The sequence below is a fragment of the Gastrolobium bilobum genome, unplaced genomic scaffold (genome assembly GCF_033153095.1).
Source record: "Gastrolobium bilobum isolate Gb01-03AN ecotype WA unplaced genomic scaffold, APGP_CSIRO_Gbil_v1 utg10155, whole genome shotgun sequence".
NCBI lineage: Eukaryota > Viridiplantae > Streptophyta > Magnoliopsida > Fabales > Fabaceae > Gastrolobium > Gastrolobium bilobum.
The window spans coordinates 493-72,581 of record NW_026899528.1 but is presented as its reverse complement, the minus strand read 5'-3'; the positions used below and the strand labels follow the sequence as shown (position 1 = coordinate 72,581).

At 37.2% G+C, this 72,089-nt stretch overlaps 4 protein-coding genes and 1 non-coding gene across 6 annotated transcripts; 4 read left to right on the top strand and 1 right to left on the bottom strand.

Annotated features, from left to right (window-relative positions):
* Positions 1–3,396: 3,396 nt before the first annotated feature.
* Positions 3,397–6,566, top strand: LOC133290940 (pathogen-related protein-like). Its single transcript, XM_061489101.1, has 4 exons — positions 3,397–3,571; positions 3,627–3,759; positions 4,648–4,946; positions 6,102–6,566. The coding sequence occupies exons 1-4, from the start codon at positions 3,437–3,439 to the stop codon at positions 6,240–6,242; spliced, it is 708 nt and encodes a 235-aa protein (XP_061345085.1). The 5' UTR covers positions 3,397–3,436; the 3' UTR covers positions 6,243–6,566.
* Positions 6,567–12,846: 6,280 nt separating this feature from the next.
* On the top strand, positions 12,847–13,461 carry LOC133290943 (uncharacterized). The gene has a single exon (XM_061489106.1). It carries the CDS (start codon positions 12,847–12,849, stop codon positions 13,459–13,461), a length of 615 nt encoding a protein of 204 aa, XP_061345090.1.
* A 13,311-nt stretch (positions 13,462–26,772) lies between these two features.
* LOC133290942 (pathogen-related protein-like) lies at positions 26,773–30,552 on the top strand. Its single transcript, XM_061489104.1, has 4 exons — positions 26,773–27,025; positions 27,103–27,235; positions 28,560–28,858; positions 30,136–30,552. The coding sequence occupies exons 1-4, from the start codon at positions 26,891–26,893 to the stop codon at positions 30,274–30,276; spliced, it is 708 nt and encodes a 235-aa protein (XP_061345088.1). The 5' UTR covers positions 26,773–26,890; the 3' UTR covers positions 30,277–30,552.
* Positions 30,553–32,498: 1,946 nt separating this feature from the next.
* LOC133290941 (anaphase-promoting complex subunit 6) lies at positions 32,499–63,361 on the bottom strand. 2 transcript variants are annotated; one of them, XM_061489102.1, is made up of 16 exons: positions 63,114–63,361; positions 62,799–62,933; positions 62,423–62,496; positions 62,182–62,221; positions 60,834–60,879; positions 60,610–60,689; positions 60,347–60,528; positions 60,093–60,218; positions 59,891–59,965; positions 58,372–58,497; positions 46,750–46,819; positions 46,271–46,353; positions 35,085–35,198; positions 34,594–34,693; positions 33,654–33,725; positions 32,499–32,811 (listed from the first exon to the last, which is right to left on the bottom strand). In XM_061489102.1, exons 1-16 carry the CDS (start codon positions 63,357–63,359, stop codon positions 32,716–32,718), a joined length of 1,665 nt encoding a protein of 554 aa, XP_061345086.1. In that variant the 5' UTR covers positions 63,360–63,361; the 3' UTR covers positions 32,499–32,715. The 2 variants fall into 2 exon arrangements, with proteins under 2 accessions (XP_061345086.1, XP_061345087.1); XM_061489103.1 differs by having other exon boundaries at positions 33,690–33,725.
* A 230-nt stretch (positions 63,362–63,591) lies between these two features.
* Positions 63,592–63,664, top strand: TRNAE-CUC (transfer RNA glutamic acid (anticodon CUC)). The gene has a single exon. It is a non-coding gene; the product is annotated as a tRNA-Glu (tRNA).
* Positions 63,665–72,089: the final 8,425 nt, after the last annotated feature.

The following is a 72,089-nucleotide window of genomic DNA, read 5'->3' as shown; positions in this document are numbered from 1 at the left end:
TGTAGCATCGTGTGACGCAATTAATGTTTGGATAAAAAACTAACCTCTCAAATGGATACATCCATCTATATTGTTGTGGACCTCCAACCCTTGCTTCATAGGCCAAGTGAACAGGCAAATGTTCCATTGAGTCAAAAAATGTAGGAGGAAACACCATCTCTAATTTGCATAGTAGTGTTGGCACGCTCGACTCCAGATGTCGTAACCTTTCAGCATTAAGTTGAGAAGAACAAATTTCTCTAAAGAACATTGAAAGTTTGGTCAATACACCCCACACTTTCTTCGGTAATGCTTTGAAAGCCCATGGCAACAATCTCTGAAAGAAAACATGACAATCATGACTCTTCATACCGAATAACTTTGCCCCGTTCATGTCAACACACCTCGACAACTTGGATGCATAACCATCTGGGAATTTAAGGTCCTTAACCCAGCGCAACATTTCTAAATTCTGGACTTTATTCAGTGTGTACGGCGCTTGAGGTTTCAAAGTCCGCCCGGTTGGAGTTTCAACCAAATTTAAACCAGGTCTTCTGCAAATCGCCTTTACGTCCAGTCTTGCATTTAGAGTGTCCTTCGTCTTTCCCTTGGTGTCCATCACAGTATATAAAATATTGCAAAACACATTCCACTCTATATGCATAACATCAAGGTTGTGTCTTAACAATTGATCTTTCCAATATGGTAGATCCCAAAAGATGCTACGTTTGTTCCAATGGTGATCATCGCCATTCCCTCAGGATCGTCGGAAGCAGGCTTCTCTTCAACACTTGGAATGTTCTTCACCCTCTCCTATATTTCTTGGCCACTTAACCGACGAGGTGCGTCTGCCCTTTCGACAACACCTCTCCTGAAGTCTTTTTTATTTCCCCTATACGGGTGATCGAGTGGCAGGAATCGTCGATGAATGTCAAACCAACACACCTTGTGACTGTGTTGCAAGCTAAAACCCTTATTTTGTTCCAAACATACCGGACATGCAAGCTTCCCCGATGTCTGCCATCCGTTCAACATCCCATATGCTGGAAAATCATTTATTGTCCACATCAAGGCAGCCCGCATGGTGAAATTCTGCCTCAACGATACATCATATGTCAGAACCCCTGCACTCCATAACATGTTCAACTCGTCTATCAGAGGCCTGAGGTATACATCTATCTTCTTTTTTGGATTGGAAGGTCCAGGAATTAATGGTGTTAAAAACAAGAACTCTCTTCTCATGCACATCCAAGGTGGGAGATTATATGGCGTCACAATAACGGGCCAACAAGAATAATTCCTACCCGTCTGATTGAAAGGAGCAAACTCATCCGAACATAAACCAATACGCACATTACGTGGCTCCGCTGCAAACGAAGGATTCGCCTCATCAATCACTTCGGTTTGGAATTTCTCGTGATGCTACATGCCTCCAACCAGAAATGCCACCGTTGGATATGAATAATGATGAGTCAGGAATATGCCAACAAAATTTCAGCTCGATCGGACGGTAGATGAGGACATATCGAAAAATGATAAAGGACTGTTCATTCTTGTTCTTAAATTGGCTTATTTTCTGAAGGTTTTTTCTCTCTTTTCTCTTATTGTGATTGATTTCGCTTGTATTATTGTCAGTAAAATGCTACTCACACACATTCAAAGTTATATATGTGGGTGTGTGTGTGTGTGTGAGAGAGAGAGAGAGAGCTCCAATCGACAAACTGACCGTTAGATATGAAGTATAATGAGTGTAACTCTTGCTTAAAGTATTTCAGCACGATCCAATAGTGAACTTAAGAAAAAAAAAACATTCTCTCCAGATTGTTGCCTGCAGTAGAATCGTACACACATAGTAGTGTTCGTTTCGAATTTCTGGTGATGCTACTAACAGAATCTCAGCTGGACCGAACGGTAGATGAAAGATATATCGTAGAATGATCAAAGATTACTCCTTCTTCAATTCTTCTGTGAAGTTTCTGAAATGGCTCTCTCTCTCTATTTTCTCTTATAGTGACTGATTTTCATATTCCCTTGTCTTCAAAACGCTATTCATGCACGTTCAAAAGGCTGCTGAACATCTTGAATTAGGAACCCTAGCTTTCTTTATTTGGCTGGAGTTGACTTTTAATTAAGTGGTTAAAGCCCAACTACAAAGAACAATGCCTTTTTTGGTGGCATCGGAAGCATGTGTCACTTTTCATTTAATTTGTACAGTGATGACGACGAGGGTGGTTGGAACAAGAATCTTTCAGACATTTTTCTCTGCTTCTCATTATTGAACAATTTTTACAAACACCTTAAATATCAACAGAGTCTTATATTTCCTATGACTAGCTCACATAGGCACTACTATCACTACATGCACTCAATGTCTACCATAAAGGATGCGACGACGTATTTAATGATTTTTTCTCATACGCATGATACAGCGACTAATTTATACCCTTATCCCTTTTAAATTTGATTTATATATTATTTTTGAATTTTGTGAGTAAATATATTTCACAAATTCCCTCGCAAATTGCGAGGGAATATAATCCCTCGCCATATGCGAGGGAATATATTCTCTCGCAATTTGCAAGGGAATTTGTGAGGGAAATTGTAAAATTTCAGTTGCAATTTTCAGATCCTAAATTTTGCGAGGGAACTTCCGTCGCCAATTTTTTCCCTCGCTGTTTCCGTCACAGACTTATGATTGTTGCGAGGGATTCAATTTCCCTTGCAAATTGCGACGAAATTGCGACCGAACTGCAAGGGATTCTGCGACGGCAATGTAGTAACGAAAATCTTGTCTGTTTTCCCTCGCAATTGTTTTTCCCTTGCAAATTCCGTCGCAGTTTGAAAGGGAATTTTTCCCTCGCAAATTTTCCTCGCTATTCGTGACTTTTCCAGTAGTGCTATATACACTAATAGGATCACTCCACTCCACAAATATGAATTGCAACAACAAATCGAACCAAAACAGATGTAGAACAACCTTACTACAATCCAATAAAAAAATCAAAGAAGAAACGAAGAAGAATGATGGATTTGGTGAACTAAAAAAGGAGTGGGATCCACTTATTTCATTTCTCTTGCTTCTCCTTAATAGATCTCACCTATTTTTTATGTGTTGTCTCATTCAATACGAGAAATAATATCCTTATTTAAGAAAGAGTTTATTCATGTTATAGGAAATAAATTTATCTCTTACAAATACATAAAAATATAGAGTCCATGTTTTCTCATTTTCTCTTCTCACATTCCACACACTTTTATATATGTATAGACGATAAAATTATCTCTTAAAAAATAAACATTAAACCACCCAGAAAGAAATAGAAGAAAAACCTTATCTTATTATGTTTCCAAGATAAGGACATGAGGTCGGTGTTTATATAAACTCCTTATGTTGTACAGCATGATAACCGTCTTCTTATACTTCCCATTTTGTGCCTAAGCTCCCCCACAAATTGAGATGGCTACCCAAGAAATACCATCTGACAAATACAGATCTTTCTTACATGATGAGGCAGATACAACCCAGTGGAGACATGGTGGACCACCCACCTATGATGATGTCAACAAGCTCTTTGAAGAAGGCCGAACCAAGGTGTGCTTAAAATTTGTATAGATTGTAGGGTCACTGAAAATTTGTATATTTGCAGGAATGGCCAGAAGGATCATTAGAGGAGACAGTGCAAAACGCCATAAAATCATGGGAGATGGAGCTCTCCCACAAGACCCGTATGCAGGACTTCAAGACCATAAATCCTGAAAAGTTTAAGATCTTTGTTAATGGTAAGCAGTGCTTAAACATGTTTCAAATTTTGTTTCCACTCCTTCTTTTCCCCTCATAAATTTCGGGTTTGGTAGATGTTATGATTTAGTATGTTATCGCTATTCTCTATTTTTTCCGAATATTTGATTGACTACTAAGGAGGTGATGGATAAAGTTTTCCCAAGTATTAATCTCTTCAGATTTTGCCTGTTCCAAAAAGAGATATGTTCTAGACTCGTGAGCTGCGCTTTTTGTTTATATATAAATTATCTATTATTTAATCGATTACTCGACTAGTCCGATTCGAGTTAAGTAGGATCATATATGCGGCAAAAAAAATTTTATCAAGTTTTTAACACAATTGCTTCTGAAGGATTTGAATTCAAGACCACCGATTAAGCTGAAACAATTTCATATCAGTTATTCCATGTGTTTGGTGGTGCGCTGGAACTCTTATACAACTTATTTTTCACTTTTATTAGAGGACAAAATCTTCATATTACATTAATATTATTTTTCACTGTTACACAATGTTATTAAATTCGGATAGGTCATTGACTTTGTTAGGACATTGAATTAATGGGTTATTGATTTAATCACTAAATGATTGGTTCAACACGTTAAACCAGATTAGACCTGTGTAATAAATATACCGATAGAAAGTTATGATCAAGTGTTGAGTGTAGCTGACAACCTTCAATTGGACATGGGTTTTTTATCCTCGGAGAACACAAATCTTAGAACATTTTAGGCAAAAAAATATTTGTTTTTTGAGGTGAATTAGCTAACAGATAATAATTGAATCAAATTTCTTTTTCTTTTTCCATTTGTTGAAGACTTTTTTGGAATATTTGTATTGAATATAGATGTTCAATATAATCAAATATTTTAACATGTAACATATGCAGGGAGGGAGGGATTATCTGGAGAGGAAACTCTAAGCTTGGGAAGTTATAATGCTTTGTTGAAAAGCTCCCTTCCAGATGAATTCAAGTATTACAAAGCTGATGAAGAGACTTTTGAATCATCTCATGATGCCTTCAGATCAGCTTTTCCTCGCGGATTTGCATGGGAAGTGATCAAAGTTTTTACTGGACCCCCTGAAATTGCCTTCAAGTTTAGGCACTGGGGCATCTTTGAGGGTCCTTTTAAGGGACATGCTCCTACCGGGAAGATGGTTGAATTCTATGGCTTGGGAACTCTCAAGGTATATATATGCATTGAATCAGTTTCTACTTTGACTGTATTATGTCTTTCATAATCTTGAGTTAAAAACTTGTTAAGGAAAGCTTTGTCACTCACGTGATCCTACCCGACTCAAATCGGACTAGTCGAATAATTGATGAAGCGACGGATAATATGTATATCACATATAAATTGTAACTATTCATAAACAAATCACCAATGGTGATGTGAGATGAGCGAAAAAAAATTGTTGGGATAGAGAACGACAAGATCAACCGGCATTAGTTTGAATATTTAGGATTCTCTCACATGACATAATCATATTAAATAACATGAGAATCCAACGGTTATAGTTCAGTTGGCAACATAAGCTAAGCAGGTGGAAAAAGAATTTAGATTCGATTCGGCTAAAAAAGTTGAATTAAGCTTATAGGAATATCGGAGTCGACTAGCCTCAGAGAAATAATTATGGTTGGTATAAAAAAAAATGAGAATAGAAGAATCCACCCTCATGTGGATGAAATCAAATTTGAAAATAAAATAGGCAGGGAAAACTATTACTTTTTGTACTTTTCATTGCGTATCACTAAGAGAAGAGGTCATTCTCTTCTTTTTTTTAAAAGGATGTGTTGCTTCTACACAAAGATTTCACACTTATTATATATGCCTATTAATGTTGAGTAAATTATTGGTCAATATGTATTGATTGCTTTATACAAATAATATATATATATATATATATATATATATATATATATATATATATATATATATATATATATATATATATATGCATTGATCTTGAGTAAATTATTGGTCAATATGTATAATACATATTAATTTACTCAACATCAATGTATATATATGTGTGTGCATTGATTGCTTATCAAACTGAAAATAGATTTGTAGCTCACTAACACCTCAATAGTATAAATATCTTTAACATTGTGTCTAGGAAATGTGCAATATCAAATGCATAAATAACAGAACTATTTATAATAATAAAGAAAAAGAAGGGATCCAAATCTACCATAAAACATATATTAAAACAATTAATGAGATTAATGAGATTTGACCATGTGCTAAATATTAATGAGATTTTACTGCTACTGATAGATTATAAAATGAATTTTATTTGAGGCTTTGTCACAATTATGAACATTGATTTCTCTGACAGGTTGACAACAATTTGAAAGTGGAAGAGGTGGAGATTTATTACGACCCTGCAGAATTACTGGGAGACCTTCTCTCTGGGAAGCACACAGAAGATAACACCAAAACTTCAGCAACTTCTCAAGGATGTCCTTTCTCCAAATAATCACAATAAAGATTTAACTGAAAAATATCCTTTAATCTAGCTTCGTATGTTTGAAACCATGCATGGGTAGAACCGAAATTAAAAGAAAAAAAAAATACTACTATTATATAATAAAATAAAATAAAAGTCCAGTGTGGTCCAGATTCTTGCTTTATTTTTATTTGGGAAGCATTTTTACATTATATGGTATAATAAGTGCCGGTTTGGCTATGCTGCTGCAATTTGAATTTTCTAGCAAAACGATGATGTTTGACCTGTCAGCAACATGTTTGCTTTTATGTAGCAGCAAATTTTAATGTTTTGTCCGTTATTGAATAAAAAGTAGGGATTTGCATTTGTCATTTAACATGACACAATAAATTTTTTTACATGCACAATATTTTGTGGAACTCACATTTTTTGAAGAAGAAAAAAAAATAAAAATTACGGCACGCAAAACGAAAAATCATTTTTCCTACGACATAACTCTTATAAAATCCTAAAAAGTATTAGAAACTTTTCCTCAAAAGCAGAAAATATAAACACAACCTACCATAGTATTTTTTTTTTTTTGGGTTCCACTAATAATGATTCTTTTGAAGTGCTTTTGAAAAAAGCAATTCTAGAGAAAGTATAAATTTTCAAAGCAATAAAATAAACCCGTTTGTAAAGAACTAACAAGAGTAGTTGCAGAAGAAAGCTACCAGTGCCTCAAAAGAAATGCACCAAAATTAATTAAAATTAAAAGAATCAGGAATAGAAGCATGATGGTTTCTAAAAGAAATGCATGGGTGGCAATTACGCAGGAGGCACACTTCAAGGTTTGGAAATGAACAATAATTGAAATTGGGTCCTGAAGAAACAAATGCTCTAACTCTAATGAACAAAAACCATATGGTATTGTACAAGAGGCACACTACAAGGTTTGAAAATGAAGTCTCATCACCTTCTATATGCAAATCAAGAACTAACACCACAGCAAGTCACCCTATAAGCTGCGCATAGCAGTTGATGATGATGCTTCATCATCACCCTTAACAAGTTTGAGAAATATCAGCCCTTTGCCAAAACCCGACCTGTGCGTATTGATATGCCTTCAGGATATAGATATTTAAGAGTAAAAAGAATAAGGATTTTACAGTTATTCAGTGATAAAAGTTATTATTTTTAAGGAATTATTAATAATCCACCTTCAAGCATACTCTCACTTTGATTCTATGTTTTTATAGGAGAAAAGTATGCAAAAAGCCACTGTTGCAGACAATCATCTCGCGCGAACAGCTTGAGAATGGCGCGGATCGCGCCATGATCACTGCCTCACCACGCTAATTGTAACACCCTGTGTGCACCTGGTGTATTATCATACAAATAGTAGTGGCGCAGCTAATTAAATGCGGAAGCTAACTTTTTCTTTTCAATTATGACGTCATTATTACTAACCAAGTTGATTACTTAATCTTTTTTCAAAATATTGGTTGTATGTAAATTGCAATAAAGAACTAACTTAATAACCTCATATATAGATGTGTATCTGATCACAGAACTACAACACGTAGTCCAGACAATATCCTGATACATTATACAACTCAAGTCTAAATAAACATAGTCAAAACAATGTGGCATGGACAACCCCCATACTTACCAAATAAGGCAATAAAGCCAAACCAAGCCTCAACTCAAATAACATGAAAATGAAAATAAAGCATAATCACAAAGCAGGCAAGGGGTGAGAATGTGCCCCAACACGGTGTGAGATCTCTAAAAAGAAATCTCAGTAAGACAAGGGGTACTCAAGGATCTCTCCATCCCAAGCTCACATACATGTACAATATAAGTTCTAAAACAGTATAATTTCCAAAATTTGTGCAATGCAGCATATGTCCATGTCATGTGTGTAATAATTCTACTGGCCAGAGAATAAACATGTAGAAATTACATATGTCTACAACCTACAGTACAAGGAACACCGCTTGTACCTCACCCACAGAATCACCATCTTGTATGGCGCTACATACTCAGGCTTACCGTCTAGGTGGAATACCACATACATATCATAAGGCACTTGCACTTAACAGCTCAATAGCATTTCAACAATCATCATTTCATGAAAACACATTATGCATATAAACCATCCCTCCATGAGGTATGGTGGAACCAATAATGGGCAAAACCGAGGACACGAAAGCTTACCTCGCAAGCTAACAATCTAAGCCAAAGTCCACACTAGCCCAAGGTCCACAAACAGAACACTCACGGTCTGTTTATAACAGAAACATTATCAATATTCATACTCTAAAGGTTCATTTCGTTATGACAACATTTCCTTTTTCATTTAGTGCTCTTTAGGCTTCTCCCAAAACCATAAGTCCTTAATCTAAGTGATTCTGACTTAGTTCAATTATTACAGAGGTTCACATTAACCAATCATGGGTCCATAAACCCAATATACCATTATGTATGAACAGAACAGTACCCAACTCGAAATTCCCAGAATATCCGGATATTTCACGGGGCCATATGCGGATATCTCCAACCCCATATCCGGATATCATATCCAGATATTTCGTGACACAATGCAGTTCTGCATTTTCGCGAAGATATCGATTCAAGACTCAGTTTTTAACACTTATACACGTTAAGACATGCATCTTTAAGCCCATTTAGACCAGTGATTATGTTAGCTACTTAATCCTATCATTTTTCATGCCAAGACTTGATCTTTAACAAAGAAACTCTTGATCAAAGGTGAGTAACATACCCCAAAGGCTCAAAACAGAAACAATGGGTGCTCTTGGAGCTCTCTATGCAACTCCAAAGGTCAGACTACACAAGGCCACGGAAATGCACCCACAAGATTGATCCTTTCTCTCCAAAGATAGCTTCTTGGATCATCAAATGCCAAGAAAATGGCTCACACCTCCCAATACAGTGGAGTCAGCCCTCACACTCTCAACTCAGAGGCTGGACAACTCAAAAAAAGGCATTCTTCTCCCTCACAAAGCTAACCCACACCAAGCCATAGTGTTTTAATGAAGGAAATGTGAAGAAAGTTGATTACTTGGGCTTTCTCTTGAAGAAAAATGAAGGTGGCAAGGTGGAGAGCTCAATATCAGAAATGGAGGAACGTAGGTAGTGTATTTTTTTGACCTAGAAATCTGTGCACACCTATTTATATGCGTATTATGTTTAATCTCACTGATTAGCACTAATAGCTCCGCTTATCATTTTAATCTCAAACTTAAGATTCTGAACCTAGCCATTTTTCTAGGATTTGTCATATTTTTATTATAATTTTTGCAGCACTTCGCCGGTACGCATTTTTACATGGCCGGTATTAGTCCTGACATCAGTTCTCATTATTTTGACTTCAAACTTGCTATACAAGTCCTATATATTATTCTAGGAATATTCACAAACTTATTATAATTTTTCAGGATACTTCATCGGTACGCTCTTATACCGTGAAGCAGAACCGGTATCTGCACTTTTCGTAAGAAGAGCGACTTTCAACATTATTAATCACTTACTATAATTATTTAAGCCCTCTCGTAATTATTCAAGATCAATTATGGAATTTATCTCACAACTCATAATTAAATTAATTAAATTCCTAATATAACGGTGCAGGTTCTTACACTGATCGCGCCAAGAAGGAGGATAAATGGCCAAACTCACTGTCTTTTCACGCAGCTAGCGTGGATACCACGCTGATCGCGCCAATTGCAGATGTTCTTCACTGATTGCCCGCACTGATCGCGCGGAATTAACGCTTATCGCGCGGGCGTCGCGAGTGCATTTCCTGATTTTGTGGATTTTGCTAAAAACAGAAATTAAATCAAATCTCTCAGAAGATTATGACCTGATGGGGACTGTTGGATATAAAAAGGAAGCAGAAGCCCTAAAAGAGGGATCCTTTTAGCAAAAGAAATTACAAAACACAAAAATTAAGAGGAAGCTCTAAAGATTGAAGGTTGAACATTAACACTCAGAGAAGTTGAAGATTCAAGATTTCTTCTTCATCTTCTCTGTCTTTTTGTTTATTCTTTTATGAATTCTTTTTCCTTCTTTAATTTGTCAGAATGATTATATCTTGCTAGTCTTCATTTATTGTGGTAAGGGTCACAACCCTTAATGTGAACCCCTTGTAGTTTGTTTAAAATTATATTTAATTATTCCAATTGAGATTATTTTGTCTTGTTCTACATCTTATAATTCTTCTAGAACCGATCAATCTATTAGGATTGCGAGGGTTAGGGTTTCCAATAGGGATATTGGGATTCTAATTCCTAACAAAAGGTAAGATAATTGTTCATATATGCACTAGGGATAGGCTACATGAACCACAAACGTTAAAGATTCACTGATTCTAAGGCTTGACTTGAAAAGAGATTTCTAAGGGATTATGATTCTAATAGAGTTAATAAGGTTAAAGTCATTAAGGAATTAGGGATTAACCAATTAAATAAAAGATAGTGAATCGTTTGATCAATTGCAAAGTTAAATGTAAACGTTAATTCAGGTTACAAGGCGGGGAACATAAAGGTGTTTGTTTCTCTTTACTGCATTATTTTCTTAAATATTTTCTCAATCATTAATCTTTTGTTCTTGAGTTTAAAAAGAATCTTGGAAACTATTTTTACTTTCTTAATTTGTTCTTGTTTTTCACAAACAACAATTGTTCTTTAAACCAATTTTATCAATCCGACAAGAAACAAATAGTTATAATAAATTTGGTGCCTCAATCTTCGTGGAGACGACACTCTACTTATCACTTATTACTTGAAACGAACAGTACACTTGCCAATTTTGCAACAAGTTTTTGGCGTCATTGCCGGGGATTGAATACGCCAAAATTTATCAATAATTTTTGATTTTCTTGATTGGATTTTGTTTTGTTACTAATATGTTTGCTTTAGTTTATGCGAGGTAAAGTAGACCGATAAACTTTGCAGTTTGATCCAGAAATCGAGAAGACTGAAAAGAAGAACCGGAAGCTAGCCAAGCAAAGAAAACAAGAAGAGCCCTCGAATTCAAAGCCAAACACAGAACCAGAGATGGCAGCTCCAAATCCACCATCGGAAGGTGAATTGATGGAGTCAATCCTTGCTCCTCTCTTCACAAGGCCGAACTCTAGCATCGTCTGACCACGAATCGATGCCAACAATTATGACATTCATCTGTCACTAATAGGATTGGTGGAGTAAAATCCTTTTGGCGGGGAAGATTATGAAGATTCCCATGATTTCATAGACAGATTTCTAAGAATCTGTGATACAACCAAGCATCATGGGGTATCAGATAAGGCAATCAGACTATGGTTGTTTCCTTTTGCTATGACCGAGAAAACTCTCAGATGGTTGGATCGACAAGCCCCCAACAGTATCAGAACATGGGATGAGTTGGCGGCCAAATTCTTTGCTGAGCACTTTTCCATGGAAAAGTACAACAAGTTGGTAAATGAAATTACCAACTTCACTCAACAATCGGAGAGACTCTGTGTGCAGCCTGGACCACATTCCAAGAACTGATCGGAAAATGCCCTCAATACGATTTGCCAGACGGGAAGAAAGTCAGAATCTTCTACAATGGGATGACACCAGATTCCAGAATGGTTGTCGATGGTGCAGCTGGTGGAACCATATGAAAGAAAACAGCAGCTCAAACTTTAGAGCTGATTGACTACATGGCAAGGAATGAAAATGCATCTATGGCAATTCCACCAGTTCAACCAAAGAAATGACTTCTTCAATTGGGGAAAATGATGCGGCGTTAGCTGAGCAAAAAGTTATTTCTCAACAGCTCGCCAGTATGAATGCCAAGTTAGACAAGATGCAAGTTTCTACAACTCAAGTTAATTCAGTTAACTGTGAATATTGCAAAGGGGAGAACGAGACCAATGAGTGTCCAACACTTATTGGAGTTGAGCCGTTCCAAGTTAATGGAGTCTGGCACGATCCAATGCCATCACACAATTTCCAGAGGAATCATAATAGTGCTCAAGGAAGGAACTTTTAAAAGGAGAATTCAAGGGGAAGGTTTGGATTACAAATCCAATAATTACATACAACCTCAGCCTCTTCCACAAAAGGAGCCATCTGAATTGGAAAAAGCAATGCTGCAACTTTCGAAGACTACCAATGATCATATCCAGACTACTGATGCTTTTATGAATGAGACAAGAGCCTACCATAAGAACCAATATGCTTCCATCCGAAACTTGGAGAATCAGATAGGCCAATTGTCTAAGAAGCTAGCAGAAAGAACTCAGGGGCAGTTTTCGAGTGATACCATTGTGAATCCGAAGGAGCACTGCAAATCCATTATAACTAGGAGTAGTATTATGGTCACACCTCAAGAGAAACCCAAGGCGGTGAAGGAAAAGATCAATGAGGAACCAGAAAAAGAAGTGGAAGCTCTTGCAAGCATTGAAGAGCCAGAGCAAAAAGGTGAGGAAAAGGAGCAACCTGCTGGAACTCCGAAGAAGATGACTGATTATTCTCGTTTTGAGAAACCTCCTTACCCCGTGAAGCTCAAGCAATAGGCACAGAAGCAACAATATGCCAGGTTTTTAGATATGTTTAAAAAGTTGCATATTAATATTCCTTTTGCTGAGGCTTTACCAAACATGCCTAACTATGCTAAATTTATGAAAGATTTGTTGTCTAGAAAGCATATGTTACAGGATTGTGAGACAGTAGCACTTACTGAGGAGTGCAGTGCCATTATACAGAAAAAGTTCCCACAAAAGTTTCGAGATCCTGGGAGTTTCAACATCCCAATTGCGATAGGCAACACTAATGTTGGCCGGGTACTCTGTGATCTTGTAGCAAGCATCAACCTGATGTCACTATCGGTGTGTAAGTCATTAGGAATTACTGAATTGAAGCCAACTATGGTCTCTCTACAGCTTGCTGACCATTCCTTGAGAAGACCTAATGGAGTCATCGAGGATGTCCTTGTTAAAGTTGACAAGTTTATTTTTCCTGCCGATTTCTTTGTGTTGGACATGGAAGAGGAGAGTGCAATACCCTTTCTGTTGGGTAGACCGTTCTTGGCTACAGCTCGAGCTATGATTGATGTAGAACAACGAAAGATCGAATTGAGGATGAATGATGAGACAATCACTATCAATGTTTTTGATGCTATGAAGAATTCATCTGACCAAAGTGATTGTTTCAGACTTGATGTATTGGAAAAGGTGGTCAAGGAAGAGAACATTGATGATCAAGAAAGAAAATGACTTGATTGTTTCAGACTTGATGTTTTTGAGGTGCTAGAAAAGAAAGAAAATGACTTAGTTACAATAGTACCAAAAACAGAATTGAAAGAGTTACCTAAAACTCTTAAGTATGCCTTCTTGGGAGATGAAGAGCAATACCCTATCATCATCAATAAGGAGTTTTCTACGGATGAAGAGAAGAAGCTGTTGAAAGTACTAAGGAGCACAAGACAACTATTGGTTGGTCTATTTCTGATTTGAAGGGTATCAATCCTTTTTTCTGTACTCACAAGATTCTGATGGAAGACTATGTTAAACCTGTGAGACAGCCTCAGAGAAGACTAAACCCCACAATGAAGGAAGTAGTCCGCAAAGAAGTGGTGAAGCTCATGGATGCTAGAATGATTTATCCAATTTCTGACACTGCATGGGTAAGTCCAGTACAGACAGTTCCAAAGAAAGGAGGAGTTACTATTGTGAAAAATGAGCAGAATGAGTTAATCCCCACAAGAACTATCACTGGTTGGAGGATGTATGTGAACTACAGAAGACTGAACGATGCTACAAGAAATTAAGGATCATTTTCCCCTTTCTTTCATTGATCAGATGCTGAAAAAGTTAGCCGGACATGCCTTTTATTGTTTCTTGGATGGTTATTCCAGCTATAACCAAATCCCAGTAACACCAAAGGATTAGGAGAAGACAGCTTTCACATACCCATTTGGAGTTTTTGCCTACAGAAGGATGCCATTCGGCCTCTGCAACGCGCCTGCGACATTTCAAAGGTGTATGTTTTCTATTTTCTCTGATATGATAGAAAAATGTTTAGAGGTATTTAAGGATGATTTTTCTGTTTTTGGTTCTTTTTTTGATTCATGCTTAGTTAATTTAGCTAAAGTTTTGAAAAGATGTCTGGACACCAATTTGGTTTTAAACTGGGAAAAGTGCCAGTTTATGGTGTGAGATGGTATAGTGTTAGACCATAAAATCTCTGAAAAAGGAATTGAAGTTGATAAGGCTAAGTTAATGTTAATTGAAAAACTTTCCCCTCCTGTTAATGCTAATGGTGTGCGAAGTTTCTTAGGCCATGCAGGTTTTTATCGGAGATTCGTTAAGGATTTCTCAAAGATCGCAAAGCCTCTTAGCCAACTGTTAGTGAAGGAAAATGAGTTCCTTTTTTATGAAGCCTGCCTCAATGCATTCAATGTGCTAAAGGAAAAGCTTACCACAACGCTTGTTCTGACGGCTCTGGATTGGAGTCTCCCTTTTGAACTCATGTGTGATGCGAGCGCATATGCAATGGGTGTTGTACTTGGTCAGCGTAAGAATAAATTATTGCATGTTATTTACTATGCTAGCAGGGTTTTTAATGAGGCACAAGTCAATTATGCCACCACTGAAAAAGAGATGTTAGCAGTAGTTTATGCATTAGATAAGTTTAGGCCTTATTTGATAGGTTCTAAAGTAATCGTATTTACTGACCATGCTGCTCTTAAGTATTTGATGACCAAGCAGGATGCAAAGCCATGTTTGTTGCGTTGGATGCTCCTATTCTAGCAGTTTGACTTGGAAATCAGAGACAAAGCTATAGTGGAAAATAAAGTTGTCGATCACTTGTCTAGGATTCAAGATAAGGACTTGCAAGAAGGACCTAAAATATAGGTTAGTGAGTCCTTTCCTGATGAGCAAGTGATGCGGTTATTATGAGTCCATGGTTTGTGAACTTTGCAAACTACAAAGCTGTTGGATTAATGCCTGATGATCTTACTTGGCAGCAGAAAAAGAAATTCCTTCATGATACAAGGAAGTATCACTAGGATAACCCTTTTCTTTATTTTCAATGTGCTGATGGTGTTATTCGTAGGTGTGTTGTTGAATTTGAAGTGCCAGATCTTATGTGGCACTGCCATGCATCTGACTACGGAGGACATTTTGGAGCCAACAGGACTGCACAGAAGGTGTTGTAAAGTGGATATTATTGGCCCACAATCTTCAAGGATGCAAGAGAGTTCTTAGAGAAATGTGACAAGTGCCAGAGGACGGGAAACATATCCCGTAAAGATGAGATGCCCCTCAACTTTATATTAGAGGTGGAGCTGTTTGATGTTTTGGGAATTGACTTTATGGGACCCTTCCCTATGTCATATTCTAACCAATACATCTTGGTTGTTGTGGACTACATGTCCAAGTGGGTAGAAGCTGCCACTTTACCTACTAATGATGCAAAAGTGGTGGTGTCTTTCTAGCGGAAGAACATTTTCACTCGCTTTGCAGTTCCTCGTGCGATCATCAGTGATGGTGGCACTCACTTCTGCAATAAACAATTTGAAAGCTTGCTTACAAAGTATGGCATCACTCACAAGGTGGCTACCTGTTGGACGTTTAGCAAGTGCACTAGTCGTACAAGTAATAAAATGATGAGTAAAGATCGTTCCCACGAGGAATTGTGTTCAAGCACCAATAAACCATAGAAAACTGATTTGAATCAGATAAGAATTTGTAAAAGTCATGAATAATTTGTCACCAGAAAACTGATTGTAAGTAATTTTGACACAAAATAAATATGGATCAAGAATTAATAAAACAACAAGTAGTCAGAAAACAACTTTCCTTCATAATAACCCATGTAAAAACTGATCATATGATGAATTCTTTTCCATGTGATGTTAATCAACCTTTTACTTATCATCAAGATGTAATCCCTTACTACCCTGATAGATACATTAATCAGAAAACCCAATCCCTTGGTGATCTCTTTCTTAATACATGCATGAAATACTAAAGTCTTAAGATTACATCAGAACTCTAGCATCAATCCCTTGAGTACTAGAATTCTGATGTTGAGATTATCAGATACAGAAGTCATATAACATCCCTGTTCTACACTACTTCCTTGATAGAAATAATTAAATCAGAAAATCTCAAATCAACACATGAAAAATACTTCATCATATTAATCAAATCAACATAATATTATCATGGAGTTCTATTGCATTCAGACTACAAAGACTCTACTCAGACATGACTAAGGAATAGACAAGAGAAGAAGAATCAAACTTCATTTCCATGTTGAAAGTCTTCAATCTCCAAACTATTACAAAGAAATCCTAATACAAAAACTAAAACACTAAGAGAATTTAGAGAGAAGTCGGACTAAAGTTTAAGAGAGAGAGATAAAATATCAGAGAGCTCACTAAGTGTGAAGGCTTTGCCTTTTATAGTGTTACAATTAAAAACAGAAAACTGATGTGGGCGCTACAACGTCCATAAGTGACCGTTTTAGCGTCCATGCTTTACGTATGCTCAACTGCTTTTAACTGACTGCAACGCTAAAACTCTTGATTTGGACGTTTTAGCGGTGGAGACCAGAGTCCTTTTTCCACTTCAGGGCGCTAAAACTCTTATTGCAGGCCGTTTTAGCGCCCACGACCAGCAATTTTCCATCTTCTAAGTGCAGCAGCGCGCTAAAACGCTCTGTGTGGGCGTTTTAGCGCTCATCACCAGCAAGTTTTGGCCTCTTCCTGTAGCAGGGCGCTAAAACGCTCAGTGTGGACGTTTTAGCGCTCAACACTTAGGCAATTTTTCTCCTCTTGAGCTCCAAAATCTTCTTCCTTCTCCAGTTGCCTTTCAAGCTTGCTTTTCCTACAAGAATCATACAAATTTCCAATAAAGCTCTTGAACTTGTAATTGAGGACATCTTAGGACATTAACCTTGTTTTTCATCATTTAATCACACAATTTGATCCTAATTCCTGCTAAAAACCATGATGAACTAAAGGTTCATCACTACCCCATACCATCCTCAGACCAGTGGACAAGTAGAAATTTCAAATAGAGAGCTGAAGAGGATTTTAAGGGTAGGCAATTCAAGGAAAGATAGGGCAAAGAAACTTGATGATGCACTCTAGGCATACAGGACCGCTTTCAAAACACCAATAGGTATGTCACCATTCCAACTGGTGTAAGGTAAGTTTTGTCATCTTCCTGTAGAATTATAACATAAAGCTTTGTGGGCTACTAAATTTTTGAATTTTGAACCATCAAAAGCTAATGATAAAAGATTACTGCAATTAAATGAGCTGGATGAGTTCAGGTTGGCGGCCTATGAGAATGCCAGGATTTACAAAGAGAAGACAAAGAAGTGGCATGACAAGAAAATCCAACCAAAAGAGTTTGAGCCAGGACAACAGGTATTACTATACAACTCTCGACTGAGGTTGTTTCCATGTAAGCTCAAGTCTCGTTGGACTTGTCCTTTTGTTATTAGGAAGATATTTCCATATGGTACAATTGAGATTTCCCCTCTCAATACTGAAAGACCTTTCAAGGTCAATGGGTGTAGATTGAAATTATACCATGGAGGACAAGTAAATATGGACACAATTTCTGTCCCTTTGGCTTCACCTGAAGCTTAAATTATTCTCGTCAGGCTCGTGACGTTAAATGAGCGCTTCTTAGGAGGAAACCCAAGATTGAGTTAGTAATTTTAATTTTTAGAGTCGTAGAGTTATAAGATAAATGGTGCAATTTCATATTAAAGTCACCGCGCGAATAGCGCTAATTTGGCGGTAACTGAGTCACCTAAAAAGTCCATTCCACTTCTTCACTGCCAATTCGCGCTAATAGAGTGAATGGGGTGCTAACCGCGTGGACATGGTGCCAATAGCGTCAATATGTCCGGAACTTACTTCCTATCCATGCAAGTAGCGTCAATTTGGCGCGATCAGCGTGGATTGAATAAGCTTGGCCAAACGCGTGGGACTGACGCAAACTGCATGGATTCCTTGTACATCTCACTGTTTAGTCGCGCGATTCGCGTGGTAGTGGTGCAAATTACGCCGACGATTTCTAAAATAACCCTACCTCCCACCTTCAAGATAAACCCCCAACCCACGCCCCATTTTCCCTCATTCCCCATTATCCTTTCCTATTCCCCCCCCCCCCCCCGGGCACTTTTTCCTCTACCTTTTTCCATGCCTCAATCACCTCTCCATATCCTCGTTACTTCCTTCCCTCACTATAACTTCCCCTTCCATTTTCTTCTATATAACCCACACCTTCCACAACCACCGAACCACCAAGCCAAACCTCTCCCTTTCCTTCATAGCCTTAGTTCACCATAATCGTACTCAATCAAGCAAAGGTATTCAAAGTGGGTTATTTTCACCACTCATTTGCATCACTATGGCTGGCGATAAGGTAAGAGATTTCTCTTCTTTGTGTTTATTTCCTGATTAAAAGAGTGGTGGTGTTGCTAGTTGGTTCTACCCAAAAATCCTTATGATAAGCATGACTATTTTTCCTTGCACATCATCTCTGATTATGCACTTATGCATCCAAGCTGGAGTTCAGATACCATCAGAAGAGCCTATGGATGTGAAGGTCGCTTCACCCCTGACATTTGCTACTTACAGAGATATGCTTATAGATGCACGGAACAAGCAGATGATTAGAGCTATAGAGATGTCCCCTTCCTCCCTGAATACGAGGAGCCCACGTATATGGCCTCATGAACCTTATGGCCCACATCCGGAGCACCTCCTTCCATCTGCTGCAGCATCTCAGGCCACCACATCCACAGCACCTTAGAGACCAGCACCACCTCAGCATCTTTATGCAGATTCCCCTATTATCCTTACTATGCAAGGACAAATCCAGAACATGCAGGGACAACTTGACCGTTTGAGCATACAGAGTGACTACTGGACACACATGCTAGAGGGCATCTGTCAAATCATTGGAGTGGATATGTCTGCTTTCCAACCACACTTTCCACCGTCACCAGCTCCTGAGGAGCCCATTGAGCCTATAGTTCCTTCTGAGCCAGCAGCAGAGCATACAGAGACACCTCAGGCTGCTGGAGGGGACGATATATATGAGTCGTGGCTTGATGACTAATTACCATGCACCACCTTTTATCTTTAGTTTATTGTTATTTTGGTTATGTTTTTGAAATTTTGTTTTTATGTTGAGACAATTGAGATTTTATGATGTTTAGTTGCCTGTTCAGTTTATTTTGAATTAATGTTTTAACCGGTGTGAGTGTGTTTTAACTGCGCAGAAGTTCTTATTCTTCGACTAGTTTATCTTTATTGCTGGGGACAACAATTTTTTAAATCTGGGAATTGGGCGCACTATATGCGATACAGAGGAACCACACAAAAAAGACATCTAACAGAAAAATTTTCTGAATTAGGAGAGACATCTAAACCTCTTGTCTCAATTTGTTTTGTTATTTTTGTTTTGATGGAAGAAACTCTCTGAGCAACATACCTGGAAATTCGTGAGCTACTCATGCAATAAGATGATTAAATCTTAGAGAGCATATAGGATATTGTGTGAGAAGTCATAATGAATAAATGTTCTGAATAATGCATTGAAGTTATATGAGTTATTATTGCTCGTCTGATTGAATTCTTTGTTGAGAGTTGAAAATGATGTGCTATGATAAATGAGAGTTTTGGGTTCTAGTTTGATTGCATAGCCGTGAGGTTTGAGCCTATACAGTAATTTTTTTTAGAGAGACCTCACTATGATAATACTCTAGAACTTGATCTGTTTCTCTATAATGCATGCATAAATTGAAATGATAAAGGCAATTCTGTTCTTGTTAACCACTTGGCCAAATAGCTTACCCCTAAAGTTTTCCATTGCTAGCCCCTTTGAGCTTTAGCCTGTTGTTCTTGTTGAATTCAACCATAAGACACTTAACTTATTTTTCTGTTAACACACCTTGAACGAGATTGAAACACTGATTGTAGAAATTCAGGAAAAAGTTAACGGAAGTTAAGTGATTGTGAAAGCAAAAGCTTGGGACAAAAGAGAAAAATAACAAAATGAAAAGTTGCATAGCAATGAAAAAGCATGAAAAGGTCAAGAAAAAGGAAAAGTATGAATAGAAAGGAAAAGACTAAGTGAAATTGTGTCTGAGTATGAACGAACTGAAAACAAATATCTGTGTTTCAATCTCACACACAATAAAAATTAGCAACTTCCTAAATATTCCTACCCCAGCCTAAGCTAAGCTATAACCCTGCAAAGACCTTTGGATCTAATTATGCATGTCTTATACATTCCTCATCTTTAGAAATTTGAGAATAGGATCAAGCCTATGGTAGTCTTATTGCGATGACGGATTGAGGATTTAAACCCAATACACAAGAGTGACGCGTGCAGTGAATATCTTGGTAAGGAATGATTGAGCTAGATTCTAATTCCCTGTATAAAAGTGATTCTTAAAATTCTCAACTCTGAATTCACTCATGCCAGGCATATTATAACTCTGGAGTTCTTCAATGTGGAAATGTGCATAAGTGACATAAATTCTTCTCACAGACATAATCCTTGTTGCCTGATGTTTGATCTTATTTATTGCTGAGGACAGCAATATCTAAATCTGGGAATTGTTTGATATGCCTTCAGCATATAGATATTTAAGAGTAAAAAGAACAAAGATTTGACAGCAATTCATGGATACAAGTTATTATTTTTAAGGAATTATTGATAATCCACCTTCAAGCATACTCTCACTTTGATTCTACGTTTTTATAGGAGAAAAGTATGCAAAAAGTCGCTATTGCAGACAATCATCTCGCGCAAACAGTGTGAGAATGGCGCGGATCGTGCCATGATCACTGCCTCACCACGCTAATCGCGCCAGGAAGGAGAATAAATGGCCAAACTCACTGTCTTTTCACGCAGCTAGCGTGGATACCACGTTGATCGCGCGGAATTGGCGCTGATCGCGCGGGCGTCGCGAGTGCAGTCCCTGATTTTGTGGATTTTGCTAAAAACAGAAATTAAATCAAATCTCTCAGAAGATTATGACCTGATGGGGACTGTTGGATATAAAAAGGAAGCATAAACCCTAAAAGAGGGATCCTTTTAGCAAAAAAAATTACAAAACACAAAAATTAAGAGGAAGCTCTGAAGATTGAAGGCTGAGCATTAACACTCAGAGAAGTTGAAGATTCAAGATTTCTTCTTCATCTTCTTTGTCTTCTGGTTTATTCTTTTATGAATTCTTTTTCCTTCTTTAATTCGTCAGATATGATTATGTCTGGCTAGTTGCTTGGTCGAACCGAGAGTTGCTCGGGAATATTTCTTTCAGAGAGCAAGAGTGTAGAGTAGTAATCAGGATTGCCAACAGGAGCAATCTACTCTGACTAAGAGCAACCCTCTTCAACTATACGCAAGCGTACGTGTCAAGCAATATAGGGTATTATAGCCCCAGATTTATCATCCTCAGGGAGCAGTTGTGAAGTAAGAAGCGCTAAAGGAAACTTAATTTGTAAAATAGAGCAATAAAAGAAATCACTATTCTCAGCTAAGCTTCACAAAGAGCAATCTCTGGGCAGCTAGTTAAACAATGTTAACCATTCTGAACCAGATGAGAGCAGTGAATGACTTAGCATGGTCATCGAATAAAATGGCATCAATTGAAGTAACTTTAAGAGCAGTCAACGAAATGAAAGTAAGAGCAATAGCTAGTAAAACACAGTTCAGTTATCGTGAGGAAAAGGTTGTGATAGGAATTGAGTTAAGATTAATTTCAGGAAGAAAAAGATCAAGTAGGTGTTACGGGTTCCATGTTTTCATCCCTTTGGTTAACCCTGCCTGGTAGCATATTTTACAAGTGGATTTTGCTCCTTCCCTTGTTTTGCTATAGGTAAGCAGAGGGAAGGCCTTACTCTCTACGTTACTCCATAGTACTTGGAGTTATATGCAAGGAAACCATGCTGCCTTCTCAAAAGAGCATGGATTCACATGGCAGTGCTCCCCATTCCAGGTGTTTATCCCTCCTTTCTTCAGGCTAAACTACCCCAAGATTTTGAGAATGCTCCACACGCCTTTGTCAGTGTTTCATCAACCGAGTGGTCCCGGGATGAGGTTGCCAGCCCAAAGGGATTCACAAAATCAACAAATTAAACCAAAGAGCAACTCAAAATTCATTTATAAAATATGTGTTCCTTACAAAGCTATCCTAAGACAAAAGGGATTACTTCTATGGAACCCTCACCTACTTAGAGGAAGTTAGCTCCTAGTGAGCATTTTTACAAAGAAATAAGAAAACAAAGAGATAACCAGTCCTAGGATGGGTGCTCATCCCCTTTATGAGGATTGCTTGTTCCCTTTATAGGGTTCTTCATTTGATCTCCATTGTTCCTTTCATCAAGGGTCGTGCTTTGTCTAAATCCTCTCCAATGGTAGCTTTGCTTCTTGCCAGCTTGGCCTTAAATGGAAGTGGTCCCCCTTGCTTTTGGCTCCCTTTGTGAGTAGGAGTATCGGATTCAGGGTGGCACCTCCACTCCTTCTTCTGTAGCTGACGTGGCGGCTCCCTATTTCTCAGCTTCTTTGCTTTCGTACTGTAGCAGAGGCAGCACCTCCACTCCTTCTGCTGTAGCTGACGTGGCAGCTCCGCATTGCTTCTTTTGACTGCTGTTGTACTATAGCATACTTCTTTTTCCTTTCTGCGCAACACTCCTTCTTCTCTCTTCATTTTGTGGTTCCTTTTGATGGGCCTTAGGTGTCCTAAACAAAGCAAACTAACCCAAGAGTCATATGTGAAAAAGATAATGTTAAATTTGCTCCAGTCTACCTTAATTCCTACTTTCGGCATTGCTCTGGTCCACTATTCAAAACAGTTGCTCTATATGAAAAGAAGAAGGTTAAAGGGCGTGATTTATAACCAAAACATGGGTTTTGTGGAACAATTTACACTTAATGGGCCTCAACTCTTGAGGACTATCACTAGTCTTCATTTATTGTGGTAAGGATCACAACCCTTAATGTGAACCCCTTGTAGTTTGTTTAAATTTATATTTAATTATTCCAATTGAGATTCTTTTGTCTTGTTCTTCATCATTCTTCTAGAACCGATCAATCTATTAGGATTGCGAGGGTTAGGGTTTTCAATAGGGATATTGGGATTCTAATTCCTGACAAAAGGCAAGATAACTGTTCATGTATGCACTAGGGATAGGCTACATGAATCGCAAACGTTAAAGATTCACTGATACTAAGGCTTAACTTGAAAAGGGATTTCTAAGGGATTAGGATTTTAATAGAGTTAATAAGGTTAAAGTCATTAAGGAATTAGGGCTTAACGAATTAAATAAAAGATAGTGCATCGTTTGATCAATTGCATAATTAAATGTAAACGTTAATTCAGGTTACAAGGCGGGGATACCACGTTGATCGCGCGGAATTGGCGCTGATCGCGCGGGCGTCGCGAGTGCAGTCTCTGATTTTGTGGATTTTGCTAAAAACATAAATTAAATCAAATCTCTCAGAAGATTATGACCTGATGGGGACAGTTGGATATAAAAAGGAAGCATAAACCCTAAAAGAGGGATCCTTTTAGCAAAAAAAAATTACAAAACACAAAAATTAAGAGGAAGCTCTGAAGATTGAAGGCTGAGCATTAACACTCAGAGAAGTTGAAGATTCAAGATTACTTCTTCATCTTCTTTGTCTTCTGGTTTATTCTTTTATGAATTCTTTTTCCTTCTTTAATTTGTCAGATATGATTATGTTTGGCTAGTCTTCATTTATTGTGGTAAGGATCACAACCCTTAATGTGAACCCCTTGTAGTTTGTTTAAATTTATATTTAATTATTCCAATTGAGATTCTTTTGTCTTGTTCTTCATCATTCTTCTAGAACCGATCAATCTATTACGATTGCGAGGGTTAGGATTTTCAATAGGGATATTGGGATTCTAATTCCTGACAAAAGGCAAGATAACTGTTCATGTATGCACTAGGGATAGGCTACATGAATCGCAAACGTTAAAGATTTACTGATACTAAGGCTTAACTTGAAAAGGGATTTCTAAGGGATTAGGATTTTAATAGAGTTAATAAGGTTAAAGTCGTTAAGGAATTATGGCTTAACGAATTAAATAAAAGATAGTGCATCGTTTGATCAATTGCATAATTAAATGTAAACGTTAATTCAGGTTACAAGGCGGGGATCATAAAGGTGTTTGTTTCTCTTTACTGCAATATTTTCTTAAATATTTTCTCAATCATTAATCTTTTGTTCTTGAGTTTAAAAAGAATCTTGGAAACTATTTTTACTTTCTTAATTTGTTCTTGTTTTTCACAAACAACAATTGTTCTTTAAACCAATTTTATCAATCCGACAAGGAAGGAATAGTTACAATAAATTTTGTGCCTCAATCCTCGTGGAGACGATACTCTACTTATAACTTATTACTTGAAACGAACGGTACACTTGCCGATTTCGCAACACATATACTATCGTTCAACTACTACGCATCCCTTATTAGTGTGCTGCATCTCGCCTGATTTGAGCAAGACTAGTTTCGGCTAAATTGGGTGAAACTCCCTAGGTTATTTCGTTTAAATTGGGTGAGACGCGTTTGGTTTAAATTGGACGAAACTAGATGAAATAGATTCGTAAATTGGTTCAAAACAACTATGTATCCATAATTTTTATTAAAATAATTATATTTCGTTTTTTTTTTGCCAAGGGATTTACGCTAAGTCAAAGTAAGACTAAGTATATGAAATGTGAGTTTACTCTGGTAAGATATGGAGATCATGATTCTGTGCATTTGCTTGGACAAAGGGTACTCATGAAAGATATTTTCAGATATATGGGATCAATTTTGCAGAAGGGTGGAGAGAATGATGATGATATAAACCATAGAATAAAAGCTTGGTGGATGAAATGGTGTAGTGCATCAAGGATTTTGTGTGAACGCAAGATTAATTCCTCTTAGGTTAAAACAAAAGTTCTATAAAATAGCAGTAAGGCTTGTATTGTTATGGAGTTGAATGTTAGCTAACACATAGGCAACATGAGCATAAAATAAGAGTAACTAAAATAAGGATGTTAAGGTGGATGTGTTGTGATACAAGGATGGATAAGATGAGAAATGAAGATATTCGAAGAAAGGTAGTAGTAGTATTAGTGGTTGAAAATATGAGTGAACATAGATTGAGGTGATTTGTCATATAATATAAAGACCCCTAGATACTCCCGTAAAAAATAAGTCTGTTACCAAGAGCTTGTCACAAAGAATGGAAGAGGTCAAGCAAAACTTAGTCGGGAGAAAGTAGTAAAACAAGACTTATTACAGTGGGATATATATTGGCAGACAATGTGTCTTAGTACAAATTAGAGGATAGGTATTAGCATTGTGGACGATTAGACCCATTTTCGTCCTATGTTTCAATAGTCCCTTTTTGGTCGTTTTCCTTTACTTTTGTTTTACCTCTATATATTTAAATATTTTTCCTCTCTAAATTTTTCTTATTTTTTTATTTCTTTAATTTTTTTCTTTTTTATTTTTACTTTTTGTCTTTCTTCTCTTATTTATATTTACGGTCATTTATTTTTATTCTATTTTTATATTTGTATTTTTTAATTTTAATGCCCACTTATTTTTTTTTTTTTTTTTGTTTTCTTCCTCTCAATCTTTTCTTCCTTGTCATATGGTTCATCTGTCGCCAACCCTAACTGCTTTGAAAAAAAAGGTGTTAAATAAGAATGACTTTACACCACAAGAGAGGGTGAATTGTGGTTACTTCTTTTGCAAGAAACCTACTCCTCTAAGGCCGTTTCTTAAAAAAAAAAGGTTCAATAACAAAAATCAAACCCTTTTTAACCCAAAAACAGAGTTGTATTAGAGGTGAAAAAGTTGCAAACAAAGAATCAAATGTAGAAATTAAAGAAATTAAAGTTTAGAAGATCAAACACAAAGATTTATCCTCATCCTTCCTCAAACCAGTAGAGGGCTACGTCAAGACTGATGTAGCTCGTCCACTAAACTCAAAACTTCCAACTAGCTAGTGCCTGAGAAATCGATATACAATGAAATTTTACAAGAATCTTAAATAGTCTTGGTGCTTTCTCAACCTATATACACTAATAGGATCACTCCACTCCACAAATATGAATTGCAACAACAAATCGAACCAAAACAGATGTAGAACAACCTTACTACAATCCAATAAAAAAATCAAAGAAGAAACGAAGAAGAATGATGGATTTGGTGAACTAAAAAAGGAGTGGGATCCACTTATTTCATTTCTCTTGCTTCTCCTTAATAGATCTCACCTATTTTTTATGTGTTGTCTCATTCAATACGATAAATAATATCCTTATTTAAGAAAGAGTTTATTCATGTTATAGAAAATAAATTTATCTCTTACAAATACATAAAAATATATAGAGTCCATGTTTTCTCATTTTCTCTTCTCACATTCCACACACTTTTATATGTGTATAGACGATAAAATTATCTCCTAAAAAATAAACATTAAACCACCCAGAAAGAAATAGAAGAAAAACCTTATCTTATTATGTTTCCAAGGTAAGGACATGAGGTCGGTGTTTATATAAACTCCTCATGTTATACACCATGATAATCATCTTCATATACTTTCCACTTTGTGTCTAAGCTCCACCACAATTTGAGATGGCTACCCAAGAAATACCATCTGACAAATACAGATCTTTCTTACATGATGAGGCAGATACAACCCAGTGGAGACATGGTGGACCACCCACCTATGATGATGTCAACAAGCTCTTTGAAGAAGGCCGAACCAAGGTGTATATATATATATCCTCTTTTGCTTATGCTTTTTCTATAGATTATAGGGTCACTGAGAATTTGTATATTTGCAGGAATGGCCAGAAGGATCGTTAGAGGAGACAGTGCAAAACGCCATAAAATCATGGGAGATGGAACTCTCCCACAAGACCCGTTTGCAGGACTTAAAGACCATAAATCCTGAAAAGTTTAAGATCTTTGTTAATGGTAAGCAGTGCTTAAACATGTTTCAAATTTTGTTTCCACTCCTTTTCCCCTCGTAAATTTCGGGTTTGTTAGATGCTATGATTTAGTATGTTATTGCTATTCTCTATTTTTCCGAATATTCGATTGACTACTAAGGAGGTGATGGATAAAGTTTTCCCAAAGCATATATATATATATATATATATATCAAAAGGTTATATTTACAAAAATTTGTTTACAAACTACGTTATGTCTGATCGATCTTACTTCATTCAAGAGTGTATGATCGGTCAGACTTAGTGTAATTTGTAAAAAAAAGTTTATAAACAGATCATTTCCCATATATATGGTTTATCTAATCTCACGTTGCATAAGAGAATAAATTTTATATCATAGAGGTATAGTGGTGGGGCCCACTAACTAAAAAATAAAAAAAATGAAAGAAAAAAGTTGCACGATTATCGAGGAGTGTGTAGAAAAAAAATTTATCTCATGTAATATGAGAATAGTTTTTTCCATATATATATTATCCATCGTTTCATCAATTAGTCCGATTCGAATTGGGTAGGATCATATAGGCGGCAAAGCTTTCCTTATCAAGTTTTTAATGCAATTGCTTCTCAAGCACTTAAACTCAAAACCATCCATTAGGCCAAAACAATCTCATACTAGTTGGGCTGAACCTCTTATACAGCTTATTTTTTCACTTTTACTAGAGGACAAAAACTTCATATTACATTAATATTATTTTCTACTTTTTCCAAATAATTATTTTTCACTATTACACAATGTTATTAAATTCGGATAGCTCATTGACTTTGTCTGGAGATTGAGTTAATGGGTTATTGATTTAATGGTTCAACACGTTAAATCAGATTAGACCTGTGCAATAAATATACCCATAGAAAGTTATTATCCAGTGTTAAGTGTAGCTTACAACCTTCAATTGGACATGGGTTTTTTATCCTCGGAGAATACAAATCTTAGAACATTTGAGGCAAAAAAATATTTGTTTTTTGAGGTGAATTAGCTAACAGATAATAATTGAATCAAAATTCTTTTTCTTTTTCCATTTATTGAAGATTTTTTTGGAATATTTGTATTAAAAATATAGATGTTCAATATAATCAAATATTTTAACATGTAACCAAATGGTGGTAGCTCAGTTGACGCATGGGAGCTAAACAGATGGGGTGAGAGCATGTGTTCGAATCTCCCCAGTACCACTTTTAGAAGGGATTTAAAGTCTTAATCCTAGACCCGTCCCGAATCAAATTAGTTGCCAATGAATCGATTGGAATATTTCCAAAAAATATATTTTTTTTTTAACATGTAACATATGCAGGGAGGGAGGGATTATCTGGAGAGGAAACTCTAAGCTTGGGAAGTTATAATGCTTTGTTGAAAAGCTCCCTTCCAGATGAATTCAAGTATTACAAAGCTGATGAAGAGACTTTTGAATCATCTCATGAAGCCTTCAGATCAGCTTTTCCTCGCGGATTTGCATGGGAAGTGATCAAAGTTTTTACTGGACCCCCTGAAATTGCTTTCAAGTTTAGGCACTGGGGCTTCTTTGAGGGTCCTTTTAAGGGACATGCTCCTACCGGGAAGATGGTTGAATTCTATGGCTTGGGAACTCTCAAGGTATATATATGCATTGAATCAGTTTCTACTTTGACTATATATTATGTCTGTTGATTGTCTTGAATTCAAGTCCTTGATAAGCAATTGCATTAAAAATTTGGTAAGAAAAGTTTTGCCATGTGATCCTACTCGATTAATCGAGTAATCGATGAAGCGACAGATAATATATATATCACATATAACAAAATCATAACTATTCATAAACAAATCACCAATGGTGATGTGAGATGAGCGGAAAAAAATTGTTGAGATAAGGAATGACAAGATCAACCGACATTGATTTGAACAGTTAGAATCCTCTTACTTGACATAATTATATTAAATAACATATGAGAATTCAATGAGTGTAAGCTCACTTGACAACATAAGTTGAGTAGGTGGGGAGGGAATCTAATTCGATTCGGCTCAAAAAGTTAAAAGTTTTGAGAATATCAAAACCGACTCGCCTCAAATAAATAATTAAGATCAGTATATAAAAATAATAATGAAAGAATCCACCATCGTGTGAATGAAATCAAATTTGAAAAAAAAAATAGGCAGAGAAAACTATTACTTTTTGTACTTTTCATTGCGTATCACTAACAGGTCATTCTCTTCTTTTTTTAAAAGGGTTTGTTGCTTCTACACAAAGATTTCACGCTTATTATATATGCCTATTAATGTTGAGTAAATTATTGGTTAATTTGTATTGATTGCTTATCAAACTGAAAATAGATTTGTAGCTCACTAACCCCTCAATAGTTTAAATATCATTAACATTGTGTATAGGAAATGTGCAATATCAAATGCATAAATAACAGAACTATTTAAAATAATAAAGAAAAGGAAGGGATCCAAATCTACCAAAAAAACAAAGTAAATACCTTTTTCGGTTCTAAGCAAAATTTATGATGTCCGCTTGAGTCACTAGCAAATAAAAAGGTTATTCGTGGTCTCTAAGAAATTCAAAATGAACTCATTTAGTCCTTTTGGAGAAATTAATGTGAGTCTTTTTCGAATTTATGAGGAATCACGATTTCAACTAAATGAGTTCATTTTGAATTTTTTAGGGACCACGAATAGCCTTTTTATTTGCTAAGGACTAAAGTGGATATCGTGAAATTTGCTGAGAACCAAAAAGAATATTTACTCCAAAAACATATATCAAAACAATTAATGAGATTAATGAGATTTTACCATGTGCTAAATATGAATGAGATTTTACTGCTACTGATAGATTATAAAATGAATTTTATTTGAGGCTTTGTCACAGTCAAGAACATTGATTTCTCTGACAGGTTGACAACAATTTGAAAGTGGAAGAGGTGGAGATTTATTACGACCCTGCAGAGTTACTGGGAGACCTTCTCTCTGGGAAGCACAGAGAAGATAACACCAAATCTTCAGCAACTTCTCAAGGATGTCCTTTCTCCAAATAATCACAATAAAGATTTAACTGAAAAATATCCTTTAATCTAGCTTCATATGTTTGAAACCATGCATGGGTAGAACCGAAATTAAAAGAAAAAAAAAAGACTACTATTATATAATAAAATAAAATAAAAGTCCAGTGTGGTCCAGATTCTTGCTTTATTTTTATTTGGTAAGCATTTTTACATTATATAGTATAATAAGTGCCGGTTTGGCTATGCTATTGCAATTTAAATTTTCTAGCAAAATGATGATGTTTGACCTGTCAGCAACATGTTTGCTTTTATGTAGCGGCAAATTTTAATGTTTTGTCTGTTATTGAACAAAAGTATTAGCAACTTTTCGTGAAAGAACAAAACAGAAACACAAGTTATTATTTTTGAGATAATTTATTTTACTTATCTATTTTTCTATTATCTTTATTTATCACTTTCCAATATCATTAAATCAGAATCTTAATAGAAGAGAGAAATAATAAAGATAATTGAGATTCTGATCCAACGATTGAAGAATAGTAAGTAAAAATAGACCGAATTTTTTTTTTTCTTTTGTTCCTCTAATAATGATACTTTTTTTTAAGTGCTTTTGAATAAAGCAATTCTAGCGAAAGTAGAAATTTTCAAAGCAATCAAATAGAGCCGTTTGTAAAGAACTACCAAGAGTAGTTGGAGAAGAAAGCTACGAGTGCCTCAAATTTCAAACCATCACCATCGGTTTACCTACTGACACCTATCAAACGAATTAATTATCAAACCATAGTTTACAATTATCGGAAGCAGACTCTGAAAGGACAAAAATTAAAGAAAATATTGCATGAAATGGATTAGTCACCTCTAGACTCATTGACCATGAAACCACTCACAATTAAAAATTAAAATTTTGGTGGCTAAAAATTGAAAATATTTTTTTTTATTATTCCACGATTTATGATTACGTACCAATTTGATTCAAACTACAAAGACGGTAATCAAGTTTTTTAAATTTTAAAAAATATCTAAGCCACTAAGACTGACATACTCCAAAGAAGTTGAATATGTTGCATAAAGTCACAAATGCAAGTCGAATGCTATTATTGTAAAAATAGAAAATAAAAGGTTATGAACATTTTATAGAGTAATAAAGACTATTATCTATTTTTTGCATGAAAAAGGATATTGTAACTACCAATGTTACTTTCAATCAATTTTACCGTGAGATCAATTATGTTGATCCAACGGTTATATTTATTTTCATCTTTGTATGGTTATGATTTCTCATATTTAATAATTTATATTAATTTACACCTTTGTATGGTTATGATTTCTCATATTTAATGCAAATATGGGAAATCATAACCATACAAAGATGAAAATATAAATAACCGTTGGATCAACATAATCTATCTAACGGTAAAATTGATTGGTAGTAATATTGGTAGTAACACTAATTGGTTGTCACAATATCTTAATCCTTTTTGTATGAAAGAATAAATCAGAAATTCGAGAAGCTATTCTTATAGATGCACAGACCGAGTACACGTAATATTCAAATCATTAGCTTGTTTCTTAGTGCTCAAATGATATTTATCAAACAGAAATAAACAAAGCAGCAAAGTGACAGTGAGAATCTTGTGTTTTGACTTGAAATGCCTGGTGTAACTATTATGTATAAAGGCTATCAGAGTGCGCGACTAAACTTTCAACAGATATCCAAGGCAACATTTAGTGATGCATATTGCCAAATGATTTATTAGCTCATTTTGTATAGCATTTAAAAAAGGCTAGAGTTAAAAATAGAAATAAATAAATAACATTACTTTACAATTCAATTTGGAGAAACTAGTCAACAATAAGGTACTTTTTTAATTATAAAAAAATATTACAGGCAATTCTTTTGTGGCAAACCAGTACAAAATGTACTGGTGTCCTTATTTCTCTCTTTATCTTCGGTATTTAAGCCAGAGTGCGTGTTTTTTTTTTTTAATTCCCTTAAATTTAAGCAATGTATTACCTTCCGCAAACTTGTTTTCAAAACCGTTTCAGGTCCATTAACACTATAATTTTTCTTTATCAACATTTTTGTTTGAAACACGGTTCAACGTCTCCTTATGATCCACAATCAATGCCCTGTAAAAGATACAAAACTTAACAAAGATCAAATACCGAATTAGCCAACTTAAATATTAATAATAAAGACACCAAATTAACTTTATTAAACGACAGCTTAGTTATGGTAATGAAATCAACACCTCATTAATTGGAATACGCTAAATTACATCCTCAATAAGGCAAAATTAAACAAAATCTTCATGTCTTAAATAAAAATATAACTACATACAAAAGAAAATTGCAACACATTAGCTTGGCGTTAATGTATTAACTTTGTCGCTAATGTATTGTTTACATACATATATTACAACAAAAGTAAATGAAGTTGCACCATCATAATCAAATAGGACTTCATCGGAATTATACATTGGTGTCAACACCCCTTCGGCTTTCATCTACTAGAGCCCAATTTAACATTTCAGTGCAGAACTGATCCTCTGGTTCCAACCACAAGGCCTAATGATAAGTAAACTCAAGCATGTTAAGCAAAAACATACAAATGACCACATACTGAAGATTCCCTGAATCGGGTGTTGAGGTGTTGATGTTTTAAGAATAATGTAAGGGAAAAATGTGTCATTTTGAATGATGTAAAGTTGTGTCATTTCAACGAAGAGAAAGAAATAAATCATGGAAGAAAGGACAAACACTTTTCCCATAATATAATTCACACATAGGTCTACATGGTAAAATCCCAAAGCTAACATTCATCAAATCAGTAGCTAGCTGAAGAGAAACTCTTAGGTAAGCACTACCCACCATAGGCACTCCTTTCAACAATTGACATGTGCATGGACAATCTTTAGAGGTAAGTGCATTTCTACCATGACCAGCACAACTTTACACATGTTAAATGTTGAATAGAGTGTCCACGGTAGGGAGTGTCTGCCTTAGGATTTCTCCTAAGCTAAATGAGAAAAAGTTCCTCGAAAGTGGGTTTGTAATTAAAGTGAACAAATAAGGATGTGTCCACACTTAAATTTTAGTAGATTAAATCATGATGCACTTTAGTGGATTTAATTTAAAGATCATAATCTTAATCCCCTAAATTTAAAGGTTAACACACCCTTATTTGCTCACTTTCGAAAAACCTCACTTTAGAGGAACCTTGTCCACTGAAATGTGTTCTGATACCGCTGGCACTATGTTGCAAATAATGGTCACATACGGGTAAGATAAATATACAGCTAAATCAAGAGAGAGAAAGTTGTGCCCAAAAGAAAAAATTCAAGACAGAAAGAGCTTCAAGCTAAAGGTAAACCATATGCACATTATAGATAGATTCATTATCAATTTACCATGGATACAAGCAATATTGAATCACAATCACTCACTTTGTGATAACATGTAATTGCTGTAGTGAAATCATCCTGCATGAATAACATACAGCAGACGAAAGAAAAAAAAAGTAAGCCTCAGTCTAAAATTATTCATTATAACTTGAAATTCTTTATATATCCGTATTACCATAAAGTTGAAAAACATTACCCAACAAAATGAAGAAATAAACAAATATAAAGATGTACACATACTTTTCAAGCAAGAATAGAGACATTCCAAATGCATATAAGTCCAATTAACAGCGAGAGTGTCTTGCCAACAAAGGAGATGCAATTAGTTTATCCAGAGGTCCTTTTATAATTAAATAGCAGAATGAATTTCTTTTCACACGGACTAATCTCTACCAGCCTTAACATCTTTCAGTAAATATACCCTTAATGAATGTGTTATATCTGCTTTCGTATACTTGGAAAACCCATTGACTAAATCAATGCATTGAGAATTCATGCAGTTCAGACTAAGTACTATGAAAGATCTGAAACAAAGGGCTATCATATAAGATGAAAACCGAAGTAAAGAGTTATCGTTCCCCTGCCAACACAGACTATTTTTATTTTTTTTTGAATAAACCCAAGGATATCTCCACCCCTTCGGGATGGGACTAATCCCTTTCGTGGATTGAAGCGGTAAAGGTTTCTCCATTGGTCCCAAGGTGCATCTCCATGCCCTTTAGACACGCGAGTCCAACTCTGGAGCTCAGCACGCTACCAACTGAGCTACACCCCGAAGTTACAGAGACTATTTACCCTTGCCAAATGATAAATCCATATTTCCCATGCAACTCATACTGCGTAAGCTACAAAAGTGCAAGACATATGTTTTTCCCATAATACAATATACATTATGCTATACCGAAAAAATACAATATAAGAAAAAATTGAAGATAATTTTAGGCACCTGTAAGTGGTAAGTATATGCAAGACCGGCATAAGTGCTCACACTTCCTGTTGATAATGCAATTGCTTTCTCATAATATGAAATTGCTTCTCGGTACATCCTGAGACAATTCATTTAAACAATAAGGATCAAGAACACTGTTCTTCACCAGTCATGATATATACAAATTAGCACTACCATTATTTAGATTAAACTTTCCATTAAAACAACCAATGATATCAACATTATGAAATGATATTAGAACTTTCATTCAAACTTCAAAACTAGTGGCTGAGGAAATTCAGAAACATTTAAATTTAGGACAATAAATTAAAACACAATCAAAGCACCCGTGAAAATAACAAGAATATTATGGGGATAAAAGAAATCCTTTAGCAAATGATAACATTTCAACTTAATAAAAGATACATGTCTCTGTGCGAAAAATTCTATAGCTGACGACCTAAAAAATTCAAGTCAGATGACCACTTGAGACTTATTCACCAACTTACTTCAACTTTCTGTATGCGTGAGCAAGATTGACAACAGTCGGTTCCCACATTTCACATAAGGCAGTTGGAATAAGGGCTAATGTTTTCTCGAACCACCACACAGCTTTCTTATACCTGAATCAGAATTTGAAATTATGCATGTTAAAATCACGCAATTTTGCCAATTCGCATGGAAAGTAGGCTGAGAAAAGAAATAAAACAGTCCTAAACTGTTTTGGAGATAAATACGGTAGATTATTTTAAGATAAAAACTACAAGTTGTCAATTTCCTCATAATAATAAAAGAATTACTTTGCACGGTCAAAAAGGAATTAGTAAATTGCTACTCTTTCAGATTTAACAAGCCTCCTTACTAGGGGTGGGTGTTGTAAATATGGAAGATATTTCTTATTATTTGTTTCCTTTATTAGCAAGATTATGTTTCCTTATTTTTTAGGATTTGGGTTTATTCCTTTAGGCCCGTTAGTTTTTCTATAAATATTGTAATCCTTTGTACCTATTGTTTTACGAAAGCAATAATATTTTTTCCAATTTTTCTCTTTTCAAGTTGGAGCCTCTGCTTTACGAAAATAATAACCAGAGCTCCGATCTTGGAGCCTATGCTTCTGCTAAACCCTAAGTCTACCTCCAAGCAGCCACCTGCCTCCAATTGCCGCCAACTGTGCCAAATCATTCTTCGCCTTTAATGAGCTTTTCACTAGCCATGCTTTGGATATGTCGGTTCAGGTCCCATTCCAGTCACTGCAACAGTCGTCAGACATCGTCAGCCACCACCGGAAAGATTTTCTGATGACATTTCCGGCCAATCCTCTTCAATTTTGCCTTCACTTTGTTCAACAAAAATCATTTGGATCGTAGATTTGAGCTTTTTTGAACCTCCATACTCAGATCTGATCTTTCCATCGCTATTTGGGGTTCTCGAAGCCATCATTGACTTCTGTGATAATTATCCACACTCTTTTTGTGCTGCCTTCTTTTTTCGTCCACAGGACGCTCATGCATCCATTGTAAAAGGTCTGGACACACAAAAAGCATGTGCTTTCACCTTCATGGGAAGCAACAGGTTCTAGACAAGCTTGGTAAAGCATCACCATATGTGGCTATTCGACAAGGAGAGTTGGAGCAAATTAAAGTAATTGCTGATACTTTTAATAAGCCTCATGACACTTGTTCTTTGGCTTTGTCTGGTAAGATCACACAACCTAATCTCTTCTAGCTTCTTGCACAGATTTCAAAAATTCATAGAGTGAATTCTGGTGCAACAGATCATATGACTTGTCTAGCTGAGTAGTTTTTTTCAAATTGAAATTATTAATGAAGTTCCATTGAAGCCTGGACAAAATTCCTAGTTTCACGGAGGCCAAATCCGTCTTTATTTTTTATCTTTTCGAACTTATTCTCTAATTATAAAAAAAGAAATAAAGAAGAGGAGATTAATCAAAATCACCCTACTAGTGGTACCCACACTGTAGCTGTAGCTGATGGATCTCACAAATCAGTTGTGGGTTCCGGAGACATTCAAATTATCCTCCTTGTTTCTAAAAAATGTTCTTCGTATTCCTCAGCTCTCCACCAATCTTATCTCCACTTATAAGCTTGCAATTGACTTGAATTGTGTTCTCACTTTTTTTCCTACTCATTGTGTTATTCAGGATCTCGCCACGGGGAGGACGGTTGGAGTTGCTAAGGAGCAGGATGGGTTGTACTATCTCATTCCAGAGCATGCTACAAGTGATGACGCATCACCCGTCTACTCCAGTATAACAAATTTGTCTTCATCACAAGAACTTGAGGCACCCGTCGTTTAGCCTATTGAAGTCAATGTTTCCTTCTTTGATTCTGGATCAGTCAATTGACTCCTTCCTTTCTGATGTTTGTGATCTTGCAAAACACATTGTGTTCCCTTTCCTTCAAGTTCCATAAAAAGTATTGAGTCATTTACTCTTATTCATTATGATGTTTAGGGCCCTTCTAAAATGCACAGTATTTCAGGTGCTCAATGGTTTGTTTCTTTTATTGATGATTGTACTTGGGTAATATGCATATTCTTGATGAAAGACAAGTCAAAGGTACCTTTGTTTATTCGGTTTTATCACATATCGAGACATAGTTTGGTAAAAGTATTAAGCGATTAAGATATGATAATGGTATGGAGAACGACAACCAGTTCCCGCCACAATTTTTTCATCACTTGCTTTAAGTAATCAGAGTATTACTTTTTCAAACATCTGTTCCCAGCTCTTATTGAGGAGAAGCCATATTAACAACAACTTATTTGATCAACCGCCTAAGTGCTTAGCCATGCCAGTCCTGTTCATTCCATGACATCCTTCTTTCCTTCTATTCCAGTCATACAGAGCCTTCAATCTCGAGTCTTTGGGTGTATTGCCTTCATCCTTATTCATAAACAACATCGAAGTAAATTGGACCCTCGAGCTCTTAAATGTATCTTACTTGGTTATGCTCCAAACAAGAAAAGATACAAATGTTATCATCCTCCAAGTCACAAGTTCTTTGTCTCCATGGATGTCACTTTCTACGAATCTGAGTAATATTTCCCCAGTCCTCATCTTCAAAGGAGAACAATTCAGAAGCTTTGTCCATTTTCTCCCTTGAGTCCGAGCCTCCCTTACCATTACCCATACCTCTTGAGTCAGTCTCTACTTCCCCGAGCACTCTAGAAGTCGATAACAAGCAAGAAGACTTAGTTGATGAGGCTGGTTTAGTTGATGAGGCTAACAATTCATTTGATACTTCAAGTGAGATGTCCCCTATCGATCGAAAGAAGGTACAAAAGGCTAGGACACCGGAACTACAATATCAAAGGAAGAAACAATCCACATTGCCCCACCAGCAACTGCAATCGTCTGAATCTTTGATAAATACTGAATGCACTACTTCTTCTATTTTCGAGCCTGATATTTAAACATTGATGACTTACCATTGCACTAAGAAAAGGGAGAAGATCTTGTACCCAACACCCTATTTCTCATTATGTCTCTTCTAAGAACCTATCTATGCAATATAGAAGTTTTATTTCAGCACTTGATTCTATTTCAATCCTAACATCAGTGCACGAAGCATTTAGAGATGAAAATTGGGTTCAAGCCATGCATGATGAGATGAATGTCTTAGAGAAGAATAAAACATGGGAAATTGTTGACAGGCCAAATGAGAATAAAGCAGTGGAATGCAAATGGTTTATACTTTAAAATATAATTCTGATGGTACTCTTGAAAGGTATAAGGCGCGATTAATAGCTAAGGGTTACACAGAGACATGTGGCATTGATTATGAGGAAACATTTGCTCCGGTAGCCAAAATGAACACCATGAGAACTTTATTATCCCTTGCTGCTCACAATAATTGGGACTTAAATCAATTTAATGTGAAGAATGCATTCCTCAATGGCGAGCTAGAAGAAGAGGTTTATATGGAGATCCTACCAAGATTTGACTCCACAAATGGAGAAAACAAAATATGTAGGTTGAAGAAAGCTCTGTATAGCATAAAACAATCGCCACGTGCTTGGTTTGGGAGATTTACCAAGGTTATGGTATCATTGGGATACAAGCAAAATTAAGGAGATCACACACTCTTCTTTAAACACTCCCAAGGAGGTAAGATCACTATTCTTCTGGTTATGTTGATGACATTATTATCATGGGATGATATAGTTGAGAAACGTATTCTGCAAGAGAATTTAACTAGTGACAAAGATATTAGGAAACTGAGATATTTCCTTGGGATTGAGATAGCTCATTCACGAGAAGGTATCTTTATCTGTCAGACAAAGTATATCCTTGATCTTCTTGAAGAAGCAGGTCAACTTGGGTGCAAACCTTCCCATACCTCAATTGAGCAAAATCACAAACTAGGGAATGAAGAGGAGAGTTCTCCAGCTGACAAAGAACAATACCAACGGCTAGTAGGAAGATTGATATATCTTGCTCATACTAGACATGACCTAGCTTATGCAGTTAGCATTGTCAGTCAGTTCATGCACGACCCAAGGAAGAAACACATGCACGCAGTAGATAGAATTCTTCAGTACCTTAAGGCCACTCCAGGCAGAGGACTAATATTCCGAAGAGGGGAAAATCTATCCTTAGAAGTATATACTGATGTTGATGATGCTAGGTCTGTAATGGACCGACGGTCAACCTCGAGCTATTGTATGTTTCTATGTGAGAACTTGACAACATAAAAAAGTGAAAAGCATAATGTAATTTCCAGATCTAGCACTGAGGCAGAATTTCGATCTATGGCCCAAGGCATTTGCGAATTATTATGGCTAAAGATCATTCTAGATGATCTCAAACTAAGATGTGAAGAATCTATGAAGCTGTTGTTGATAAAAAAATCAGCCATATGTATAGCTCACAGTCTCGTTCAACACGACATAACCAAGCATATTGAGATCGACCGTCACTTCATCAAAGAAAGACTGGATAGCGGACTAGCTGCTGTTTTGACCAAGGGACTTCCCACAAACAGATTTCAAGAACTTACTAGCAAGCTGGGAATAATAAATATACATTCCTCAACTTAAGGGGGAGTGTTGTAAATATGGAAGATATTTGTCATTATTTGTTTCCTTTATTAGTCTGATTATGTTTCCTCATTTCTTAGGATTTGGGTTTATTCCTTTAAGCCCATTAGTTTTTCTATAAATATTGTAACCATTTGTACCTATGCTTTTACGAAAGCAATAATAATTTTTACAGATTTTCTCTTTTCAAGTGTGGGCATGGCTTGGTTCAGCATAGAGAACTAAACTGAACCCATAAATGTGGTCTTACTTTTTGAACCAAACCAGTTTAGTCTTTACTGACCCAGTTTAGAACCTCAGTCGCCATCGTGAATTCAAAAATAAAACCCTCTTTCTTCCCACTCTTACCTTCCTTTCTGTCATGAACCAACTATCCCAAAAAATTAAACTGTTAGGCAAAGACACATGAATGGATTTATATTACATCTCTAACATGCCTCCTCATGCAAGAACTCTCTGGACTTGAAACATGAACAATGCACAGACCCACCTATCTTGAGCTGAAATTCAACTTTTATGAGAAGAATGGAGACAACAAACTGATATCATGTCATGAACCAACTATCCCAAAAGCATAACCGATTAGGTGAGGACACAAATGGTTTTATAATATATCTCTTAACAAAAAAATTTTAAGTATTTGATCAGGAGACTCTTCTCACATCTCCATGGAATGCTTGTTTTTACTTATTAATAGCTTATTTTCCTTGTTTGAATGCTTTAGGCTTCACCACTCAGCCACTCTCTCCTTGAAAAAAGTATTTTTATCATGTAAAGAACCAATTCAACCCAAAAGCTTAAACTGTTGGATGAGGCTACATTAATGGTTTTATATATCTCAACACGCTCCCTCACACGAGAGCCCACTGGGCTTAAAGGGTGGACAATGCACAAGCCCACCTACCTGTGCGAAGAAAAAGGTCCACCTACCTGTGCGAAGAAAAAAATTCCACTAGAAAGAAAGTGGAGGACGGTGAGGTTCGAACCCGGTACACTGAGGCTCTGATACTATGTAAAGAACAAATTCAACCCAAAAGCTTAAGCTGTTGGGTGAGGCTACATTAATAGTTTTATATATCTCAACATATCATATAGCTTTTTTTCAGAAGCTGCAATTTTCCTGCAGCTTCTAGGAAAACCACTAAAACAGCTTTTATTATGTTTATGCTTTTTCTTGAAAAGCTTATCTAATGATTAAAAAAAATCAAACATTCTTTTCAATTAAAAGAGTTTTTTCCTTTAATTAATCCTAACTATATCAGCACTGAACAACCATTTTACGTAAAAAATATATGGATTATATTAGTTAAGTATGAAGTAATTATGAATACCAACAATTAGATAACAATACATGTCAACTCAAAAATACCAAAAGAAATTTAAATGCAGTTCTCAGACGCCACACTTTGCAAACTTAAACCTCTTAAGCACATGAACAGCAGTTCAAATGTAAACTTAACTGTTAGAGTAGTTGTTAGAATAGTTCAGTGTATATAGTCTCACATCTTGTGGGCTTAGCCCATTAGGTCTTTTAGTCTATTTAAATAAAGATCTCTTGTACATTGTAACACACGATTATTCAATATACAATTACTCTTTAATCTCAAGTTGGTACCAGAGCTATTTCGTTCTGGGATCAGTTTCCATTAAAACCCTAAGCTCACTGCTTAGGTGTTCCCTTCTACTTTGTCGTGCGTTCTTCCGGCAAGGTTTTCATCAGTCATGAGTCCCTCCGACAGGTTCCCTAAGTCGTGCATCTCTTCGGCTTGATTCTTCAACCGTCAGAACCACTGCCTGCCGCCAACAACCACAATTCGTCACTGTTCAGGAACCCAGAATACTGTTCCGGCGTCAATTTCAACCGAAAAGCCTGCGACCAGAGCCCTCTCTCTCCGGCGACCAAGTCGGTGGAAGACCAATCATCAAAGGAGACACGCGCTCTCACGCACGGCTCCTTCTCCCTGCGCGTGGTGCTCACGCGCCACCCTTCACCGACGCGTGTGCACTGTGGACAGACTAGCTCGATTTTTCTTCCTTTTTCCATATCTGAGCTTGGTTCTTCGTGGGTCTCACTTTCGACGCGTCGTTCTTCTTGATTGGATATCGTTTGCCTTTGTTTGTGGCTTTTATATTTTGTCTTTAAACAGCAGCAACGTTCTCTGATCTCTCGGAGGTTAACTCCCCTTCTGCCCAAACTTCCTCAAGAATTATCTCTACTAATGTTGGGCTCATTATCTCTTCCAAACTTAAGGGTTCTGATAATTACAAGAATTGGGCCACCTATGTTCGTGTCTGGTTCTTTGAACAGGGGCATGGGCATCATCTCATTGTCCCATCTACTGATATCCCTAAGGCTGAGAAATCTGAATGGGAAAGGACTGATAATCAACTTCTGAGTATTCTTTGGCAGTCAATTGATCCAGTTGTCTTGGATATTTTCTACTCTATTCAGACATGTTATGAAGTGTGGGACGAAGCCAAACACCTCTACACTAATGATATCCAAGAGCTCTATTCTATCATGTCTCAACTCATGAAGTTGCGTAAATCATCTGATATTCAGATGGAAACATATATTAGGAAAAGTCGATCTTTGATGCAGACGTACTTGGACATGATGCCATACCCCATTCTGATGCTTCAGTATACCGAAAACAAGTGGAACATCTCTTTTATGGTTACCACTCTTTTTGGTCTTCCCGAGGAGTATGATGTTGTCCGTGATACTATCCTGACTAGTGGGGATCCTAGTCTATCACTGACCTACCAACACCTCTTGAATCTCAACAAGAAACCAATTTCTGCTCCTGGTTCATCTTCTGTTGTTGATTCCACTGCTCTTGTTTCCCGTACTGACACTCGGGGCCTAGGCGGACGTGGTCAGAGACCTCGTAACCTCCTAATTATTGTCAGTAACTTGGTTATTTTAAAGATCGTTGTTACACGAAGTATCCTCCCCTGCGACCATCTTTTGTTGCGAATATAGCTCAGTCAGACTATGCTGCACTCCAGACTCTTCTCACGAAGACTTCTCCTCAATCTCAGCCTTCCACTTCAGATATTGGTAATCACGTTACTTGTGTTTCTCATTCTACATCATTTGGCCCTTGGATATTTGACTCAGGTGCTACCGATTATCTCTATGGTAATAAGGAACTCTTTACATCTCTTACCTATTCTGATCATTTACCTTCTTTTACCCTTGCTGATGGAACAAAGCCCCAATTCGTGGGATTGGACAAGGTCATCCAACCTCTTCCTTGACCTTGACATCTGTTTATTACATTCCTGACATCCCTTATAATTTAATTTCTATTAGTAAATTGGTCCACTACCTCACTTGCACCATTACTTTCTCTAACCATTCTGTTTTTGTGCAAGATCCGGGTACAGGGAAGATGATTGGAGTCAGTCGTGAGTCACGAATGCTTTACTATCTAGTTGTGCCTCGTCCTTCAATGGCACGCTCTCTCACAAAATCTCCACAACTTATCCACAGCCACCTTGGTCATCCAAGTCTTCCGAAGTGGCAGAAGATAGTTCCTTTTTAATTCGATTTTCAGACTTTAGATTGTGTGTCATGTCAGCAAGGAAAGCATACATGCTCCTCCTTTGCCAGTCGAGTCAATAAACGAGTTGATGCTCCTTTCTCTCTTTCTCTTGTTCATTCAGATATTTGGGGTCCAAGTCGTACTTTGTCTGTTTTAGGTTTTCGGTATTTTGTTACCTTTATTAATGATTATTCCCGTTATACTTGGATTTATTTAATGAAAAATCATTCTGAGTTATTTTTCATTATTAAAAGATTTTCTGCTGAGATTCATACTCAATTTGGTGTTTCTATTCATATTCTACGTAGTGATAATGCTAAGAAATATTTTTCTATTGATTTTTCTAATTCCTTGGCTACACAAGGTACTTTACATCAAACCACTTGTCCTCACACTCCACAACAAAATGGGGTGGCTGAATGAAAAAACAAACATCTCATTGAAACTGCTTGTATCCTTCTTATTCATATGCAGGTTCCCCTTCACTTCCGGGCTGATGCCATACTTATATCTTGTTTTCTCATCAATCGCATGCCTTCATCTGTGCTCAACAATGACATTCCTCATAATCTATTGTTTCCAGATGCTCCTTTTTACCCTCTAACTCCACATGTCTTTGGTTATACTTATTTTGTTCACGATCTCACTCCTGGTAAAGACATTGTTATTCTCGTATTCAAAAGGGTTTTCGTTGTTATTCTCCTGATCTTAAATGTTACATTGTTTCTGCTAATGTCACTTTCCTTTATCAACAACTTTCATTCTATCCCGTCTCAGTTGTCACAACAGGTTGATCACGTTCTTTCTGTTCCTTTTCTTGACTTGTCTTTACCAGTTGCAGGTGACTCTCTCCCAGAGGAAAGAGCTCTTGCCTCCATCCCTGCAGACTACCATTTTCTAACCTATCAGCGTCGTCAGTAAGTGCCTCCTGCGGACTTGGCCCTGGGTGACTTATCACCTTCTCCAGTCATCTCTTCCCTACCGGCTCCTTCACCATAAGCTCTTCCCATTGCCCAAAGAAAAGGTATACGTGCTACTCGTAACCCTTATCCTCTGTATATTTTTTAAAGCTATGACCGTCTTTTTACTTCTCATTACACCTTTGTTTTTAATCTTTCTTCTGTTTCTATTCCTAGGACCACAGGTGAAGCACTTTCCCATCCAGGGTGGCGCCAAGCAATGCTTGATGAGATGACTGCTCTTCATTCCAATGGCACTTGGGATCTTGTTCCTGCTCCTCCAGAAAAGTCTATTGTTGGTTGTCGATGAGTCTTTACTGTCAAGGTTGGACCTGATGGCCATGTTGACCGTCTCAAGGCACGCTTAGTCACCAAATGTTTTACTCAAATCTTCGGACTTGACTACAGTGACACGTTCTCTCCTGTTGCTAAGATGGCGTTTGTCGAATGTTTCTTGCCTTCGCTGCTGTTTGTCACTGGCCACTTCTTCAACTAGACATTAAAAATGCTTTTCTTTATGGTGATTTACAAGAAGAGGTTTACATGGAGCAACCACCTGGGTTTGTTACTTAGAGGGAGTCTGGGATGGTGTGCGGACTTCATAAGTCCTTATATGGCCTCAAGCAATCTCCTCGGGCTTGGTTCAGCTGTTCAGGCTTTTGGCTTAATTGGCAGTAAAGTCGATCATTCTGTGTTTTATAGGCTCACATCTCCTGACAAATGCATCTATCTGTTAGTCTATGTCGATGATATTATCCTCACTGAAAGTGAACAAGATGGGATTCACCAGTTAAAATAGTATTTGTTCAGTCAATTTCAAACAAAGGATCTTGGTAAGCTTCATTACTTCTTAGAGATTGAAGTAGCATAGTCTAGACAGGGCATTTATATATGTCAAAGGAAATATGCCTTGGATATCCTAGAGAAGACTGATATGTTAGGGTGTAAGCCGGTTGATACACCTATGAATCCTACTATCAAATTACTACCAGGACAAGGAGAGCCATTATCTGATCCTGGACGTTATCGGAGGTTGATTGGGAAGCTCAATTATCTCACTGCGACTAGGCTGGACATTTCTTTTGTTATTAGTGTCGCTAGTCAGTTTCTTGATTCTCCTTGTGATTCTCATTGGGATGCTGCTCTAAAGATCCTCCAGTTTATTATATTCAAATTAGGGAAATACAAAAATTTGTGGATATTCAGATGCCGATTGGGCAAAATCACCCTCGGATAGGTGCTCTACTTCAGGCTATTGTGTCTTCTTTGGGGGAAACCTAATTTCTTGGAAAAGTAAGAAACAAACTGTTGTTTCCCGATCTAGTGCAGGGGCCAAGTATCGTGCAATGGGAGTTGCTACCTGCGAGCTAATCTGGTTAAAGCAGTTGATTCGGGAGCTCCATCTTTGTGAACAGAAACAGCTCATGACTCTCATTTGTGACAATCATATATCCTCTAATCCTGTATTTCATGAGAGCCAAACATATAGAGATCAATTGTCATTTCATTCGAGAAAAGATTCATTCAGGAGAAATTAAAACGAGATTTGTCAACTCTAATGATCAACTCGCGGATGTCTTCACTAAAGCTCCTAGGGGTCCTCAGGTTGAATATATTTGTGGCAAGTTGGGTGCTTACAATATATATGCTCCAGCTTGAGGGAGAATGTTAGAGTAGTTGTTAAAATGGTTCAATGTATATAGTCCCACATATTGCGGGCTTAGCCCATTAGGTCTTTTAGTCTCTCTTTTTTTTTTGGTACATGGTCTTTTAGTCTCTTTAAATAGAGATCTCTTGTACATTGTAACACAATTATTCAATATACAATTATTCTTTAATCTCAAATATAATTCCCAAATAAAAGATAACTCTGCAAACACTTCCATAGTGCCATCTCAATTTGTTTCACCACAGATATCGTGCAATCAACACTAACATATATTCCTTTAGCACAATTAAAGGAACTCAAGTTTCGTACAAAACTGGGTCATGGTTAATCAGTTTCTTCACATACAAGCTTTGGTTTTTTTAATATAGGATGATTAGAATTGCATTCAAGGGAGGGGAATTATGTGGTAGTGAATGTTTCTAAATTAATAATTCAAAGCAGGTAGATGTCCTTACTCTTGCATATGATAGGCAACAACTCCAAGTTCATTAAACACAAGTGGATCTGAGGGGCAAATAGACTTAGCCTGCATAAAAAACTGAGGAAAAATATAGAAGCATTAGTATTTTGGTATAGGTACGGATGAATATGAATAATGCAGGACTGTACACAGATTTGTAGGAGAGGAATGATTTATTAGGTAATCAGTTATTGCTAGGTTTTGATTAGGGGAAGAAAGCTCAAAACTTCTAAATCCTACATAGGAATTAATTACACTGAACAATAATTAAACTGCACAATGGACTTTAATATAAGATAGAAAGTAGGCCTTATTTGAACTCTTTTTCTTACTAACAACAAATTCCATATTTACATAGATATAGTGCGAAGACATTAAAAACCCCCCCCCCCCCCCCCCCCCCCTCTCTCTCTTTCTTTCTCTTTCCATGCCTCCCAACCGACCCTTGAATGTATCCAACTTTATATTATATACCTGCTCTGCAATCTTATAGCTGTGAGTTCGCATGCATTCCATTCCAATATAAAGAGATGGTAAATGGCACCTGGAATAAGAGAATATCAAGATTTAACCTGTAAAAGAACAATTTATAGATAATAAGAGGATAAGAGGATTTCATATGTATTTCATACTTAAGTTTTTCAACAAACGACAAAGAAACACATACATGCAAGTGAGCATCTAGTGTAATAAGTTCTGCATTAAGGAAAATTAGTACGAAATTATGTCCCAGATCATAGAGGACTATGAAAGTTGCTCATTGGTGATTGTGAGATCATGAATTCGAATTCAAGAAATAATATCTTTCAAAATATATTAGGATAAGGATGGGTACAATGATTGCCCGCACCCTTACCCTACTTAGTCGGGGTTTAATGGAGAGCGGTTTTAAAATAGAGGACTATCAAGCACTAAAAGCAAAAATGCTGCAATATCACAAAAGTAAAATTAAATTTCTTTTACACTCCCTCCCCATTTCGTACAATAAAAAAGCACAAAATCTTTCGAATCCAAAATATATATATACGTAACATTTTTTATAAGATTGAGTGTGGACAGACGGTGGATTCTGCCAAACTCACGGTTCAAACCCACAAGTTCGAGTAAATGCAAATGCAATTGCTGACTAAGGGCCCATTTGTTTTAGTTAAATGTAAAAGAATATGTTGTTTATTGATCTGTGTCAGGGAGTTACAATATATAGAGACCCTAATGGGCTTAAGTGAAAGGCCCAAACCTAATCCTAATACAGTCAGAATATTTACGGATAAGACGGAATCCAATCATATCTAATCATATCATATCTAATATTCTAACACTCCCCCTCAAGCTGGTGCATATATACTATGAGCACCAAGCTTTTTACAAATGTATTCAACCCGAGGACCTCTAAGAGCTTTAGTGAAAACATCTGCTAGTTGATTAGACGAGTTGACAAAAGCTGTCTTGATTTCTCCTGACTGAATCTTTTCCCGAATGAAGTGACAATCAATCTCTATATGTTTGGTCCTCTCATGAAAGAAATATCTGGCCTAGTCACAGTAAGATAATTGAGCTTCCCAATCAGCCTTCGATAACGTCCAGGATCAAATAACGGCTCCCCTTGTCTGGGCAATAACTTAACATTAGGATTCATGGGTGTATCAACTGGTTTACACCCCAACATACCAGTCTCTTCTAGGATATCCAAGGCATACTTCCTTTGACAGATAGAAATGCCCTATCTAGATTGCGCCACCTCAATTCCCAAGAAGTAAGGCAGCTTCCCGAGGTCCTTTGTTTGAAATGCACTGAATAAATGTTGTTTTAACTGACGGATTCCGTCTTGATCACTTTCGGTGATGATGATGTCATCAACATAGACTAACAAATAGATGCACTTGTTAGGAGATGTAATCCTATAGAATACAGAATGGTCAACTTTACTGCGAATTAGGCCAAACACCTGTACAGCAGAACTAAAGCGACTGAACCATGCTCGAGGAGACTGCTTGAGACCATATAAGGATTTTCGAAGACGACATACCTTCCCAGACTCCCCCTGAGCAACAAAACCAGGTGGTTGCTCCATGTAAACTTCTTCTTGTAAATCACCATGAAGAAAGGCATTTTTGATGTCAAGTTGAAGGAGTGGCCAGTGACGAACAGCAGCAAGGGCAAGAAATAGGCGGACGGACGCCATCTTAGCGACTGGAGAGAATGTATCGCTATAATCAAGACCAAATATTTGAGTAAAACCCTAGGCAACTAGGCGTGCCTTGAGACGATCAACATGGCCATCAGGTCCAACTTTCACAGTAAACACCCAGCGACAACCAACTATAGACTTCTCTGGAGGAGCACAAACAAGGTCCCAAGTGCCATTGGTATGAAGTGCGGTCATCTCATCAAGCATCGCTTGGCGCCATCCTGGATGGCAAAGTGCTTCACCTGTGGTCTTAGGAATAGAAACAGAAGAAAGACTAGAAACAAAGGTGAAATGAGGAGGAGAAAGACGATCATAGCTCAAGAAGGTATAAAGAGGATAAGGGTTACGAGTAGTACGTGTAACTTTTCTTTGAGCAATGGGAAGAGCCTCTGGTGAAGGATCCGGAGGGGAAGAATCAACTGCAGGGGGCAATGAGTCAGCAGGGGTCGAGTCGACTGGAGGTACTGTGTTACGACGCTGATAAGTGAGAAGTGGACGGTTCTCAGGTACTGGAGCAATAGGTGATTGCTTATCTGGAGTAGAAGCACTTGCATCTGGCAAAGACAAGTCAAGAAAAGGAACAGGAAGAACATGATCAACCTGTGACAATGGAGATGGGATAGAATTAAAGGGTTGTTGATCAAGAAAGGTGACATCAGCGGAAACTAAGTAACGCTTGAGATCAGGAGAGTAACAGCGATAACCCTTTTGAAGACGAGAATAACCCAGAAAAATGCATTTAAAGGCTTTGGATGTTAACTTATCCTTACCAGGAGTGAGATCATGAACAAAACAGGTACAACCAAAAAACATGTGGGGATAGAGGAAAGAGAGGAACATCCGGAAACAATAAGTTATGAGGAATATCATTATTAAGCACAGATGAAGGCATGCGGTTGATGAGAAAGCAAGAAGCAAGGACTGCATCAGCCCAGAAGTGAAGAGGAACATGCATGTGAATAAGAAGAGTCCTGGCAATCTCAATGAGATGTCTATTCTTACGTTCAGCTACTCCATTTTGTTGTGGAGTGTGAGGACAAGTGGTTTGGTGTAAAGTACCATGTGTGGCTAAGAAATGAGAAAAGTCAACAGAAACATATTCCTTAGCATTATCACTACGTAAAATACGAATAGAAGCACCAAATCGAGTATGAATTTCAGCAGAAAACCTTTGATAAATAGAAAACAACTCAGAACGGTTTTTCATTAAATAAATCCAAGTACAACGGGAGAAATCATCAATAAAGGTAAGAAAAATACCGAAAACCTAAAACAGACACACTTCGACTAGGACCCCAAACATCTGAATGAATAATTGAAAAAGGAGCATCAGCTCGCTTATTGACACGATTAGCAAAGGAGGAGCGGATGTGCTTTCCTTGCTGACATGACTGACAATCTAAAGTTTGAAGACCGGATAAAAGAGGAACCATCTTCTGCAATTTCGCAAGACTAGGATGCCCGAGACGACTGTGGATGAGTTGTGGAGATTCTGTGAGAGAACAAGCAACTGAAGGACTCGGCACATCAAGGTAGAACAGACCCCGTGACTCACGGCCCACTCCAATCATTTTCCCTGTACCCGGGTCCTGCACAGAAACAGATTGGTTTGAGAATGTGACAATACAATTAAGAGAATTCATCAATTTACTAACAGATATTAAGTTATAAGGGATGTGAGGAATGTAATAGACAGATGTCAAGGTCAATGAGGAGGTTGGACAGATTTGTCCAATCCCATAAACGGGGGCCTTAGTTCCATCAGCAAGAGTAAAAGAGGGTAAATTTTCAGAATATGTAAGGGAAGAAAAGAGTTCCTTATTACCACAGAGGTGATCAGTAGCACCTGAGTCAAATATCCAAGGACCAAGTGATGCAGAATGAGAAACACAAGCAACAGGATTACCATTTTCTGAAGCGGAGGCCTAAGATTGAGGAGAGGACTTCCTGAGAAGGGCCTGGAATGCTACATATTCTTCAGAGGAGAGAAAGACTGTACCATTTGAAGCAGTATCCGATTGAGCTATATTAGCAGCAAAAGAAGGTCGCATGTGAGGATACTTTGTGTAGCAGCGTTCCTCATAATGACTAAGTTGCTGACAGTAATGACAACGAGGTCGCTGACCACGTCCGACTGGACCTCCTGGGCCTCCTGGGCCACGGCCTTCTGGGCCTCTACCACGACCACGTCCACCTCCAATATTCCCGCGAAAATCAGTACGGGAAACTAGAGCAGTAGAATCAACAGCAGAAGACGATGCAGGAGCAGATTTCTTATTCAAATTCACAAGACGCTGATACGTCATGGATAGATCAGGCTCCCCACTAGTCAAGATAGTATCACGGACATTATCATATTCTTCGGGAAGGCCAGAAAGTGTGGCAACCATAAAGAGACGTTCTACCTGTTTCCGATATGCAGTAGCATCAGTAGGGTAAGGCAGCATATCCAAATATGCCTGCATCAAAGAGCGACTCTTGCCAATATATGTCTCCATCTGAATGTCGGATGATTTGCTCAATTCCATAAATTGAGAGATGATGAAATAGAGTTGCTGAACACCATTAGTGTAGAGGTTTTTTGCTTCCTCCCATACTTCAGTGCAAGTTTGAAAGGAATAAAAGATATCCAAGACGATCGGATCAATGGATTGCCAGAGGATACTCAGAAGCTGGTTGTCAATCTTTTCCCAATCAGACTTGTCCTCCTTAGGGACATCAGTAGACTTAGTCGTGAGATGGTTCCCATATCCTTGTCCAAAGAACCAAACTCGAACAGAGGTGGCCCAGTTCTTGTAATTAACAGATCCCTTCAATTTTGAAGAGGTAATGGACCCAATATTGGTAGAGATGATATTGGGAGAATTTCTCACAGGAGGAGATAGAGACTTGACCTCCGAATGAATTGGAGAGTTTGCTGCCATAGTATTAAATCACAAAGATATAAACCGAATAAAGAGAAACGAACCTGATCACCAATCAAGAAGAGGTGCGCACAAAAAGTCAGACCCACAAAGAACCAACCACAGATCCAGAAAGAGGAGGAGAAGACGAGCTTCTCTGTCCAAGACCGGCCGGAAAAAGCCGCTGGAATAGTGCTCACGCGCCGGCAGAAGGTGGCGCGTGAAGCCCACGCGCAGAGAAGACTAGAGGCGCGTGAGAGCGCGTGACAACTCCGATGGTGGCCGGACTTCCACAGAGCAGGTCGCCGGGAGGAGAGGGTGCTGTTCGCGTTCGTTCCAGACTGAAATCTCTGATACCAAGTTAAATGTAAAAGAATATGTTGTTTATTGATCTGTGTCAGGGAGTTACAATATATAGAGACCCTAATGGGCTTAAGTGAAAGGCCCAAACCTAATCCTAATACAGTCAGAATATTTACGGATAAGACGGAATCCAATCATATCTAATCATATCATATCTAATATTCTAACAGTTTTATCTTTTTTTTATAGAAAAAAATGCTTTTTAATTTAAAAACATGCCAAATAAATTTTAAAATAATTAGATAATAGCTTCTAAAAAAAATCTATATCATAAAACCCCCTTTCTTAATGCTTATCCAGCACACCTTTAATGAAATCCAAAGGCTTTATGATGCAATAAAGAATATTTTTTTCTTTAACACCAATATCCTTCTCAGACTTCCTCTAGTCTTATTCAATCTTCTAATTTGGGCAGAGTTCCTTCTCAAATGATTAACTCATAAAACTTTGTTGAATATGACCAAATTATAAACAGTGAAATGCACAAGTTATTTGATTTGGATAAACATGACTTGATCAAATTAAGTCAAAAGTGTAGCAAAACTTCAGAACTAAAATAAAGAAATTCGCTATTAGCATACTTATTAATCTTGAATAGCGGCTGACCCTCCAAACTGCTATAGCGCTATAGCGGGTAGCGCTACAACGCTGCGATGCAAAGTGTACCTAAGTGGTACACTAAATTGTACTCCACAAATATAAAAATTAAAATATGAAAATGTGACATAAAAAGCAAATTTGAAGCAAACTCAAACATAAATGATTTCAAACATTAAATTTAAATCATAAGCAAATTGAAGGAATTAAAGTCTCAAATAATGTAAAACAACAAAATAAAGTGGCAAAATTAGTTAAAATTCAAACTGCCACTTAAGTGAAATGTCAAAATCAAAGAACTTAAGGAACTAATCATAATTGAAATCATGAACATCCATATCTTCATCTTCACTTTCACTTGTATCTAAGTTGTAAATCTCTTCCTTCTACGACGAGAACACTTTTGCAAAAACTACTGTCGCGGCGCAATAGTGCCGCGATTCAGCCGCAATAGCGACCGCTACACTTCGTCTGACCGTCGCAGTCGCAGCGCGGTCTGTGGCGGTCGGTCGCTGCACCGCAGCACAACTCCGTTATAGCCCGCTAAAGCGGTGCTATTCACAAGTATAGCTATTAGTGTAGAATAAATGTAAAGGCTACTTTCTGTAATATTCTATTTGTAGTAGGGTTACTTTGGTAAATAACCATTTGCTTTTTAGTTTAATATACTAATTTCTGTTTCAACATAATTAACTAACGTGGCTTTGTATTAAGCTCTATAAAGAGCTATCTTGTAACTCTCTGAACACAATTCAATAATAGAAGAATATTCAATTTCTCTCTCCTATTTTCTCTCTTTTACTGTCTCACGTTTTCCCTAATGGTATCAGAGCTCTCTCTGAGGGCCTAATACAAATAATCTTCACCATGTCTTCCGCATTAGCATCAGCATCTCTGTCTTTAACTGGAAACGCGACGGTGGACAATCGTTCGTCTTCGTCTTCTCAACCTTCATTGTTCAACCATCAGATTTCTGTTAAACTAACGGAAAGCAACTTTCTTCTTTGGAATCAGGTTGTAGAACCTGTAATCACCTCTCATCAACTCCAACACTTTCTTGTGAAACCTAATCCACTTCATTACAGATCTGAGCAAGATCGTGTCGATGAAGTCGATAATCCACTATACATTGAGTGGCTGCGTCAAGATCAGATGCTTCTCTCGTGGATTCTTTCTACTATTTCAGAAGAAATACTGAATGAAATCCTAAGTGTTAGTCATGCATATGAAGCATGGGAGCAGATCCATAAATTTTTTCAAGGAATGATGAGATCCAAAGCACATCAACTCAGATTTGAACTTCGCACCATCAAGAAAGGTGGACGATCTGTTGCTGAATATCACAGATGTGTCAAATCTATGTGCGATGAACTCAGCCATTAAAAATCCTATATTAGTTGAAGAGCAAATTGAGATCACACTTGCTGGTCTTCCTGCAGAGTTCAACGCTTTTGTCGCCTCTGTTATAGCACGTGAAAATCTATATTCTCTCAATGACTTGAGAGTCGAACTCATGTCTTATGAAATGATGCTTGCAAGACAAAATGAAACTCTCTTGTCAAATTCAGTGACTGTGAATGTTGTGCATAACACATCTACTGAGCAAAAAGATGGATCTAGATCTGGCAGAGCTGTTTTTGAGGTTATACAACAGAATCTTGATCAGAACACAAATAATCAGAGACCTTATGGTGCCAATGGTGGTACTGGTAGATGTAGAGGTAGATTTTATGGTCAAAACAACAAAGCAGAAAGAGGACATGGATGTAGTAATGTACAATCCCAACTCTGGTACAAATTTGGACATGCAGTTCAAAATTGTTGGCACAAGTTTGATGAGAATTTTGTGCCTGAACTTCCTCCACCTGAAGCACCTCAGTATTTCTCATCAGTTCAGCCTTCTTTCAAAGATCATTTCAGTATGTCAGACCTCAAAATGTAGTGACACCACAAGACTTACTTACCGCTAATCAGCCTCAGAATCCTGCTCAACAGCACTGCAACGTTACTCTACAGACTCAAGGTCAAGGTATTCTACCAACTCCTTCGAACATTCAAGCTCTTGAGTGGTATCCAGATTCTGGTGCTTCTCATCATGTTACTGTCAACCCTCAGAACCTGCTACAGAGTACAAAGTTATCTGGTGCAGATCAAGTTTACATAGGAAATGGCCAAGGTCTGAAAGTGAATGCCACTGGTTCTTCCTCTTTTCCTTCTCCACTTAAACCACACACTTATTTACATCTTCACAATTTACTCCTTGTTCCCTCCATAACTAAAAACTTAATCAGTGTGAGTCAATTTGCCAGGGATAATGCTGTTTATTTTGAATTTCATCCTTTCACTTGTGTGAAATCAGAGGCGTCTCATGAAGTTCTATTGAAAGGTGCTTTGGGTTCAAATGGTCTATATCGTTTTTGTGGAGTCAATCTTTCTCACCACTTAAGTCAACAATGTCCTTCTAATTCTATTTCATGCAATTCTGTTTCTGTGTGTACTAGTTCTAGTAACACTCTTTCTGGTGTAACTACAGAGTGTAGAATAAATGTAACTTCTAGTCCTGAGAAAGTTGAGGATCAAAATACCATTACTCTCTATGGCATTATCATCTGGGGCATCCTCACACTAAGGCCCTTAATTTTGATATTAAGTCTTCTAATATTCGCATTCCTAATAAAACTGATATTGAATTCTGTTCTGCCTGTTGCTTGGGTAAAATCCATAAACTACACTAAGTCCTTCAACTAAAATCTATGAAAAGCCTTTTGACTTGGTGTTTAGTGACTTGTGGGCTCCTGCCCCTGTTAACTCTACCATGGGGTTTACATATTATATATCCTTTGTAGATGCTCATACTCGATACACATGAATCTATCCTTTAAAACAAAAGTCACAAGCATTAACAATTTTCACTCAGTTTCAAGCTCTGATTACAAATTATTTTCAGTCCTCTATAGAAGCCCTTCAAACTAACTGGGGAGGAGAGTTTCGTTTCTTTCATCAACACCTAAAACAACTTGGTATAGTTCATAGAATTGTTTGCCCTCACACTCATCATCAAAATGGAGTGGTTGAGAGAAAACATAGACACATTGTTGAGACTGGACTTACCTTACTTGCACATGAATCTTTACCAATAAAATTTTGGGATCATGCCTTCATTTCTGTTGTTTACCTCATTAACTGTCTACCTACTGCTGCTTTGAAGTTTGAAGTCCCTTTTACTAAGCTGCATAAAACAGTACCTAACTGCAATTTCCTCAAGGTTGTTGGTTGTTCCTGCTTCCCATTCCTAAGACCCTATAACAGTCACAAACTAGACTCCAGGAGCAGTGAATGCATCTTTTTGGGTTATTCACCTAATCACAAAGGATACAAGTGTCTTAACTCCTCAGGTAGACTTTTTATTTCAAAGGATGCTCTCTTTAATGAAACTAAATTTCCATATCCTTTATGGTTTGACTTGAGTCCCACCACCACTCAAAATACTACTATCTCACCCATCTCCAATTTAATTCCTTTAGACAATTATAGCATTCTCTGCTTAGCCATGCTCACCTAGTGACTCATCTAGCTCAGCATCACCCAATTCACAAGCTGCCAACTCCATCAATTCTAGCAGTAACTCACCCACACAGCAGTGCAACTCTCCTCTCCCAGCATCAGCCTCATCATCTTCAAGATCTGAATCACCTCCAACTCCTAATCATACTTTTCCTACACAGCAACATGGTTCTCCTCTACTCACTTCCAATTCGTCACACTCAAATTCAAGTTCCTCCTATTTCTCTCTTGGCAATATTTCACTTAGCCCTGCACCTTCATCCTCTTCTACATCTGATTCTGGTTCTGAATATGTTCCATCTGGTCCTTTCCACTCTTCTCCTACTCATTCTATCACCACACACGCCAAGACTGCTCAATTGCCTCAGGTGCTTCTGACTTCTCTTGAACCAACTTCCATTAAACAAGTCTTAAATAGCCCAGATTGGTTTTCTGCCATGCAGTCTAAGTTCAATGCTTTACAGGAAAATTCCACATGGACCTTGGTTCCACTTCCTTCAAATAGAAAAGCCATTGGCTGCAAGTGGGTATTTCGGGTCAAGGAGAATCCTGATGGTTCCATTAATAGATATAAGCCAAGGTTGGTGGCCAAAGGTTTCCATCAACTGGCTGGTTTTGATTACACTGAAACATTCTCTCCTGTTGTGAAACCTATCACAATTAGAACCATTCTCACCATTGCTATTTCTTTTGGTTGGCAACTTAGACAATTAGATGTTAATAATACCTTTCTCAATGGCATTCTCGAGGAAGAGGTATACATGATGCAACCCCCTGGTTTTGAGTCTTCTAATAAGTCTCTTGTTTGCAGGTTACACAAGGCTCTCTATGGTTTAAAGTAGGCCCTTGACAAGCTTAAAAGCTCATTATTGCAACTTGGTTTTACAGCCAACAGATGTGATATATCTCTATTTATATACAGAAAATCCAACCACTGTGTCTTTCTCTTAGTATATGTAGATGACATAGTAGTGACCGTGATTTTATTCAGTCTCTTGTGTAGCAGCTGAATGTTGCCTTTGCTTTCAAAGATCTTAGTTCTCTGTATTTCTTTCTTGGCATTCAAGTTTAGAGAACAACTTCAGGTGCTCTTATTTTATCTCAATAAAAATACATCAGGGATCTGCTTGTTAAAGCCAACATGGCTGAAGCTAAAGGAATTTCTACCCCTCTTCCATCAGGCTGCAAATTTTCGAAATATGGTCTAATTATTATTCTGATCCCTCCTTCTATCGCTCAATTGTTGGGGCCCTAAAATATGCAACTCTTACTCACCCAGAAATCAGATTTGATGTGAATAAAGCATGTCAATTTATGGCTGAGCCACTTGATTAACATTGGACTGCTGTCAAGCGCATTTTAAGGTATCTTAGAGGGAATCTACATCATGGAATGCTTCTTAAACATGCAATCCTAGTCATCTCTTCTCTGTCAAAGCATTTTGGGATGCAGATTGGGCTGGTGATCCAGATGATCGCATATTCACTTCAGGTGCTTGTGTCTTTTTTGGCTCCAATTTGGTTTTTTGGTGGTCCAAGAAACAAACTCTGAATGCTCGATCTAGCACCGAGGCAGAATATCGCAACTTGGCTTTGGTTACTGCTGAAGTTCTTTGGCTTAAATCCCTTCTTCAGGAGCTTAATATTCAGTTCACTACTCCCCTTATTTTTTGTGACAATTTAAGTACAATATCTTTCTCTCATAATCCTATTCTTCATGCAAGAACTAAGCATATGGAGCTAGACATTTTCTTTGTCAGAGAGCGTGTTATAGCAAAAGAAATTTGTGTCTGCCATGTCCCTGCTCTGGATCAACTTGCTGATACTCTTACCAACAGTTTCCCTGTTTCTCGTTTTGCTACTTTACATGACAAACGGTGGTTGATTTGCATATTCTGCTTCATCCACCCTGAGTTTGAGGATGCCTATTAGTGTAGAATAAATGTAAAGGCTACTTTCTGTAATATTCTATTTGTAGTAGGGTTACTTTTGTAAATAACCCTTTGCTTTTCAGTTTAATATACTAATTTCTGTTTCAACAGAATTAGCTGACGGGGCTTTGTATTAAGCTCTATAAAGATCTATCTTGTAACTCTCAAAACACAATTCAATAATAGAAGAATATTCAATTTCTCTCTCCTCTTCTCCTTTTATTTCAATTCCACTAGAAAGTACCGAACTCATGACCTTGTGGTCATTAAAGCTCTGATACCATGTAAAGAACCATTTCAACCCAAAACCTTAAGGTGTTGGGTGACGGCCTTTTTAATGGTTTATATTATTCTCTAACACACCAAATCATTTATGGGCTATAAGAAAAGAACATAAAAAAGACAAGGAAAGGAACAAAACACAGTTGTCAAGCGACTCATTCCTAGGGCTCACAATCAATAAATTCATTTTGCTTTGAGTCCGAAGACAAAAATCAGAATGGAACAATGAGGGTAAGGGCAAGATCTAATAGGAAAAATCAGTATGCTACCCAGGAAACAAACGAGCTGCAGTGCGGTAAGCTGACATAGCCTGGTCACCCTCTTCTTGAGCGGCAAAGGCATTCCCATAGCCTATCCATGCAGGGGGGAATGTTCCATCTAGACTAGTTGCCTTGCTGTACAGTAGACAACGTAATTGAACAATAAGTTTTGATAATGATGTTACAAAAGCAATCAAATGCATAAAGAAAGAATGACCCCTTGATAATCTAAATTCATGAAGATAATTTCCAAAATAGGTTAGACAAGCAATTTTGAGTTCTTGAAAGAGAAACTGATCTCTCAAGCAATCCAACTCATGTTAGAGATATATGACCAACTCAAACTTAACAAGCCACAAAGATCAATTTTGATCAACCAAGCTCAGGACCAATAGCTGGATTGATAACATGTCATTAAACATAACATATCGTCATAGAATAAATACAGCTATCACCACTGCCTCAGCATAACATTTGATGGTTATAACGAATTGACAACTACATCAAATATTAAATATAACAAACAACCTAATGTCATTAAGCAATATAAAGCTTTCTAATGTGAAATATAACAAATTTTCAGCATAACAAAATCTCAGGTAAGTAAGAAAATCAAACATTAACATGCCACAAAAACGAGAATTATATTATGTAGCACCAACCAACACTTCAAAAATCTTTAAGTGTCGATGTCGAACACTCTGACACGCTACATGATGTGTGGTCAATATTTCCGACACGTTGACCAATCCGACACGCGAATTTGACCGTGTCAGACACGGTCAAAGGGCATTTTTGTAATAAAATTATAATTTTATGCTCAGCCACTCATTTCTTATCTCCTTTTTCAATTTTTTTATTTTTTAAATTTACAATTTTTTATTTCTACTATTTTCACTTTCTTTATTATGACTTACATGGGTACTGTATTTTTTTTTCTCTATTTGATTTTGATCCCATAAATATCTAATGTCGTGATTTTTTTAAAAAAATTAAATATGAAATATAAATTCATATTTATTTATCTGGTTCAAACGGTCCAACCAGTGACCCACCAGTTGAACCATTGACCCAGTACCCTGATCGGGTTGATGACCGAGCTAGTTCTGATAACATTGTTTTGGATGTTCCTTCACTATCATTCATACATTATTATTTTTCGCGTCAATACATTTTTTTTCGTTCTTTTTCTGTAATCTTTTATGCTTGCTAGTCGCCATAGGTTTATTATTCTAAAAAAAAAATTATTCTGTAAATTTTTTTTTATTAATTTAGTTTCATTTTATTGTTAAATTAATTAATATTAAATGTAATATAAACTATATAAATTAAAAATATTATTTAATATTAAAACATGTCCCAGCATGTCGAAATTCAGATTTTTTTGGAATTGACGTGTTGGAGTGTCGTACAGTGTCGTGTCGCGTGTCGGTGCTACATAGTCTATGATGATAAATTACAAAAAAAGCATGAGCATTAGATGTTTCAAGATCAATCTTATCTCACTATGGTAATGACTTATGTATACCTGAAATAAGGGCGGGATTGTTCATACTTCTTGATACAATAGTAATAGCAACCAACAGCAAACCATGATAAAGCCCTAAAACAACATCAATAAGACTTTATTGGTATAGCAAAGGCTTTAGAAGACAAATATAAATATTAAGAAAAAGTCTAAATAAAGAAACGACTCTTATATGCAGCAAAATTTTGAGAACAGTGCTTACTTTTGAGGATAATCCTTCACCAAATTGCATGCCATCAGATAGAGCTCATTTGAATGCCCAAGCTCCATAGCAGCCGCCAGATGTACTAATGTACTCTTTAGATGGAAAGGATCCTTCTCAAGCAAACTGTAGCATAAGTGCTTAAGCTCAGTTAGGAAAAAAGAGAGGAGAAAAGAATGGAGGCAGTGAATGATGTAACAGCCATAGCTGTATCTCACTCTCACTTCAGTCTCCAGATCAGATCTCCAACTTACACAAATGTTAACTCAAAACATTTCTGATATTCACCACACTGATGATAATATTCAGCTTTGCAGGCCAATAGATCAGTGTTAGTTTTTAGTGAGCGCGAGAAAGAAGGATCAGATAGATCACTTTTACAGCTTTCATTCTCAAGATCTCTGAACTTAGCTTCTACAACATTTTCTTTATCATACTGCGTAACAAAAAAGGGAATCATCTTTCATCAGTACAAAATATTGGATAGAAGCAAATTCTAATTGGCACCTGCTATTACCTTCTTTATCAAACAAGAATAAAATGACGAGAGCCATCCATCCTCACTACCAAATTGCAATGATGAGATCAAATTTGCTTCTGGTATCCAACATACAGAAAGGGAAGACAGAGATATATGTCGGGATCAACTTTGAATTAGACAATCTATTTCTTAAACCTATTTTTGTACAAAGAGAAAATTGAAATCAAAGAATTTTTCAAGGGATCAATGAAAACTCTTACCTTCCTCACATGTAAGCATGTGATTCTGAATCAGACATTCCAAAGCCTAACAGATTTACCAACAGCCAGAAAAAATTAGATAACCAGTGAATGTTGGGGAAAATATACTCAAGTACATATGCCACAAATGATACTTTTTGGAATGGAAAAACTAAATTAGAGCATTCAGGCTCCTGCCTACATTTAATCAATTTACTTTAGAGAAACTATCATACGAAATATTAACCCAGTTTCTGCAGTAATATCTGTTACAGAAGTCAAGGGATGCCAGCATTTTGTTTTTTGGCACTAGAGTGATGACAAAGGAATCCCCACTAGGTGGGCCAGGGAGGATGAGGGAGAAATTGAATCCCCATCCGGGAAATTGCAAGCAAATGTCCCAACTAGGGTTGGCAAAACGGGCCAACCCGGCTCGACCCGGCCCAACCCGCATTCAGCCCGAAAAAAATGAGTCGGGTCGGGTTGGCTCAAAAAAAAATGAGCCAGAAAATCCAACCCGGCTCGACCCGAGCCGGGTTAGGGTTGGCTCGCGGGTTGGCTCGATAATCAGCTCGCGGGTTGGCTCGTAAAAAAGCTCACGGGTTGGCTCAAAAAAAGCTCGCGAGTTAGCTCGAAATGATGCTAGTGGGTTGGCTCGCGGGTTGGTTAGCTCAAAATATTGGCTCGCTGGTTGTCTCGCGGGTTTGCTCAAAAACTTTAATTTTTGTGGTTTGTTCTCCTGTATAAAATTATTGTATTTTGCAGTCCAACTACAAGTAGAGTAGTTTACAAAATCCAAAAACATTAAATGAAACACAAACCACTCCACGAATCACAGGAGTCATTTATCATGATTTTCTGAATTACTCTAACTCACGATAACCATAAAACGTATATAAAGCCAAAAAATAAAAAATAAAAGAAATCCATTATATATTTCAACGATAAACATCTAGAATCAAAAGCCAATCATGAAAAAAAAAGGACCTGCAAAAGCGACCAATATAGTAAAGTCCATCAGTGGAGAATCCATCAGTAAAGTCCATTGTATTTTATTAAAAAAAAAAAAAAAAAAAAAAAGAGTAACCCGCGAGCTGGCTCGTTCAACCCGCGAGCTCGCTCGTTCAACCCGCGAGCTCGCTCGTTTGAGCTCGGGTTGGCTCGGGTCGGGCTAAATCGAGCTGGCAGCTCATTTTTGCCAACCCAACCCGGCTCGTTTTGTGCGGGTTACGAGCCAACCCGACGGGTTGGCTCATTTTTGCCATCCCTAGTCCCAACCAAGTGAGCAAGTCGCACAAGACAGATGACAGGATTACAAGATCCTATTAACGAACATAGAAAAGATAGTAAGGAGAATATCAATACATACCTCATAGCATAAAGGATCTGCTTTTATAGCAGCTTTGTACCTTAACAAAAGCAAATATAGCAAAGAAATTGAGCTTATTTATCAAATTAGGGCACATCATACTTATGTAACTATTCACACACGCAGCAAGAAATTATAACACCTTCTTATACTTAATGTAGAAAATCAATTAAAAAAGTATCATTTTTCTACTACATAAGTTAGAAAAAGAAGAGAGTCAAAATGCCCCAAATACACTCACCACAATCGAGCCTGGGCACGGTTTTCTAGAGCTTCATATGCTTTTCCCCTTAAGAAGCATATTGCAGAAGATATCTGTTATAGCATAACAAAATGTATTCAAATAAACAAAAAAAAAAATCAGAAACAAGGACATTCCCAAACCCCAAAATTCCACATTTATAACAAAAAAGATATTCAAAGAAAAACAAAAACTTATGTTCAGCTCAGGAATGACTGAAATGCCCTCCCCACCAATTGGGATAAGGCTTGCTCAAGAATGACTCCCAAGTGTTCATAAGATCCTTTAAATGCAAGTGCAATTAAAAATTAAAAAAAAAAAAAAAATCCAGACATTACAATTGACAAGGTAAAAAATACCCAGAAAAGGAGCTCACATTGATTTCACGATCTTCACTGTCTTTATCCAAGTACATGACATTAGAGTCCTTAGTGTCAGAAACATTTCCATTATCATCAACTTTAGCTTCACCCAGCATTGATAGGCATTGATCCCACTCCTTCAATTCCTCCTTTTTTATTTTTTTACAAAAAATTCAGTAAAAACCAAAAAAACAAAATAATAATAATCAACAATAACATAGCTTCTTAATAAAAGAATATGCATAATTATTAAATAGTAATAGTACAACTTGAAGTCAATTTGTTTAAATAAATAAAAGATTGGGGATTTTGGAAGGAGTGAGAGTTACGAGGCACTTGGCGGCGAGGTAGCGGAAGCGGAGGTCGCGGAGGACGATCTTGGAGGCGTTGAGGAGGTGGAAGGCGCGGCGGTAGTGGCGGCCGAGGAAGAGAGCCTGGGCTTGCATGTAGATGTCGGCGGGGTCGTTGGTGAAGGCGGCGACTTTGTCGGCGAAGAAGATGGCGGAGGAGTAAAGGTGCTTGCTCACGCAGTCCCTCACAACTCCTCGAAGCTTCTCGATCTCTCCCTCCCTCATTCTCACTCACTCTCTCTCTCCCAACCTAACTATTCGATTCGATTAGGGTTTCGTTTCGTTTCGCTTTCACTTCTTTCAGAGAGACCGTTGATTTGATTGAATGCTTTTGAATTGAACTTGTGAGGTAGTCTAGGCCAGATTGAAATACAGGCGGGAGGGAAGGTTTTTTATTTGTTATGTAAAACTACGTTTGTATTATCTTATTATTTTGTCCTTTGACACGAGTAAACGTTCCGTTGTAGTCTAGTTGGTCAGGATATTCGGCTCTCACCCGAAAGACCCAGGTTCAAGTCCCGGCAACGGAAAGTATTTTTAATTAGGGTTATTTAATTGTGATAGAATTATATAATAAACCGAAAAAAATTAGAATAGACAGTAAATTCATTTCTTAAAAAATAACGGAAATTAAGCAGTTAGTGCAGATAAGTTATCTCTCTTTATCAATGATGTTTGCTAAACCTGTTTTGTAATAATTAGTTATATACGGTTGCATAGCAATTACTAAGAATATATCAATTTCTAGTTAGAGTTGCATTGCATGTGAGATATGCTCCTTTTAGATTTGAGGCCTCGAGATGAACTAAGCTGTCAAAAAAATACTCAGCAATGACATTGTCAGTGGTTAATTCAACTCCCAATGAGTACCCATTGAGGAGGACAAAAATCCATGTCCTATAATTTGTTAGGCATACCATAAACCTGAACAAAAAAATACAAATGGTTTCATAGTTCAAGGGTTTCGTAATTGTCAAAATATAAGGCAATTTTTAAAATATAATTATAGTGGTTTCCTTATTTCTTGAAGTGGCTTCGAGTGTGGTGAGGACGGCGAAATATGCTTCAGTAATTGAGATAAATATATACTGACCCTATAACCATAGTCGATAGTCATTGTAAAAGGCATTGATCAATTATGACTTATGCTTTATTATATTATCAGATAGTCATTGTTTATAAGGACCATATAGATTGTCCATGTGTGGATGTAACAATATGTGTATCAATTTTGAAACTAAAAATATGTAGGGTTTATTTTTGTAATATAACGTTATATTCCCAGTAATATTTCATTTTAAACTAAACATAGAATCAGTAATACTTACTCAAATTTTCTGGTAATATTTTAACGAACCAAACAGCTTTTTCATAAGATTCCAGGTAAACTCAATTTCTACATGAATTCCCAGTAATTGTGATTCCCGGATACAAAAAAAGTTCTCTTCTACCAAACACACCCTAAGTTAATTCCCAGTTACCTACATCGTTTATTTTACAGAATAACTTATGTGTAGTAATTGCAGAAAAAGGAATCCTAAGTTAATTCCCAGTTACCTTTGAAGTGGGATACATATTTTATTTTACAACAATTTTGTTTGGAATCACATCTTTACAACAATTATTTTAGTTATTTTTGTCCAAGACGTTAATTTCGAACGTTACTATAGCTTAAAAGCATGTGAGGGGTTATCTAACTTAGATATCTTGAATGGGGTTAAAATTTTAGGGGTTGGCTCGTTAAAACATATAAAATATTTTATTTGCATCTTTGCCGACACTAGGGGTGATAACGAGTCAGGGGCATTTTAGGGGCCTTTGGCTCGACTCATGAAGGTCTGAGCTTACATGTCTAATATTGGTTGTTGAAACCAGGCTTAGGCTTATATAAAGCTCGTTTAGTAAAAAAGCCTCACGCTCCAATTCAAAACTTTGGTCTTGGAGCCTCAGGCTCTCTAAGTATATTAATTTTTATTTTTATTTATATTTATATTTTTTATATTATTTGTAATAGCTCTCTCTCTCTCCTCAATCCATTTCACCTAGGGGTGTAAATGGGTCAGGCTGGACCGGGCTTTTGCTTTCCTGGTCTAAGCCTACGTAAAAAAATATTCAGCCTATCTGGTCTATTGCCCTACTAAAGGCTTTATTTATAAGTCAAATCTGGCCTATTTTAAAAAATTAGAGAGCTTTATATGGTCTACAGGCCTTGTAGGCATCCTTAGTGATATATTTAAATATTTTAAAAAAAATTTAAAAATATTTTTAACAATTTTTAAAATATTCACTTGACATTACAAGTCATTAATGTATTCATAAATTGCTGCATTTTTTTACACGAGATATAATTTCACTAGTGAGCATTAAAAATTTTACAATAGTAAAAAATAACTAACCCAAAATATATTGAACAAAGTTTCATTCATGCATGCACTAGTGCTGATTGCCACCTAAAATAAATATATTATTTTATTTTATTTTAAAAAAGTAAATAGGTCAGCCTACAAGGCTTTAGGTCAGACTTGATAAAATTGGCCTATGACCTACTTGTTAAAAAGATTTTCTTATTAGCCTAAGCCTACTCTACTTTTTAACGTAGGCCGGGCTAGGTCAGGCTCAACGTAGGCCGGGTTGTAGGCCAGGCCAGCCTAACCCATCTACACCCCTAATTTCACCCCTATTTTATTTGTTAAACAGACTTTTTGAATGATTTTATTCTATATTATGCTATTTAGATAGACATTGAATTTATGAATATTTATGGAATTACTAGTGTTCTTGATTGTATATTCTGTTTGGATAAATTTTTGTTGTCTTATTTTTTTTAAAGAAGCTAACAGGCTAAATCAGGCTTTTTATTTTTTTGCAAATAAGGCAGGCCACATGCTGATAATTATATTCATAACAGGTAACAGACTTGGTAAAGCCGACACATTTAAACATAAGCTTAGCCTTTTAAGACCATAGCTCAGCTCGGCCCGATAACACCCCTATTCGGCACTAACTTCAGTAAGACACTTCGTTACTCGAGTAAGTGGTTGAAGTTTAGCTATTAATTGAGGTTGTCCCTCTAAACTCAAGGCATTATAAGATTTTATTGTTTTAATGAATTCTACCTACAATTTAGATTAAGAAATCATACATGTTTTAGCCACATCAGAATTACATTTAGAAGATTTTCTACAAGTGATACACTTCCATTTTCCTCACCTAGTCATCCTATAAGAAAATTCTAAAGCATTAACGTTGCCCAATTTACATAAATTGTGCAACTACAATTTGTTACACAGTTGTTTACATATGGTAGCACTAAAATACATCATCCACCACACTTTAATATTGGATATTGCAAACAGGACCAAATATACATGTTCACAACCCAATAAAGCAAATTAAATAGGACTAAGGTAGCCACCAAAATAGCCCTAATACATTCACAAGATCTAGATATATCATCCAACAATTAAAACAACCCAGAAATATTATTTTCACTCATTCTTTGGTTCAGCTCCTTGTGTCATTGCACCTAAAATCAAAACCCCATAAAGGGTGTGATACACATCTCAATAAGCATAAAGGAACACGTTAAACTTCTTTCCATTATTCGAACTTGTGTCCTTTATGACATATGACTGGCTCACGTAACATCCTGCACAAAAGTTGGTTAAAGCAAATATAATTAACTTTATATGGCTGCAAGGGCAGCCATGTGTTGGGTTTAGTGGGTTAAAGCAAATATAATTAACTTTAGCAAATTTCCTTTATGACATGATCTTGGGTTTTACGACTCAAGTTTGTATCCAAAAGAACAAGTGGGAGATTGTTGGGTTTGCTCTTTTACTAAAGCACAAATGGGTTATTAGTATGAGAAGAGTCAAAAGAATCTAGAGCCCAATGAGTTAGGGTTTCTTAAAACCCATATAAATAGTACCACTTAAGTCATCAGCCTCCAAGGTCTTTTGTGAGAAAGGGGCAAGCTCAGAATCTGATAGGTGCCCACACACTTCCCCTTCCTCCTCGAGAGATAGTTTGGAAGGTCTACCACAACAGTTCGTGAGTTCGTGCTGTGACGCAAAGGACTTAAGCGTGTGGAACATCATCATCTCATATATGCGCCATCAAAGAGGTAATTGATAAAACCATGATGATCCTTATACATCCAAATCACAATGGTCTCATACGCTTCCGCAGATGCAATTGCTCCTACATTTGGTATCAGAGCCTGATTGTGATGGGGATTAAGATCAGTTTTGATTTTGTTATGGACCCATACGATGGGCCCATTAAGTAACAAGCTCAACAAGGGGCAATCCAAAAGCTGATGAGTCAGCACAGCTATCCACTTGATGTGTCAGCATAGCTACCCACTTGATGTGTCAACATAGCTATCCAAGCTATCTACAGGTAACCTCTATAAATACCAGGGCAAACCCTAAAAGGTACACACATTCTCTCTCTGATTGTTATGCTGTCACTATGCACACACACACCCCATTGGCTAACGCCATCATTGTATTCTGTGCACAGTGATCTTACCGACTCAAGGGTATCTCTCTCATAGATACCTTGGAGAGGACATCAGATCCGATACCACCGTACTAGCCTAACTGGGCTAGACATCTCTGTCCCAAGGACAGAACATTGGCGCCGTCGGTGGGAATTCTTTTCTGAATTTGAATCTGAAGTTCCCACCAAATCTGACAAAGGATGGCAATCCAGACAAGGAGCAGTAACCAGCAGGCACCCCAAAATCAAAATCAGCTGTTGGATCCAGTCATTGAGGAGATAAATCAGCCTCATACTCAGATTGGAAACAACGTGGATTACGATCACGTCCAGGTCGAAGATGATGTTTCGGACACCGCTTCCACACTAGCACCCCGAAATAGGGGAAATGCAGCAAATGTAGCTCCATTAAGGAGTAACCCTCCCCAGCATCCTGGCTATCTGGCTGCACGCATCGCTCAATCGGCCGATCCGGATACTCGGCTGGCCAACAACGCATTAAACGCAATTATGGAACGAATAGCAGCGTTGGAAACCCGCACAAACTTGCAACGGCAACAAGATTTCAGGGCTATCCGAGAAGAAAATAACAGAGGTATGCAAGACCTGGAGCGACGACTAACACCGCAGAATGCGCCAGGAATGACCAATATCGAAGGCCAGCCTGCCCATAGCCAAGAAGGACCTAGAAACCCAACTCGTCCTCGTGCGAAAAACCCTGGCAACCTGCTAAACCAGGGGCATCAGGTCACTGATGACCAGGATGCACGAACTCATCAAGCACATACTGACGGTCAGGTGGACCGGGTCAGAGCTCAATATCAACAGGATATTCAAAACATCCGAGGACGAGTAGAACCCGGCGGATATATGAGGAAATACAGCACGGGGCAGTATAATAACAGCCCATTCACTACTGAAATACTAAGTGTTGTCTTCCCAGAAGACTTTGACTCGGCACGTTTACCGAAGTATGATGGGAGCCAAGATCCGCAGGTGCACATAGATGCCTTTGACACAGATATGTATATTCGGGGAATTAATGAACCTCTCATATCCCGAATATTCGCTGTAACATTGACAGGGGTAGCACAGGCATGGTTTTCAACCTTGCCTGCTAATTCTATCGGATCTTTCGAGGAGTTCGGACAGAAGTTCTTGCTGAATTTTGCAACCAGCAAGAAGCATCCCAAGTCCGAGTTCGCTCTTGGAAAGATACGACAGCAACATGGAGAAACCCTCCAGAAATACCTTAACCGGTTCAAGGACGCTGCGCTGCAGGTCCCAGGATTACAGGAGAATGTCCACGTCCATCTCATTGTTGCAGGTCTGGATGGCGGATCCAGACTTGCCAAGTTGGTCCATAAGGACCCAGTAAAGACATTGGAGGAGTTTAGAACTCGCTCGAAGAAATACCTTGAACTAGAACAAATGGAGATTGCAAATGCACAATCTGATGAAGTCAACAGAATAAGCTCGAGAAGGAAGGGTCCACCCCCGAAGGGAAAAGAACGAGTTGATAGTAAGAAGAAAGACCAGCGCCAACGGATCCTAGACATGAGAGAACGCATTGGAAGGTACGATAAGTATACACCTTTGAATGTGTCACGCTCTCAAATTTGGAGAGAAGTAGCCACGACAGAGATGAAAAAGGTTGAGAGACCTCGTCCCATATTCGACAGAGGAGGATTAGATAAATCCAAGTACTGTGCCTTTCACGATGGGCCAGGTCACACCACTGATCAGTGCTGGGATCTCCGAGACGCAGTGGAGAAGTTTGTGAGAGACGGTAGATTACGTCAGTATGTGATAAAAACTCAAGGTTCCAAGAAGAACAAAAGGAAGCTAGGGAACAGGAACCGAAGTGATACAATCCGGCAAGTGTACCGATCGTTCAAGTAATAAAGTGATAAGTAAGTTATCGTCTCCACAGGGATTGTGAGCGAATACCTTATAAACGTCCTTTCAAGATATAAAACCCAAGTGATTTGAAGAACAATAGAAATTAAAGACAAAGACGTATTTTTGTATTTTAAAAATAAGAGAATGATGCAAAATGATTTGGATAAAAATATGAGAAATATTGTAGCTAGAGCGCACTCACCTTATGATCCCCACTTCTTACTTTGGATTGATTCACAATATTTACTCATATAATTACTCTGATAAATTATTATCTAAAAATATTTATTAGTTAACCCTCAATTCCTTGCAAGGTTAACCCTTTAATCCCCAATTGGAACCCCAATTCCTTGCAATGTTCCTCATGGTATTAAGCAATGAACGCAATAATTTAAGCATCCGCAATTAAATACATCTATTCCTAGCATGCATACCAATTGTTGTCCTACCCCCTTTCAAGATGAAAACCCCAATATTCCTATCTAGGGTTCTAACCCTCAAACTATTCCCAACTATCAGATTGATCAGTTCTAATAAAGAGAGTAGGAAATACGCACAAGGTAGAGACAAAGATAATTATACAAATGAATAAAACTAAATCAATCCATCGTAACAAGGGTTCACATAGGGCTCGTGACCCTAACTACAATAAAAGAGAATTAGCCAAGCATAATCATGGCTAACAATAATCCAATATTCCAAAGCATAAAATTACAGAGAAATAGATGAAGAAGAAGAACTGTGGAAGAATCCTTCTGAGCTCTATCGTCGGTCTCCTTCTGAAGAAATAGGTCTGAATTGTCTCCAATGTCTTGGAATGGTGGAGGACCACCCTTTAAATAGGCAACTGGTCAATCAGGTTATAATCTTTGAATTTAATTTCCTTAATTTTTCATTTTGATCATAATTCCACAATTCAAGGATTGCATTCATGACGCCCGCACGATCAGCGCCAAATCTGTGACTCCACAAATCAAGGACTGCATTCATGGCACCCGCACGATCAGCGCCAAATCATTTCCTTGTTTTCTTTCAAATTTCGAATTTCTTCACCTTTTAACCTAATTTCTGTGCAAAGTCTCCTATTTATAAGACTCTTTTTCTTCTTCCAAAAATACCCTCGTGGAATCGCGTCAACAGGCTTTTTATAATTTTGTAATTTTCACTTCTTTTACCTGTAAAAACACAACCAATAGGTGAGAACTATAATTGAAAAGAAGAAATTATTATAATTAGCAAATATGTATTTAAATTGCTCTCTTATGACCCAATTCTTATCAATTTTAACATGGAAAAACCACACTTGCCAGAGGCACATCAAATCATTCCCAGATTTAAACGTTGCTGTCCCCAGCAATGTACAAGGCTCAATCCAGGAAACAATCAATTATTCCAACACAATATCACACAGACAATCAAGAGATCACTATGCTAAGCATGACTAAATCAATGCAAAGAACTCCTAACAATGCCTTCTATTCTCATGAAAATGTCAGAGTCTAACTTGAACACCCCTCACCAAGATAATCATACAACGCTCAGCACTCAAGTGTTTAAGGGAGTAACAATCACTCAATCCATCACAGCAATAACATTACCATAAGCTTGATCATATTCTCAAGTTCCTAAAGATGAGGAACATTAACACATGCATAATTGATCAAAAGGACTTCACAGGTTGTAACTTGGCCGGGTTTAATGGGTAGGAATATATGGAAAGTAGCTCAAACAACACTGAGATTGAAAACTGATATTATTTCATTTTTAACACCTTCAACTCAATGATTTTGCTCCACTAACATTCACAGAATTTCGGGAATTAATTCCTTTCAACCACCTTTTCTTTACATTCACCCTTTTTCTTTTTCTTTTTCTTTTTCAAAACTTTTTGTTTTAAGGGCACAGATGAAATTTTACCTCCCCTAATTATTTGACCTCTGTGGAGCTTACCTCAATTTATTTGTTTTCTTTTCAACATTTCAGTAATTCAATCTCAATCAAGGTAAGTCATATGGATATAGGCTAAGCCATCAATCAGGCCACAGGTCATTTAACAACAAATAGGTTCAGGCTCAAGGGGCTAACAATGGAAAAATTCATTCAGGTGAGTTATTTTTGGCCAATAGCTAACAAGAACAAAATGCCTTTATCATATCAATCAATACATGCATAACAGAGAAACAGAGCAAGTTCTAGAATGCTATCACAGTGAGGTCTCTCAGAATAAAATAAGTGTTTAAGCACAAAACCTCACCAGCTATGATGTTAAGCTAGACCTCTAAAAGAACATCAGGCATCATTAATCATTCAAGCACAAAATTCAGACAAACGAGCAATCATGAAATCTACTCATGCCAATACAATATTATGCCAGAAGTACATACAAAACATGATTCCTAGGATGAATCAGGCAAATTAACTAGGGAAAGCATATCTAAACCTGGGACTTGCTCAGAATTTTTATTTTTATTTTTATTTTTTATATAATATATAACTTTTTTTATATAATATATAGCACACAAAATACTATAAAAATAACTAAGAAAA

What these genes read in the sequence shown, in the direction of transcription:
- LOC133290942 (XM_061489104.1), top strand. Translation starts at nt 26,891, where the DNA reads ATGGCTACCCAAGAAATACCATCTGACAAATACAGATCTTTCTTACAT. An exon ending in TTGAAGAAGGCCGAACCAAG is followed by an intron (nt 27,026 to 27,102) that starts GTGTATATATAT and finishes GTATATTTGCAG; the next exon opens with GAATGGCCAGAAGGATCGTT. An exon ending in ATGGCTTGGGAACTCTCAAG is followed by an intron (nt 28,859 to 30,135) that starts GTATATATATGC and finishes TTTCTCTGACAG; the next exon opens with GTTGACAACAATTTGAAAGT.
- LOC133290943 (XM_061489106.1), top strand. Translation starts at nt 12,847, where the DNA reads ATGCCTAACTATGCTAAATTTATGAAAGATTTGTTGTCTAGAAAGCAT.
- LOC133290940 (XM_061489101.1), top strand. Translation starts at nt 3,437, where the DNA reads ATGGCTACCCAAGAAATACCATCTGACAAATACAGATCTTTCTTACAT. An exon ending in TTGAAGAAGGCCGAACCAAG is followed by an intron (nt 3,572 to 3,626) that starts GTGTGCTTAAAA and finishes GTATATTTGCAG; the next exon opens with GAATGGCCAGAAGGATCATT. An exon ending in ATGGCTTGGGAACTCTCAAG is followed by an intron (nt 4,947 to 6,101) that starts GTATATATATGC and finishes TTTCTCTGACAG; the next exon opens with GTTGACAACAATTTGAAAGT.
- LOC133290941 (XM_061489102.1), bottom strand. Translation starts at nt 63,359, where the DNA reads ATGAGGGAGGGAGAGATCGAGAAGCTTCGAGGAGTTGTGAGGGACTGC. An exon ending in GTGAAGGATTATCCTCAAAA is followed by an intron (nt 59,966 to 60,092) that starts GTAAGCACTGTT and finishes ATGTTGTTTTAG; the next exon opens with GGCTTTATCATGGTTTGCTG. An exon ending in CACGCATACAGAAAGTTGAA is followed by an intron (nt 34,694 to 35,084) that starts GTAAGTTGGTGA and finishes GAATTGTCTCAG; the next exon opens with GATGTACCGAGAAGCAATTT.